This window comes from Oryctolagus cuniculus, chromosome 7, assembly GCF_964237555.1.
Source record: "Oryctolagus cuniculus chromosome 7, mOryCun1.1, whole genome shotgun sequence".
NCBI lineage: Eukaryota > Metazoa > Chordata > Mammalia > Lagomorpha > Leporidae > Oryctolagus > Oryctolagus cuniculus.
Window position 1 is genome coordinate 101,754,232 of NC_091438.1, and position 72,089 is coordinate 101,826,320.

At 40.1% G+C, this 72,089-nt stretch overlaps 2 pseudogenes; one reads left to right on the forward strand and one right to left on the reverse strand.

Moving 5' to 3' along the window:
- Positions 1-26,207: 26,207 nt before the first annotated feature.
- On the forward strand, positions 26,208-30,793 carry LOC100348156 (phosphatidylinositol 4,5-bisphosphate 3-kinase catalytic subunit beta isoform-like; annotated as a pseudogene).
- Positions 30,794-32,891: 2,098 nt separating this feature from the next.
- Positions 32,892-34,544, reverse strand: LOC127493672 (zinc finger and BTB domain-containing protein 10 pseudogene; annotated as a pseudogene).
- Positions 34,545-72,089: the final 37,545 nt, after the last annotated feature.

Below are 72,089 nucleotides of genomic sequence, written 5' to 3' on the forward strand. Positions count from 1 at the left end.
TGAAAAAATGAATAAAATTGACACACCATTGGCCCAACTAAATAAAAAAGAAAAGACCAAAATCAATAAAATCGGAGATGAAAAAGGAAACGTAACAACAGACACCAGAGAAATTAAAAGATCCTCAGAAATTACTACAAGGACTTGTATGCCAGCAAACAGGAAAACCTATCAGAAATGGATAGATTCCTGGACACATGCAACCTGCCTAAATTGAACCATGAAGACATAGAAAACCTAAATAGACCCATAACTGAGACAGAAGTTGAAACAGTAATAAAGGCCCTCCCAACAAAGAAAAGCCCAGGACCAGATGGATTCACTGCTGAATTCTAGCAGACATTTAAAGAAGAACTAACTCCAATTCATCTCAAACTATCCAGAACAATTGAAAAAGAGGAAATCCTCCCAAATTCTTTCTATGAAGCTAGTATCACCTTAATCCCTAAGCCAGAGAAAGATGCAGCCTGAAAGAGAATTACAGACCAATATCCCTGATGAACATAGACGTAAAAATCCTCAATAAAATTCTGGCCAATAGAATGCAACAACACATCAGAAAGATCATCCACCCAGACCAAGTGGGATTTATCCCTGGTATGCAGGGATGGTTCAATGTTCACAAATCAATCAATGTGATACACCACATTAACAGACTGCAGAAGAAAAGCATATGATTATTTCAATAGATGAAGAGAAAGCATTCGATAAAATTCAACACCCTTTCATGATGAAAACTCTTAGCGAATTGGGTATAGAAGGAACATTCCTCAATACAATCAAAGCAATCTATGAAAAACCCATGACCAGCATCCTATTGAATGGGGAAAAGTTGGCAGGATTTCCACTGAGATCTGGTACCAGACAGGGATGCCCACTCTCACCACTGCTATTCAATATAGTTCTGGAAGATTTAGCCAGAGCCATCAGGCCAAAAAAAGAAATTAAAGGATACACATTGGGAAGGAAGAACTCAAACTATCCCTCTTTGTAGATGATATGATTATTTATTTAGAGTACCCAAAGAACTCTACTAAGAGACTATTGGAACTCATAGAAGAGTTTGGCAAAGTAGCAGGATATAAAATCAGTGCACAAAAATCGACAGCCTTTGTATACACAGGCAATGCCATGGCTGAGAAAGAACTTCTAAGATCAATCCCATTCACAATAGCCACAAAAACAATCAAATACCTTGGAATAAACTTAACCAAGGACGTTAAAGATCTCTACGATGAAAATTACAAAACCTTAAAGAAAGAAATAGTAGAGGATACCAAAAAAATGGAAAAATCTTCCATGCTCATGGATTGGAAGAAACAACATCAACAAAATGTCCATTCTCTCAAAAGCAATTTACAGATTCAATGCAATACCAACCAAGACATTCTTCTCAGATCTAGAAAAAATGATGCTGAAATTCATATGGAAACACAGGAGACCTCGAATAGCTAAAACAATTTTGTACAACAAAAACAAAGGCGGAGGCATCACAATACCAGATTTCAGGACATACTACAGGGCAGTTGTAATCAAAACAGCATGGTACTGGTACAGAAACAAATGGATAGACCAATGAAACAGAATAGAAACACCAGAAATCAATCTAAACATATACAGCCAACTCATATTTGATCAAGGATCTAAAACCAATTCCTGGAGCAAGGACAATCTATTCAATAAATGGTGCTGGGTTAATTGGATTTCCACGTGCAGAAGCATGAAGCAAGACCCTTACCTTACACCTTACACAAAAATCCACTCAATGTGGATGGATTAAAGACCTAAGTCTATGACCCGACACCATCAAATTATTAGAGAACATTGGAGAAACCCTGCAAGATATTGGCACCAGCAAAGACTCCCTAGAAAAGACCTTGGAGGTACAGGCAGTCAAAGCCAAAATTAACTATAGGGATTGCATCAAATTGAGAAGTTTCTGTACTGCAAAAGAAACAGTCAGGAGAGTGACCGACAGAATGGGAAAAAATATTTGCAAACTACGCAACAGATAAAGGGTTGAAAACCAGAATCTACAAAGAGACCAAGAAACTCCACAACAACAAAACAAACAACCCACTTAAGAGATGGGCCAAGGATCTCAATAGACATTTTTCAAAAGAGGAAATCCAAATGGCCAACAGACACATGAAAAAAATGTTCAAGATCATTAGCAATCAGGGAAATGCAAATCCAAACCACAATGAGGTTGCACCTCACCCCAGTGAGAATGGCTCACATACAGAAATCTACCAACAACAGATGCTGGCAAGGATGTGGGGAAAAAGGGACACTAACCCACTGTTGATGGGAATGCAAACTGGTCAAACCACTATGGAAGTCAGTCTGGAGATTCCTCAGAAACCTGAAGATAACCCTACCATTCAACCCAGCCATCCCACTCCTTGGAATTTACCCAAAGGAATTTAAATTGGCAAACAAAAAAAACCGGTCTGCACTTTAATGTTTATTGCAGCTCAATTCACAATAGCTAAGACCTGGAATCAACCTAAATGCCCATCAACAGTAGACTGGATAAAGAAATTATGGGACATGTACTCTATAGAATACTATACAGCAGTCTAAAACAATGAAATCCGGTCATTTGCAACAAAATGGAGGAATCTGGAAAACATTATGCTGAGTGAAATAAGCCAGTTGCAAAGGGACAAATATCATATGTTTTCCCTGATCGGTGACAACTAACTGAGCACCAAAAAGGAAACCTGTTAAAGTGAAATGAACACTATGAGAAATGGTGACTTGATCAGCCCTTGCCCTGACTGTTGATGAACAACTTAATACGTTATCCCTCTTAGTAGTTTTTGGTTTGTTCTAAATAATACTATTGGTTGAATTCTGTAATTAATACGCAGTTATTCTAAGTGTTTAAACTTAACTGAAAAGTGATCCCTGTTAAATATAAGAGTTGAAATAAGAGAGGGAGGTGATGTATAATTTGGGACATGCTCAAACTGACTTGCCCCAAATGGTAGAGTTAGAAACATACCAGGGGATTCCAATTCAATCCCATCAAGGTGGCATGTACCAATGCCATCTCACTAGTCCCAGTGATCAATTTCTGTTCACAATTGATCATAATGATAGGACTAAGAACCAAAGGGATCACATAAACAAGACTAGTGTCTGAAAATACTAACAATAGAATAATAAAGGGAGAGAATGATCCAACACGGGAAGCGAGATACACAGCAGACTCATAGAATGGCAGATGTCCTAAACAGCACTCTGGCCTCATAATCAGCCCTTAAGGCACGCGGATCCGGCTGAAATGCCCATGAGAGTATTTCAGACATGGAAAGCCAAGACACTCTGTCAAAAAAAAAATGACCTAAATGAAAGATCTCCGCAAGTGAGATCCCAGTGGAAAGAACAGGTCTTCAAAGAAGGAGGTACCTTCTCTGAAGGGAGGAGAGAACTTCCACTTTGACTACGACCTTGTCTAAATATGATCAGAGTCGGTGAACTCAAAAGGCTTCCATAGCCTTGGCAACTCATGACATGAGCCTGGGGTGATTACTGACGCCATAAACAAGAGTGTCAATTTGTTAAGTCAACAACAGGAGTCACTGTGCACTTACTCCTCATGTAGGATCTCTGTCCTTAATGTGCTGTACATTGTGATTTCATGCTATAACGAGTACTCAAACAGTATTTTTCACTTAATGTTTCTGTGTGGGAGCAAACTTTTGAAATCTTTACTTAATATATGCTAAACTGATATTCTCTATATAAAGAGAATCGAAAATGAATCTTGATATGAATGGAAGGGGAGAGGGAGCAGGAAAGGGGAGGCTTGCGGGTGGGAGGGAAGTTATGGGGGGGAAGCCATTGTAATCCATAAGCTGTACTTTGGAAATTTATATTCATTAAATAAAGTTTAAAAATATCCATTTGTTATGGAAGATCTTTCTCTCTCCTTCCTTCAGAATGAGAGCACTGCAGGGTATAGTTCTGGGTTGACAGTTTGCTTTTAATACTTGAACTCTGTCTCCCCATTCTTTTCTAGATGATGAGAAAACAGCTGTGATTTGAATTGTAAATCATCTGAAAGTAATCTGGTATTTCTCTCGCGCACATTTTAGCATCTTTTCTTTATTTTTAACTATTGAAAGATTGACTGCAATGTATTGTAGTGAAGATATTTTCTGGTCATTTATATAAGGAGTTCTATGTGCCCTGTGTGCTTGGACATCCCTTTCTTTCTCCAAATTAGGGAAGTTTTCTGTAATTATTTCATGAACAGAACTTCTAATCCATTCTCTCTTTCCACACCTTCAGGAACCCAAATGATCCATATATGGAGTCATTTGATAATACCCCATAAATCTTGATCATTGTTTTAATTTTTCTAATTTATTCTCTTTTTTTTTTTTTTTGTCTGACAGCTATTTCCAAAGATTTATCTTATAGCTCAGAAATTTTTTCCTCTGCTTCACTGCATCCACTTTTGAGGCTTTCCACTATATTTTTATTTGACATATTAGATTCTTCATTTCTATTATTTCATTTTTTTGCTCGTCAAAATATTAATATGATGGGATAATGTTTCATTCATGCCATGTATGAATTTCTTTAACTCATGAATTTCCTTGTCATTGTTTCTGAGTAATCATATGATCACTCTTTTGGATTCTTTTTCAGGCACTCATCAATATCTTCATCTTCTCATTCTAACACTGAAGTGTTTTGTGTTCCTTTAGGGGAGTCATGTTGTCTTCTTTATTCTTGTTTCTTGGATTTCTGCATTTATTTTTAGGAATTTGTGGAAATACTTGTTGATTTTCTCCTCTGGTGGCTTTAATCTTTTGACCACCCCTCTGTGGCTTAGTGGAGGGGCTGCTCTTTCAGTGAAACCTAGATGTGTGTGCTGAATGTGACCAGGGAGCTCTGGTCAGTGCTCCAAAATGGGGTGAATACCCAGAGTGACACCCAAGTTGGGCATGATAGATCTCCTCTGTTGTTACAGGGAAGAAGGTCTGATCACCTCTGTTGGCATAATCAGACCCTCACATCCTCTCTTCCAAGGTGATTCATTAGCTTTATATTTCTTAAAATTTTGGAAATATTGAACTTATATTACCTGCTTTTGAGCATTCATTTAAGTCTAAATGATTTGAATATACTGTTTTGAGTAATTTCTTAAATTAATAATAGCCTCTGAAGGTAGATAAATATCATATATACATAATGTGCATTCATAACTGTACATTCATTTTATTCTAAATTGGATCCATGAATCTTTTAATAAAGCAATACAGACTCACTATGTATCTTTCTTTATATTTTTGTCTCAATTGTGTTTCAGAACATTGGAAAATTTTATTTTATCTACTCAATAAAAGTAACAGCTTTATACCAATATTTGTGGAGCAGATCTGAAAATTTTTCATTTGCCCTGATATATAGTCTTGTGGTGCTGTGGGCTGCGCTTCAGATGAGAGACTAGGGAGGCATCAAGAAGGAGATTGGAGATTTATGTCTCCAAATCCTGTTTTAGTGGATATAATATCCAGTCTATTTCTCAACTAGCCTTTTCTTCTCTTCATCCTCTGGTGTCTTTGGAAGCTCCCTGAATCTCTTGACCAACTCAAAGGAGGGAAAGCAACCTGAAATTTAAGTGACTGCATGGCTTGAGAAGAAAAATAAAAGCGCAGACAGGACTTGCTGAGGAATTACTAGCGATGGGGACCTAAAGGGGCTCAAACAAGAGCTCAAAGGTGGAGAGAAGGAAGGTGGAGCAGAGATTACGGGAAAGAAGTGATCTTAGAGGAGCTAGATTGGAGAGTTCCTAAATTTCTCAAGGAGGTTGTTGAAGTTCAAATTATCTTCAGTAAAAACATACCAACAAGAAAGAAGTAGACAGTGCTGATGGAGCATGTAGTGAGCAGCAGTTCAAGAACAGGGATTTTCAAGCTAACTGAGAAGTTTCTATGGGAGACACAGGATCAAACAGAAAGAAAAGAGGCCTCATAAAGAGCCACTAAATTTTGTCCTGCCCAGGGAGTCAGGCAGTAAATTCTCACTCAAGAGAAAGATAGTAAAAAAAAATCTTCCAGTCTAGCCAGGTATGTCAAACAAAAATCTTGGACCTGTAACCCAGCTCCTACTTGCCTGGGACTCTATTCCAAATTATCTATTTTTGTGTTTAATATTTTATCATCTCTTTGCATTTGCAACAATTCACTTCAACAACCACATACTCCTTTTCTTCCAATGCCCCAAACTATGTTACAAATGAGGCTGGTACTGATGCTTATCAAAATATACGAGACAACTGATGTTTTATATAAAACCACTTTATATGTTAACTTGTTCCCAAAAACCTTTTTCTCTTTTTTTGGCCTGCCTTAAAAAATATGTTATAAAACTTACAACATTTTTTTCAGTTAAATAAATATTCTTATAAACCAAAAAAATAGAATTTTATGGACAGACCACATAAAACATGAGACAGTGTCAGAGGCTCCTAGCTGTGCTATTTTTTGCTCAAATACAGAATTGAAAACCTTGCTATCCTAAACATTCTGTTCACATTTAAACTCCCTTTTTCTCCAAGTAGTCTAGTCATCAATAGGAAACAGAAAGTAAATGCTGATCTGCCTTGAGTCTTCTTTCAGAAAGCAGCTTGGGAGAAATGCTTTGCAAAGAGGAGTTAAAACCAAAAGAGTCAGTCTTTGGTCAGAACACTGAGGTAACATTTTGATGCAAAACTCTGCTTGGTCAGCAATCTTTATAATTAGTATTTTCTGAACTTAGGATGGCATTTTAAAGGATCTGGGTAACAATGGTAAGGGGAGGAAAAAAGGCCAGTGTATGATTTTTTAATGACATCAAAAAGTAGTTATTTAAATATTTGTTATTACAGCTATTCCATATATCTAAGAAAATAACATAACAGTAACAAGAAACATCTGCTGACAGTGCTGTCTTAAGCTTGCCATAAGCAGCTTTCAATCATGACTTTTATCACCAAGGTCATTGGACCAGACAAATATCCCTGTTCTCTGGAACACATGCCTCAGTCTAACCCGAATTCTTAACCTGTCATTGAACAAATGGCACATATTCAAGAAATATTAATCAGATTAACCAAACTAATATGGGAATGGCATTTCTTAGTCAATACACCAACATGCTCTGGTAGGTATACTAATACATATTATCTAAGTGTTTATAACATTTCATTCTTATTCTTTCTATCCAGTTGCTCTCTCTTTTATCTTCCCTCACAGAGATGTTCTGAAGAGTACACAGAGCAACTAAATGAAAGAGTGAAAGTAGATGTTAAAACACTTAATTATTCCTCTTACTGCAACATCAAACACTGTATTATTGAATATCCAAGAGAAATCTGCAAAATATGACAAACATCACTGGTGTTACTCCCAGGGAAATAAAACTAACCAAAGATAGCTAGGAAGATAGGCAGATGATACAAAGATAGATAGATAGATAGATAGATTTATAATAGATAATAAATACGATAGATGATAGATATAAATATAGTTGTATATACAATATTTATTATGAGAATTGATTCACACAACTCTGGAGGCTGAAAAGCCCCACCGTAAGCCATTTGCTAGTTCTCCAACTAGTGGAGAAATTCAGTACAAGCCTAAAAGCCCAAAAACCAGGGTGTCTGATGTTTGAGGACAGAAAAATTTGGATGTCCCAATGTCAGAAGAAGGAGAATTCACTCCTCCTCCAACATTTTGCTCTGTTCAGGCCTTCAACAACTGAATCATATGTGCCCATATAAGATTAAGGCAATCTTCTTTACACAACCTACACATTTAGATACTAATGCCTTCCAGAAACACCTTTACAAACACAACCAGAAATAATGTTTTACCAGGATAAGAAGACTTATATTGAGAGCTTCAAAGCCACTTAAATCTGAATCACCACATGGAGGAAAAGAATCTATTAGAGACCTCAACATACATGCATAAGCAAAGCAAAACCCTCTGCTGCATTAATATTAGAATTTGGAGACTTGTTACCATTTTACATTTTACTGCACCACAGTACAGCTTAGCCTATCCTGACCAATTCATGGGATCAGCGAGAAATTTATTTCTTTGGCTATCCATCAGCAGGGCTTCTTTGAAGGTGTATGACAGTAATCCATACACTTTATTTTTCCTAAAATTATTACAAGTTGGAGATTCCAAGATGGTGGGATAGGGAGAGAGCTTTCTGCTCTAGGCTAAGGGAAGATAGTTAAAAAAAAAATGGAGGGAGTGCAATCTTGGGGAAGAGTTAGGGAGAAAATCACAGTGGAAACTCCAAAGAAGGAAGAGGGATGCTATGAATCAGTATGGAGGGTGTGGATGCACAGCATAAGCATGAACCGAACACAGGACCATGGTAGCTGAGAGCCTGAGTACCAGCTTTGGACAGTGAGGTGAGACCAGACTGCAGCAACCTGTACCACTGGTGATATAGCTGTGGGGAGAACCTGGTGTGAATCTGGCCTGGAGCCCTGTGGGGGACAGGAACCTTCCAACCAAGAGGAAAAAATTGGCACATCTCTCTATCCCTATCCAGGCACCTGGCAACCAGCTGAGAAAGGGCAGGTACCATTTTGGACAGACATAATGGCTGTACCAGCTCATGTCAACATGCTGAGCAATCAGCCAAGAGGAGATGCCTGAGTCTGGCTGGGAGAATAGAACCAGGAGATAGGCACCCATGTAGGACTGTGAAGTGCCTCCAGTTTTCCAACACATCACAGGCTCAGGGGCTCAAACTGCCTAGGAGGAGTACCCACAGGGAGCTGGCTGTGGGAGCATCTATGTCTCTCTGTGGAAGGGCAGGGCAGAGAGGATCCTGGGTACCCCATGACTGTGGGTGCCTTGTGTAGTGAGATTATAGGAACAGTGTGATTGCAGGAGAGGTCACAAAATGTAACTGGCTCTCTGGGCAATCACTTTTAGTGGCTTTACACACTCAAAGGTCCCTGATTACCTGAGATAGGTCATTGCAACAGGACCTGTACTCACACTGAGGACTGCACAGATCCTTTGTGTGTTTCTTAAGGCAGTATGGATGAGTACTGCACAGGCTATGGGCTAATACCTGAGCATTGCTTACTTTAGAAAAGAGGAGGTGAGAGGATCTACCACACCCGACTTGGATGTTGCCCTGGATGCTCACCCCACCATGGAGCACTGACCAGAACTCCCCAAGCACACTCAGCACATGCCTCTGGGCATTCCCTGAAAAAGAAGACACCTCACTAAGCCACAGAGGAATAGTCCAAAGATAAAAACCATCAGAGGAAAAAGAAGTATTTCCATAATAGGACCTAGAAAAACAATAATCAACCAAATCCCAATTTAACAGGATGAAAGAATTTTTTTAAAAAAAAAATTAGAGAATAAACAAAATTGAAACAAAAAAATACAAGTCAGTGAAATGAAGAGCTTTTTTTTGAAAAAATAAAAAAATTGATATACCATTGGCCCAACTAAACAAACAAAAAAAAAAAAGAGAAGACCCAAATCAATAAAATCAGAGATGAAAAAGTGTAAAAACAAATACAAAAAGAATAATTGAGAATTACTACAAAGAGCTGTATGTCAACAAATTGAGAAAAAGAAATGAATAGATTCCTGAACACATACACTCTACCAAAATTGAGCCATGAAGACATAGAAAACCTAAGCAGATCAATAACAAAGACAGAAATTGAATCAATAAGAAATATTCTCTGAAGAAAGAGAAGCCCAGGATTGGATGGCTTCACTGCTGAATTCTACCAGACATTTAAAGAAGAAATAACTCCAATTCTTCTCAAGCTATTCAAAACAATTAAAGACAGGGAATCCTCTAACTCCTTTTATGAAGCCAACATCACCTTAATTTCCAATCCAGAAAAAGATACAACAGAGAAAGAGAACTATAAGCCAATTTCCCTGATGAACATAGACCCAAAAATCCTCAACAAAATTCTAGCCAATCAAATCCAACAACATGTCAGTAAGATCATTCATCCAGACCAAGTGGGATTTATCCCTGGTATGCAGGATGGTTCAACGTTCTCAAATTAGTATATGTAATATATCACATTAACAACCTGAGAACAAAAACCGTATTATTAGATGCAGAGAAAGCATCTGATAAAATACAACACCCTTTCATGATTGAAAACCTTAAGTAATTGGGCATAGAAGGAACATTTCTCAAGACAAGCAAGGCAATCTGTAACAGACCCACAGCCAGCATTGTATTGAGTGGGGAAAAGTTGAAATCTTCCCCACTAAGATCTGGAAACAGCCAAGGATGCCCACTCTTACCATTACTATTTAATTTAGTCCTGGAAGTTTTACCCAGAGCTATTATACAAGAAAAAGAAATCAAGGAGGAAGTTAAATTATCCCTATATGCAGATGGCATGATTCTATATACAGGGGATCCAAAAGAGTCCACTAAGAGATTATATAAAAATATATTCCATAACTGAAAACTATTGGCTGATCCATCCAATGGATCAAGTGAGATGGTGGGTGTGAAAATCATTCATAAATTGCAAAGTACCTTACAGTGTAAAGTGCTATAAAAATTATTGTTAGCCCAAATATATATGTGTGTGTGTGTGTGTGTATGTATACAAAAATTACATCATCTGCAAATAATGGCAATTTGATTTTATCCATTTCAATTTGAATGCCTTTTATTCTTTTTCTTGCCTGATTGCTTAAATAAGTGTTTCCAGTGCTATGTCAAATAAAAATAGTGAAAGTAGGCATCCTTATCTTGTTCCTCATATTAGAAAGTTTTCAGCTTTTTCTCATTCAGTATGATGTTAACTTGTCATATATGGCCTCATTTTATGTTAGAGTATACTCCTTCTATACCTTAATTTGTTCAGAATTTTAATAACAATAATGAAATGATTCCATATTTAATTGAATGCTTTTCTGCATGTACTGAGATGATCATATGATTTTGCCCTTCATTTTATTGATATGGTAAATCAACATTTATTGATTTTTAGATATCAAACCATTCTTTCATTCATGGGATGTCACTTGATCATGGTTAATATTCTTTGTAATGTACTATTGGTTTTTGTCTGCTAGTATTTCATTGAAGATGTTTACAGTTATGTTCATAAAATACAATGGCCTGTAGTTTTCCTTTTTTGTTGTGTACTTTTCTGTGTCCTTATGTGGATTTGTTATATCTTTGTCAGTGTTCTTGTTTGTTGTGGGGAACCACAGGCTGGCCACCTGTGGGAACTTCCTCACTTTGCTGTTTGCATGGCCTGTTGTAACAACTTATGCAAAACAAGTTAAGGAAGTGCTGGCTGCTGAGCAAAACAAGTCAAGGAAGTGCTAACCACAGGATGTCCTGAAGACACACAAACAACCCCGATGGAGCAAGATGAACTTTCGACCTGAGGCACTATGTGCCCTTCAACTTGATTGGACTGTGCCTGCATGGACTGCATGTGAACAGACTTGCCATTGGCTGGGAGCGTCCTGCTAGGGGAACCTTGGGTATATAATGGGGATAGTATTGTGCATGGGGGGGGCTTGGCTTCTTTTCTTTCGCCTTGCATCTGGATGAATAAAGTTCCATGAGAACCGAGTAAGCAGCGATCGTGTCTTTACTACGCTGGACTCTCGCTGGTGAGCGTCCAGCAGTTTGTTTACAGTATTCAGGTAATAATGGACTCACAGAATGAATTTAGAAGAATATCCTCTTCCTCAATAAAGGTATTTGTTACTTTTATTTTATGGCTTTGAGAATTTTTAACTTTGGACAGTTTGATCATAATATGTGTTTGGGTAGACTTGGTTGAATGGAATCTGACTGGTGACTCTTCTAACTACCATGTACCAGAATAGTTGTATCTTTCTCTAGATTGGGAAGTTTTCTGTCATTATCACTTTGAATATGCTTTCTACTCTGTTGGCATTCTCAAGTCCCTCTTGAAAACCAATTACTCAGATATTTTCTCTTTTCAGCATGTCTCAAAGTTCTGGTACACTTTCTTCATTCCTCTTGATTGATTTTTTCTTTTCTGATTATGTAATTTCAAATAACCCATGTTTAGGCCCACTGATTGTTACTTTTGTTTTATTTACTCTGCTGTTGGTGCCGTTTATTGCATTTTTTTATTTCGCTGAATGCACATTTTAGTTGAAGAATTTATTTAAGTTACTTCAATCTCTCAGTTAAGGTTCTCAGCAAGAATGTTGTTTCCTTGTGTTTTTGAAGTCTGCATAGTTTCCTTAAAGCTGTAATTTTAAATTCTTTATCCAAGTCTTTTTTTATTTATTTGACAGGTAGAGTTATAGACAGTGAAAGAGAGAGAGAGACAGAGAGAAAGGTCTTCCTTCCACTGGTTCACCCCCCAAATGGCCAGCTGATCTGAAGGCAGAAGCCAGGTGCTTTTTCCTGGTCTCCCATGTGGATACAGGGGCCCAAGCACTTGGGCCATCCTCCATGCCCTCCAGCGCCACAGCAGAGAGCTGGACTGGAAGAGGAGCAACCGGGACTAGAACCCAGTGCCCATATGGGATGCTGGCACCACAGCTGGAGGATTAGCCAAGTGAGCCATGGCGCCAGCCCCTACCCAAGTCTTTACAATTTTTATCTCCTAGATGGTTGGTTTCTGGCACTTAATTCTGTTTTTTAGGTGAGATAATGATTCCTTGAATGTTCTTGATGCTTGTTAGTATATGAAATCATTTGCACACTGAAGGATTTGTTATTTTTCCAAACTTCACAATCTGGATTCATTGGCTCCAATACTGAGCAAGCTATCTATTTTCTCTGAGCATGTGAACACTTCTGGTGACCAAAGTCAAGGTTTGACACAAGTCCACTGTTGATATGTTGCTGCTATTTCAGTCCTAGGGCACTTCCCAAACTCAGATTTGTCCAAAATCTGTGTTTTAAAAGAGGTAGAATTTTCTTACATACATCTTCCTAGGGTGAGGATAAGCCAAGACTCCTAGTCCTGTGGACACCAATGCCACAATTCTAGATCATTCTTGAAGTCCAAGCTTGCTGAGACCACTGCAGTGGTAAGATCAAAGCCCACATGGCCATAGGATGTGTGCTGCTGAGGAGGACACAGCTCAAGGTGACGCTGGTGGCAATATATGACCAATCTACTGAAGTCACAGATTTTGTTTGGTATTTTGGCAGGAACAAGGAGTTCTCTCTGCTTCATTGGGCTGGGGATGGGCACCATAAGAATCTGCCCAATAATGGGTTTTTCAAACCTGACACTGAGTCCCAAGACCTAGTTCTGTGGTTCCTTCTTGTCTGTCCAAGTTTTGGGAAGAGGCAATAAGGGCAAAAACCATGTTCACCCAGGATAGTGATAAGCTGGGTCACATCCAGTTCTTATAGTCACCACATCCTGTGCCCTCTCAGAGGGATATCCCAGGCTCCCCTGAGGCTGCTGGTAATACACACCAATATGTGTCCATCTCACCAAGAATAGAGAACACAGACCTCTGCCTGATGCTAAGGCAACTCTAGAAGCTCCACCACCTGCAAATTCTGGCCTGGGAATTGAAGGCTGGGGGGCTTATCAAGATTTGGGTCTCAAGGAAGTGGGCTTAGCCCTGAATTGTAAAAACAAAAATACTAAGTTTCCTTTCCTGCCATATTCCTCCATGGCTGTAGTCGTACTGTACTGTCTACTGGAAGTTAAGTGAGAGTTGGCAGAGGAAATCACCTAGCCACCTCACTAAGGAGAGTCTGAAGACTCATTTCACACTTATGAGCCTGTATGTGGGGACACCAAGCCTGTCTAGTACTGGTTTTTATTATGGGGGCTTGGTATTGGGTTTCAAGTTTGAGGTGTAGACTTAACTCCTCCTTCTTCTTCCAAGAGATGGCACCGGGAGCTAAGAGTTGGAGACATGGACAACTCTGTTCTTCCTGCTTTCTTCTATGTATCACTTCTTATTACTGTACTAAAACAAGGCATTGTGATCTCTGATCTGGCTTCTGTAGCTATGGCGAAGTGACTTGATGTGTGAACAGTTCAAATTGATTTCTTTACAGAATCAACTGCCAGAGTATCTTAGCTTCTATCTTGCTCCACCTCCTCTGTACTGCTCTCACATTGTAGGCTCTTGAATGTATGTGTCTCAGTTTTCTTTCTGTCATCAATGTAAAACACTCTTCACCATACTCATGAGTATGAAACAAAAAGAGACATGTCCAGCAGTAAACTGGAGCAGAGGACTCCACACGTTTTTCTTATCTTTCTCATTTCCACTGATACCACTCAATCCCCAAACTCTATTTACTATATGGAATAACAGCAAAGAGTTTTGGACTAGGAATTGAATGTCTGGATTCTAATTCTGGCCTATCACAGGTCACCTGTGTGGACTATGTATAAACACTTGGAAGTTGCTTAGCATAGAATGTACCTAGGTTTTATCATCTGCAAAATAGAATAATATCTGTTCCAACTATCTCACAGGTTTCTTATTAAGAACAAATGACACAATGTATTTGAAAATGATTCATTGGATTACTCTAGGGGCAAATATTAACCCAATACTCACATTTTCCTTCAAAGTTGTACTAACACACAATATTCTAAGAAAGTGCTATTAATAAAACATCATTGTATATTATTAGGATTTCAATCATGTTTCTTTTTAGCTAATTATGTTGGGTTTGAACAAAAGAATTGTCAATTCACATTGCAGTCGACAGCTAGAAGTCAAAAATTGTCGAGTATATGATATCTTTTTAAAAAAAATTTTGCTCATACTTTTCAATATGCTTCATATTTTAGCAGACATAGGAATCATTCTGGACACCTTCCTCTCTTATTTCATCCAGCCTCCCTCTTTAATTCATCATTAAGAGAAATAAATCATACTTAATATATGTACAAAGTATGTTCACTTCTCTTTCTCTCCATGATCCTCATCCTGTCCAAGACAAGAGCAACCTGCAACCAAGAATGGATAAATATTGGTGTCCCTCTAAAAATATTCTTTAAATATTTGTCAAATAGTTGTTGAGATGAAGTTAGAGTCCTGCAAGGGAAATGGAAAAGCATGTCTCTTCTTTTTCCCCCTTGCAATTCAATTCAAGCCCACACAGCAAAACAAAAGGGCTCTTCCTTCTTATATGGCAACTGCTAGTACTGGAACATGCTCCTTCTCAGAAGACTGTTGAGAGTGTGTGGCTGCAAATATTTCTCCAAAGCACTTGGGCACTCTCCCTACTCTGTTTACAGCTCCTGGAGAGTACTCACAAAAGTTCATGGAAGGAACAAGCATTATCCTATTAAGATGCCTGTTTCCTAGTTTAGAATGTCCGGGTTCAATACCAGGCCTAGGTGCTGCCTTCGATGCCTTAAGTAACTTAGTTCCTGCCACACATGTGGAAAAACCTGAATTCAGTTCCCAGCTTCTGGCCTCAGCTCCCTGGAAACCCAAGGCTATTGCAGGTATTTAGGGAGTGAACCAATGAGTGAGATCCCTGCCATCATCCTCCCACACTTTTCAAATTTAATTAATTCATTAATAAGTAAATAAGATATTTACTTTGGTGTAAGAAATTTTGAAATCCACCCATTTTTTCATAATATACATTTTTCTATGAACTTTTTGAAGCCCCTCATATTTTTCAGAAAAGCAGGAATCATATCTGCCTTGTTCATCATTGTCCTCGAAACATTCACAATGCTTCCATAATAATCCATATCATAGGTCCTGAGACTTAGACATTTTTCATGATTACCTCTCTGCTCAGGACACTTTACTCCATGCTTTTTTCTCCCTAGAACACTTGTAAATAAATACTGAAGACAAAGCTAAAATATCACCTTGTCACCTTTACCACCCATAAGAACAAATAATAGCTTCTATTTCGTTGATCAACAGAAACTTTATATATAAAACCCTATTACAACATGTGACAAATTCTATTGCAGCTATTTCTGTGGGTTTTAATTCCCACATTAGATTGTGAAATCTTCGAGGTTATTATTAATACCTAGAATTACTCATTATGTCCCTCAGATTTTTGGATTTTTTTGGGGGGGAGGGGCATTTGGATTAATTTTATTTCCCAATTCCCTCAAAGGTAGATATCGTTATGCAACTTTATTAGGGCAATGAAATGTAGATGACAGGAATCTGCATCATTTCTGAGCTGATGCTTTCAGAGGCAGAGCACACTTGGCATGCTCTTTTCTGCTGTCATGCTGACTGGAAATACTGCATGCATATTGTGGCTACTCCACCATAATGGGTCCCAGAGGGAAGACTATATAGAGCATAGTTCTAAGACAAGCTTTGGTGTACATGCACTATGAGCAAGAAATAAATTTTACTTCAAGTCACTGAGATTTTAGAAATTGTACTGTAGTATGATCTAACCTATTCTAGCAAACACATTTTGTTTCATACATCATTATATGTGTAGGGTTTTGTCTAACACTTGGCACATAGTAGGTGCTCCATGTTTGATGAGTTGACATGAAATTGATCATGTATGTATTTAGCATAAACCAAGTATAAGCTTTGTGACTGATTCCTTTTTTTTATTCTCCACATTGCCAGTAATATTATCTCTTGAAAAGATTAATCTCTAATAATCAGACAAAATTAATTGATCCAAAAAAAAAAACTCAATGTCAGCTGATTTGTCAGTGATCTCATTCATGGCTGGGCATCATAACTGCCCTGTGGTGCATTTCAAAATGTGTATCTCACTTACACAGCAGACCCATAGAATGGCAGATGTCCTAAACAGCACTCTGGCCTCAGAATCAGCCCTTAAGGCATGCAGATCCAGCTAAAAAGCCCATGAGAGTATTTCAGGAATGGAAAGCCAAGACACTCTGGGGAAAAAAAAAAACCTAAATGAAAGATCTCCACAAGTGAGATCCCAGTGGAAAGAATGGGTCATCAAAGAAGGAGGTGCCTTTCTCTGAAAGGAGGAGAGAACTTCCACTTTGACCATGGCCTTGTCTAAATATGATCAGAGTCAGTGAACTCAGGGGGCTTCCATAGCCTTGGCAACTCATGACAAGAGCCTAGGGTGATTACTGATGCCATAAACAAGAGTGTCAACTTATTAAGTCAACAACAGGAGTCACTGTGCACTTACTCCTCATGTAGGATCTTTGTCCTTAGTGTGCTGTACATTGAGATTTAATGCTATAACTAGTACTCAAACAGTATTTTTCACTTTATGTTTCTGTGTGGGAGCAAACTGTTGAAATCTTTACTTAATGTGTGCTAAACTGATCTTCTGTATATAAAGAGAATTGGAAATGAATCTTGATGTGGATGGAAGGGGAGAGGGAGTGGGAAGGGGAGGGTTGCGGGTGGGAGGGACGTTATGGGGGGGAAGCCATTGTAACCCATAAGCTGTACTTTGGAAATTTATATTCATTAAATAAAAGTTAAAAAAAAATATGGCTGCCTGGGCTACATCCTGTCTGAATCAATGCGCTTGGACTGCAGGCTGGCCACCTATGTTGAGGAAATGCTCCAGATGCCTCCTGTGCATACAATAACTGAGAATCACAGATAATAGCTTTTGTTTAAAATTCATCAGAACATAATACAGATCCAGGTTTTTTTCCCATTTCTTCAGTAATAGACAAAAACCATTCATCAGGCAACAAAAAAAGGGGGCCAGCATTGTAGCATAGTAGGTTAAGCCTCCATCTATGGCACCAACATTACATAAGGACACAGGTATGTTCCGGCTGCTCCACTGCTGACCCAGCTCTCTGCTAAAGGCCGTAGAAAGTAGTGGAAGATGGCCCAAATAGTGCTTGGGTCCCTGCACCCACGGGGGAGATCCAAAAGAAACTCCTGGCTCCTGGTTTCAGCCTGGCACAGCCCTGGCTGTTACGGCCATTTGGGTAGTGAACCAACAGATGGAAGAACTCTCTCTCTCTCTCTCTCTCTCTCTCACACACACACACACTGTAATGCTGCCCTCTCAAATAAATAAATAAATCTTTTTAAAAATCTCTGTTTAAAAAGAAAGAGAGAAAACAAAAAAGAACAGATGAAACAGCAGAATGGTAGTAAGGAAAAAACCTACCAAAACTTCTAGTTAAAGCTTCTGGTTTCGATAGCAACTGGATAATATTTCCTCATAATCCACTGCCATCTTTCTTTTAATATCTCCTAGAGCTGTGGTGTCAAGTGTTGGAAAACATATGGAAAAACTGAAGCCCCCAAACACTATTGGTAGTCATGTAAATTGGTACAATGACACTGAAAAATTATTTTTCAGTATTCAAAAGCATTAACAAATCCTATGACTCAGCAATTGCCATTCTGGATACTGAATATATATCAAAATAAATACATGACTCTACTTACCAAAAAGAAATGTTCTATAATGTTCATGGCAGCATTGTTCAAGTAGCCAAACACTGGAGCTATTCAAATGCTTATCAATTAATAAGTTGTGATGAGCACTATACAGCAAGGAAAATATCAGTCTACAATACCATTAATTTCATAAACATAGTATCATTCAAGAGAATTTAGACAAAGAGTATACTATAAATTTACCTTTACATAAACTATAATAATGGGAAAACTAATTGATGTGATAAAGGTCTTCTATGATCAGAGATACAAAAGAGACTTTCTGGATATTAGAACTCTATTTTTTATTTGAATGCTAGTTTTAGGAGTGTATTCAATTGTGAAAATTCATTGATTGCTTATGATACATTTATGATATGTGCTATTTTCCATAGGTAAATTATACTTTAATAAATCCGCTTTAAATAAAAAACCTATAACATAACAAAAAATTGAAATAGTTCTGAAGACAAAAATAATGGACAAAAGCTGTGAAAGTCTGTAATAAATTTGATTTTGGATAACATTGGATAAAAAATTAACACAATAGACTACACAAGCTATGACCTCTGAAACAGAACTCTACTAGGCAGGAAGTAGGTATAAAATCAGGCTTATTATTTCCCACTGCTTCCCACCAATTCATAAATACAGATTCTGTTCAGACCAGAAGAATGAGAGTTCAGAAACATAATAATTGAGTCTCTTTTTTAATATTTATTTTACTTATTTGAAAGGCAGAGTAACAGAGGGGGGGGGAGGGAGGGAAGGAAACAGAAAAAGAGAGAGGGAGAGAGAAAGAGAAAGATCTTCCATCCACTGGTTCACTCCCCAAATGACTGCAAGAGCCATGACTGGGCCAGGCAAAAGGCAGGAGCCAGAAGCTGATGGTTTCTCCCTCTTGGGTGCAGGGGCCCAAGGACTTGACCCATCTTCTGCTGCCATCCCAGGCACATTAGCAGGGAGCTGAATCAGAAATGGAGCAGCCAGGACTAAGTAATTGAGTCTTAATCAGCCTTCTTCCTCCCTACTATTAGTCTTTAAGTATATTTTGGAAATTACTGTCTCGATTACTTCCCCCACACACCCAAGTTACTGGGGGAAATATAGAATGTGTCAGTTTTTCTATTTTTTCTTAATTTTATTTAAAATATGCAAATTTCATATATACAGATTTAAGAACATACTGATTCCTCCCATCCTACAATCCGGCTGACCCACAATCCCACACTTCTTCCTCCTCTCTCTCCTATTCTCATTCTTAACTTTTACAAAGATCTATTTTAAGTTTACTTTGTACTCACATGATTACTCTACACTAAGTAAAGAATTCAACAAATAATTATTAGGGGAAAAAAAAACACTGTTCATCAATAGTAGAGGCAAAGACTGTAAACAATAACCAAATCTCAAAATGTCCATTTCACTCCTATAATGTATAATTTTGGATACTCTATCAGTTACCACAAATCAGAGAGAACATATGATATTTGTCTGTCTGTTAACTGGTTTATTTCACTAAGTATAATGGTTTCCAGTTACATCCATTTTGTTGCAAAAGACAAGATTTCATTATTTTACTGCTGAGTAGTATTCCATAGTGCACATATGCCATAATTTCCTTATCCAGTCATCAGTTGATAGACATTTGGATTGATTCCATACCTTAGCTATTCTCTAACTCTGCCTCTCAAATAAATAAACAAAATCTTTTTTAAAAAATTTTTAATCTTTTTAATTTTTAATCCTTTATTTTGTAATTAATTTAATTTTAATCTTTTAATTTTTAATTTTATTTTTTAATATTTTTAAAAAGATTTTGTTTATTTATTTGAGAGGCAGTGTTATGGAGACAGAGAGAATCTTCTATCCATTAGTTCACTCCCCAGATGGCCACTATAGCCAGCACTGGGCCACAGAAAAGCCAGAAGGCAGGAGCTTCAAATGTGTCTTCCACATGAGGGCAGGCACCTAAGCACTTGGTCTATCCTCTGCTGCTTTCCCAGGCACATTATCAGCAAGTTAGATCAGAGATGGAGCAGCCAGGACCTAAGCCATTTCCCATTTTGGATGCCAGTGTCATAGGCAGTGGCCTTATCGATTATATCACAATACCAGCCCAAATAATAATAGAATAATTCTTTGATTCATAATCAACAGCACCTTATTTGATCCAAATCAATGTAATCTTAATTGTGAACTTCCTAGTTAACAGGCTATCAGCAACGCCAGACAATTCATTCCTAAGTCTCTGCCTCCCTCCCAGTGTCATACTAATATTCAGTAGGTTTATTTTGTGCACTGTAAGCCAAAGCAGGGCTTCTAGTCATTGTCCACCTTGCTGACCACTGCCTTCCAAGCTTGGAGAGTCCCTTAAGTCTGTTACTTGCTTCATTCATATCTCACTGTGAGCATGTGAATCTTAAATGAAGTTGGCCCATTTCCCTACTTGCACTGTGTAGCCATTTCTCTATTGCTGGCCATGGTCCAGGGTTCTTTCTTGCCATAATCAGGTAAACTCTTTTTACTCTATTGAAAAAGTCATCTGCTCCCCCTTTTCTCTTTCCCTTAATTCTTTTAGACTCCTTGCCTCTAACCTCAATTTCAGTCCTTCTCAATAGATTTAGGACTTTGAAAACAAAAGTCAGAGAAGTTACTTTTGCTCCCTGTTTCACTTTCTCATATACTTAGCTTAAGACAATAAATTAGAAAAATCTGATATTTACTTAAATAAGGGGAAAGAAAAGCTCATGATTGAAAACTAAACAATCATAAATTAATAACATTTAAGAATTATCCTAGGGGCTAGTTTTGTGGTACAGCATATTAAGCTACCACCTGTGATGCTAGCATCCCATAGATGCACCAGTTTGAATTCCAGCTGTTCCACTTCCAGTCCAGCTGCTGATAATGTACCTGGAAGTCACCTGGTTTAGCATTCTGCATTTATCTGCATAATACTATATATTCTCATAGAAAGAGGAAAATTTGGGGTCGGCGTCGTGGCTCACTTTGTTAATCCTCTGCCTGCGGCGCCAGCATCCCATATGGGCACTGGGTTCTAGTCCCGGTTGCTCCTCTTCCAGTCCAGCTCTCTGCTGTGGCCAGGGAAGGCAGTGGAGGATGGCCCAAGTGCTTGGGCCCCTGCACCCGCATGGGAGACCAGGAAGAAGCGCCTGGCTCCTGGCTTCGGATCGGCACAGCGTCAGCCATAGCGGCCATTTTGGGGGTGAACCAACAGAAGGAAGACCTTTCTCTCTCTTTCTCTCTCTCACTGTCTATAACTCTACCTGTCAAATAAAAAAAATAAGAAAGAGAAAAATTTAGTTGTCTATATAAAATTGACTATATTTTTGTATCATTCTTGCTCCTGCATTTACTACACAAATTATCCTCTAAATATGTGAAAATTGGATTTAAACAAAGAAACGCATCCTAAGTTAATAAAGATTTAACACAACCTCCAGCATCTTCCTAATCCCTGGTCTCAATAAAGTCTTTTAAATGTATTTTAAAACAAATGTCATTACCCTTAATAAAAACACTTTAAATGATGTTTAATGAACTGATAAGTATGGATTGCCCAATAGTAAGTATCCCTCAGAGAAGTCAGTGTAGGACAGTACTGGAGGTCGGGGGGTGGCTGGGACTGACAGGGATGGATAGGCTTGAACAGGAAAATCTTGTTAAACATCAATTACCATTTAAAACTGTTTATCTTTGGCACATAAATATCTACTTGCTGGTTCATCATATTTTACCTTTGTGACTGTATTAGATTCCCAGCACAATTCAAAAGGAAATAGACAATGAATTAGTCAGCTTTGCATTTCTACAAAAAAATACCTGGCAAAGGCTACTTGTAAAGAAAAAGAGATTTGTTTTGTTAATAGTTTTGAAGGCTCAAAGGCATGGAAGCTGCACCAGTTCCAGTCTGATGGGAATGCCACAGGGAAAGGGAGCTGGTAGATTGCAGTGGTGCGTGTCAGATCAAGTGATCACATCTCCAGCCAGGAGCAGATAGGCAGGGGTCAGGTTTTCCCTTTCAGAACAGTCCTATCATGTGAGCACTCCCAAGGCATCACAGAATAACCTCACCCTCTCAGTGACCTAAAGATCTCTTACCACATCCCATTTCCTCAAGGTTCCAAAGCACTTCCAAACTTTAGATCACAGGAATCTACTGGTAGTCACAATTAAATGATATCCCAACCATAACAAACAACTAATAGACTTCCAGTTCTTGCTCAGTAACTGAAGAGTCTTCATTATCAAAAACTCTTTGAGAACTAATGAGTTTTAGGAGACAATTATCCATCAGTCTCTTGCATTTCTGTGTATCTTCTTAGAAAAAGCATTGTTACATACTGTCTTTTTAAAGATATTTGAGTAGCAAACAGTTATACAGATAGTGTATAAAAAGGCAGATTTGTTTATAGCCTTGGGAGGTAAAGATAATGTCTCACTGACACAAAGGGCAAGTATGCTTACTGCCTATTATAAAAGATTCAGATTCCATAAACTGAGGGCTCCTCTCTTGTAATATAACCTATTGCATATGCAAGTGATAATTTTGGCATCATCATGCGGGAATTGGGACTCTGGGAGCAAGCATAGAATTGTTGATTCATACTACAGCTACTGCTATGCTGTGAGATGTACTTTTTCCTTTGTCTCTGTCCCAGAAGCTTTATATGTCTATAACTTTCATCTGTGAAGCTAATTTGTTAGTTGGAGGCAGGGTAAAAACTCGGACTCTACACAGTTCCAGAAAATGAGACAGTTAAGGATAAAAGTGCTAAATATTCTTTGTATATTTCCATAAATTATTGCTAAGAACACCAGGGTGACTGGATATGTTTTGATATATTAACTGCTATCATGTGGTTCTTCCTAAGGTAGCATGAATAAAATTATACATTGTCTCAGAGAGATCATAAAGAAACAAACATGGCTTTAGAGCCTCAAAATTGAACACATTTAATTTTCAAGAGTTTGAGTGTCTAAAGTTCCAAATTTTAAACCTTTAAAAACAAAAATGTATTGTTTAAACAATAGATCAGAAAGAATAAAGGAAAATCCACATCACATCATCTTTGGACCAAAGGCATCTTTGGACTACAGTGAGCACTTGGAACGGGGGAGGAAGATCCAATGAAAGCAAGAAGGCTCTTTGTTGGATGTATGTTGTGAAGAAAGAGTCCTGGGAGGCTAAGCACATAGGAACCTGGATAGGCGATCAGAATCTGAGTACACTTGTGTTCTCTGTTTTCCCATGAAATACAGAATTAGACAGCTATGTCCTCCTTCCACAACATGGTAGAGGAAGAGTGGATAGAACAATTGTGGAGCTTGCATAGGTGGAGACATCCCCTCTTCACCATTGGGTACAAGAGAAGAGCCACAAATCTGTTTATACCAAGTAGAGTTAGTGTGTGGCTGAAGTGGAATACAACAGTGACTCACACTGACCAATTACTGGAAGTACGGAAATAGTATGCATTTCAGTCTATACATAGAGGATAGGTGACAGTAACCAAGGATGCAAAGACATCCCCTTAGCACTTCCTAGACCTCCTGAAACTTAGATACAAATAGGAAAAATGTATAACAAGGCAGGTATCCTGAACTGACTACGACTTAACCTTCACCAGCAAGTAGAATGAGTATTCAAAGTAAAAATTGTTATAAAAAAAACTGTTATTTTTGGTTTATTTTCAGATCCTTCACTCATTTTAATGACAAAAATGGTCAAAATTTGATATTCTGCTTACATGAGGGTATTTCAAAATGTTCCTGGGAAATGTGTACCATGAAAAATAGAGATGTTTTAATTTCATTTTCCACTGACTCTTTGAGGACCCCCATATTGCATAAAAAGCAAACCAAACTGTGCAGAGAGGATTAAGAATAAAATAAATATTTTTATATAAAATGCCTATCTTATACAAGATATGAAACATTAGTTAGCAGATTTTTGCATTACATTATTTTTGTGTATACATATCAAATCATTTAATGTAGCTGACAAGTGTGGCAAGACAGACTGTTGACTGTAAGAACAAGAAAGTCTTCCCAATGTTTTTATGTGACGCTAGTCTTCACTAACTTGTAATATGAACCTTTTTTAAAGCAAACAATTCAGTTCTATTTGACAGATTGAAAATCAAAGATGTGTAACATCTAATATAAAATCAGTGCTACGACTTGTTATATACTTAATAGCTTCAGTTTCTCAACAGAAACAGTTTTACAATTGTCACTCTTTACATACATAAATAGTTTATTAAATAAGAGTATGAGAATTTGGACACATCTGGAATGTTAATGAGAAAAAACATTTAAATCATTTGTACATCTGATATGTACACTAAGTTACTACTTCCTAGTTTAAGATAATAAAAAAATCACTTCTATTTTATGTACATTCAGATTTGCATTTAATGTCTATTTACATTCATTCGATCTGAAATCAAATACCTTAATACAGTAAACTAAATACAAGATGAAAAGCAAAAACAGTGTAACCTTCAAAGCACTCCTAACACGGCAACAGAGGAAATTTATTTACTCTGATAGATGCAAAGCCAACTTGCGAGGGGAGAAACCTAATAGTTCAAGCAGCAAGCACACACACAGACAAACCCATCTTTCAGATGCTGCAGTAGTTAATCCACTAAGATAATACTTGTGCTGTAATGTTAAGAACCACACAAGGAAAGTACTGTATTAATCAGCAACAGACCACAGATCATGTGTGGCAATACTTTTATGATACTTTTGTCCAACTTGCTGGTATTTACTCCCATGAAAAAAACATAGAAGTTTGGACAGTGATATTATTGAGAAATTAACCATTTTCAAAACCTCAAAATCCATTCTTCATAAATTCAACATTTCTTATGTGAATAATCTTAGATCTAGCCCTTGTAAGCTAGGAACCATATGACCAGCAATATTCTAAAGGGTTTGGTTTCAAGTGTAAAATCCAAAGCTCAGTACATTAATACTATCTAAGATGCATCTCATTTATAATCATTTACTATCTGTAGTAAAGAATGTTGAATTTATGGAGTAACATACATGCATCCCCCCCACCCTTGTCAAACTGTCTTCTGTCTCAAAGAATAGTATGTGAAAATCCTTCTGAAGCATTCAAATTACTTAAAATCATGAACAGGAAAAAGAAATAACAATTTTCCTAAAAATCTCGTTGAAGTTCAATAATTAATACTTTATATTGTTAACCACAGCTGGTTTTATAAATCCCAGTTTATTCTGTCATGCTACAAACCTTATAAAATCAAATAGGTAAACTTCAATTCAGTGATTACATTTTAATTAAAAATGTATAAAATTTTAAAAATTCTGTAAATTCTAAAGAAAATAAGTGATGAAAAGCTCTTTAATCTCTATTATATACTTAGCTGGTTTAATCATAAAGGACCTCTTAGAAACTCAAGACTAGCAATATTTTCATCATATATTTTAAAATATGGTTGGATTTTTTACAAATAAGCATAAGGTAAGCCATATTGCATAAGCGTGTGCTTTCTGTCTGTGACACTAACGTGACACCTGATATATTTTCACAGTCATAGTAGGGATATCCATTTATGAAACAATTTCTTAATAAACACACCCACAGCATGGGAAAGTAATTTGACTTAATAAATGTGAAGTTTGAAAAATAGGTATTTGCGTGGATGGTGTGCAATGGTTTTTCTGCGGTGCTGGGGGCGCTGGAGCTGAGCAGTTGCCATGGCCTGAGTTGGTGACTGCCTTCTCAGAGCAGGAGCTAGCTGCCGCAGAGCGCTGGACAGGGCCCAATGGTTATGAATGTGCTTTTTCAGTTTCATAATGCCTCCTGCTATGGCAGACATCCTTGACATCTGGGCAGTGGATTCATGGATAGCATCTGATGGCTCCATACCTGTGGATTTCCTTTTGCCCACTGGTATTTATATCCAATTGGAAGTACTTAGGGAAGCCACCATTTCATGTATTAAGCAGTTGTTATGGAAGCAAGTTCACACTTACCCAATGTTTAACCTCCTTATGGAAATTGACTCCTATATGTTTGCATGTGTGAACCAAGCTGTTGTATATGAAGAACTCGAAGATGAAACACAAAGACTTTGTGATGTTAGATCATTTCTTCCTGTTATCAAATTAGTCACAGGAAGTTGTATCCTAGTGGAAAAATTAGACTCAGATATTGGAGTCCTTATAGGAAAAGGTTTACATGAGTTTGATGCCTTGAAGAATCCTGAAGTCGATGAATTTCGAAGAAAAATGTACAAATTCAGTGAGAAAAAGATTCAGTCTCTTGTGGGATTGTCTGGGATAGACTAGCTAACGCAGACATACCCACCAGAGCATGACCCGTCCAGCCTTGAAAACTCAGAAGATAAAGTCTATGGAGGACAGCTCATTGTGGCTGTTCATTTTGAAAACTCTCAGGATGTATTTAGTTTCCAAGTGTTTCCTAATATGAATCCTATCAAAATAAATGAATTGACAATCCAAAAATGTTTGACTATTCATGAGAAGGAAGATGAGGCTAGCCTCTATGAATATGTGTTGCAAGTCAGCAGGGGAGTGGAGTATGTATTTGGTGATCACCCACTGATTCAGTTCCAGTATATCCAGAATTGTGTAATGAACAGAACTCTACCCCGTTTTATACTTGTGGAATGCTACAAGATCAAGAAAATGTATGAGCAGGAGATGATTGCCATACAAGCTGCCATAAATAGAAATTCATCTAACCCTCTTCTTCCTTTACCACCAAAGAAAACGCGCATTATTTCTCATGTCCGGGAGAATATTAATCCATTCTAAATTGCCTTGGTTAAAGGAAATAAGCTTAACACAGAAGAAACTATAAAAGTTGTGTCAGAACTGGTCTATTTCATGGTTTCCAGCTCCTATGTAAAACCATTGTAAGTTAGAGATATGAGGGGAAAAATGATCGTATATGGAATGAAGCATTGGAATTTGATATTAATACTTGTAACTTGCCAAGAATGGCTCAATTGTGTTTTGCTGTTCATGCAGTTTTAGATAAAGTGAAAACAAAGAAATCAACTAAAACCATTAATCCCTCTAAATATCAGATCATGAGAAAAGTTGGAAATGTGCATTATCCCGTAGCCTCGGTAAATATGAAGGTTTTTTACTTTAAAGGACAGTTGATATCTGGATACACAATATTGCACAACTGGCCTTCAATTCCTGATGAACTTGAAGAAATGTTGACTCCAATGGGAACCATTCAGACAAATCCATATACTGAAAATGTGACAGCTTTGCATATTAAATTTCCAGAGAATAAGAAACAACCGTGTTACTACCCTCCCTTTGAAAAGATTACTGAAGGCCGGCGCTGCAGCTCACTAGGCTAATCCTCCGGCATGCAGTGCCGGCACACCGGGTTCTAGTCCCGGTCGGGGCCCCAGATTCTGTCCCCGGTTGCCCCTCTTCCAGGCCAGCTCTCTGCTGTGGCCAGGGAGTGCAGTGGAGGATGGCCCAAGTGCTTGGGCCCTGCACCCCATGGGAGACTAGGAGAAGCACCTGGTTCCTGCCATCGGATCAGCGCGGTGCGCCAGCTGCAACGCACGGGCCACGGAGGCCATTGGAGGGTGAACCAACAGCAAAGGAAGACCTTTCTCTCTGTCTCTCTCTCTCACTGTCCACTCTTGTGGGGAGCAACTGAGACTAGACTGTTACTGGAATTAAGACTTATTCTATGCATCTGCTCTCCCACAATATGGTGCTGGGAGAGGAGGAAACAGCTTCTACACAGCTGCCTCCAGTTCGACCAATAAACTGCAGGACCTGCTCCTGATTGGAGGAGAGCAGCGTACTTGGCATGTGGGTAGCAGAGTTGGGATTGGAGGAAGAGGACTATAAAGGAGGAGAGAGACAACATGCACCAGGAACATCTAAGGGGAACATCTATCTGAAGGAACACCTGTGCAGCCCCCGAGAGAGCCGGCCGGCGGTGTGCCGCTCCCCCGTGGAAGTGGGGAAAGTGGCAGGGGGAACCGCCCTTCCACAGAGGTGGAAGGGTCGGTAGCCAACCCGGGAAGAACCAGCAGCAAACCTGGGAAGGGCCGAGCAGACGAAAGAACAACGCAGGGTCCTGTGTCGTTCCTCCACGAAGAGGGGGAGCGACATAATGGTGCCATGACTCGGATATGAAGCCTAGGCAGGGTTTAGTATCGTTCCTCCATGAAGAGGGGGAGTGACACACTCTGCCTGTCAAAAAATAAAAAAAAAAAAAAAGATTACTGAAAAGGCAGCTGAGATTGAAAGCAACGACAGTGCTAATGTATCAAGTCGAGGTGTGAAAAAGTTTCTTGCAGTACTGAAAGAAATCTTGGACAGAGATCCGTTGTCCCGACTGTGTGAAATGAAATGGATTTTATTTGGACTTTGCGACAAGACCACAGAGAGAACTTCCCACAGTCACTGCCAAAATTACTTCTGTCATTCAAGTGGGATAAACTCAAGGATGTTGCTCCGCTTCAAGGGCTGCTTCAGATTTGGCCTAAGTTGCCCCCTCGGGAGGCTCTGCAGCTTCTAGATTTCAACTACCCAGACCAGTATGTGTGGGAATATGCTGTGGGCTGCCCTCAACAGTTGAGTGAGGAAGAATTCTCTCAGTATCTTTTACAACTGGGACAAGTTTTAAGATATGAGCCATTTATTGATTGTGCCCTGTCTAGATGCCTATTATAAAGAGCACCGGCTAATTGGTGGATAGGCAGTTTCTATTTTGGCATCTTATGTCAGAAGTGCACATTCCTGCTGTCTCTGTACAATTTGGCATCATCCTTGAAGCATACTGCGGGCACGTGTAGGGCACAGGAAAGTGCTTTCCAAACAGGTTGAAGTGCTCTATAAGTTAAAAAATTAAATAGTTTAATAAAACTGAATGCAGTGAAGCTAAACAGAGCCAAAGGGAAGGAAGCCATGCACACCTGTTTAAAACAGAATGCTTACCCAGAAACCTCTCTAACCTGCGGTCACCCCTGAACACATGTGTCATCTTCTCAGAACTCTAGGTTGAAAAGTACAAATATATGGATTCTAAAATGAAGCCCTTGTGGCTGGTATACAACAGCAAGGTATTTGGTGAGGATTCAGTTGGGCTGATTTTTAAAAATGGTTATGTTCTCAGGCATGGAAAGCCAAGACACCCTGGAAAAAAAAAAGACCTAAATGAAAGATCTCTGAGTGAGATCCCAGCGGAAAGAATGGACCATCAAAAAAGGAGGTACCTTTCTCTGAAGGGAGGAGAAAACTTCCACTTTGACTGTGGCCTTGTCTAAATAAGATTGGCATCGGTGAACTCAAGAGGCTTCCATAGCCTTGGCAGCTCATGGCAAGAGCCTAGGGTGATTACTGATGCCATAAATAAGAGTGTCAATTGTTAAATCAACAACAGGTGTCACTGTGCACCTACTCCCCCTGTAGGATCTCTGTCCTTAATGTGTTGTACTATGCAAATTAACAGTAAAACTACTACTCAAACAGTACTCTATACTTTGTGTGTCTGTGTGGGTGCAATCTGTTGAAATCTTTATACTAAGTTGATCTTCTGTACATAAAGATAATTGAAAATGAATCTTGATGAGAATGGGATGGGAGAGGGAGTGGGAGATGGGATGGTTGCCGGTGGGAGGAAGGTTATGGGGGTAAAAGCCACTTTAATTCAAAAGTTGTACTTTTGAAATTTGTATTTATTAAATAAAAGTTAAAAATAAAAATGGTGGTGATTTATGATAGGTTGACACTTCAGATGCTGTGCTTGAGGGATTTACTCTGGAAAGAATCTGGTCTGGATCTTCAGATGCTGCCTTATGGCTGTTTAGCAACAGGAGCTTACTCTGGCCTCCCTGAAGTTGTGAGCACCTCTGAAACTACAGCTGACATTCAGCTGAACAGTAGCAACGTGGCTGCTGCCTTCAACAAAGACGCCCTTCTGAACTAGCTTAAAGAGTACAATTCTGGGGATGACCTGGACCGAACCATTGAGGAGTTTATCCTGTCCTGTGCTGGCTACTGTGTAGCTTCTTATGTCCTCGGGATTGGTGACATAGTGACAGTGACAACATCATGGTCAAAAAAAACTGGTCAGCTCTTCTGCATTGACTTGGGACATATTCTTGGAAATTTCAAAACTAAATTTGACATTAAAAGGAAGCCAATGCCTTTTATACTTATGATTTTATTCATGTTATTCAACAAGGAAAAACAGGAAACACAAAAAAGTTTGGCTGGACTCTCTTACCTTAAGAAAGAGTGAAGAAGAAGCACTCAAACAATTTAAGTAAAAATGTGATGAGGTGCTCATGGAAAGCTGAACTATTAGAGTGAACTGGGCAGCCCACACAGTTGGCAAAGACTACCGATAGTAACGATCAGCCTTTGGTTTTGTTTCGTTTTCATTTTGCCCTTACACTAAATTGAACATGACGCTGCCAAAGATGTTACAAAGGGAATGAAATCCTGAAACTGAATGAAAGTAATAACAAGACACTGTACAGAACCTAATCTGAACTATCCCTGATGACTGTCCTCTGCTTTTTGTTTCCAAGACTCATCATGAAAACTGTCAACATTATGGATAATTATTTCCTGCTGATTTTGCTTGCCAAGGAATACTGCTAGGGAATGTCTTCTGGTCTTTTTTTTAAGTGCTTAGTACTTTCCCAGAAAGGTGTAAATACATCTTTTTTCAATGTTATGTTATCATTCAGCCAACACTTATCCATTCCGGGGGCTGGGAGCTATTATTTTCCAAATGAGGCTTAAGGATATCTTTTCTTCCCTTTTAAATGTGTAAACTACAAATTATACTATAATTTGAAATTATGATTATTTTTCAAGAGAAATCTTTTAAACCTGTGGAAACTCAGAAAAAAAGAAATTGAACCTCAGGTCCACCCCAATCCCTCGAAGGAGCCACAGCTGGGGTTAACATTGATTCATTTGCATTTTATTACTTCATCAAGAGAAGAAACAAAAACCGTCTGGCTTTCTTCACACCAACCAATAATTTCACTTTTTAAAGTTCGGGATGTTTTCCATAATGAGCTGAATCAAAAATCTATTTGAAAAATATATATTTATGGCCGGCGCCACGGCTCACTAGGCTAATCCTCCACCTGCAGCACCGGCACACTGGGTTCTAGTCCCAATCGGGGCACCGGATTCTGTCCTGGTTACCCCTCTTCCAGGCCAGCTCTCTGCTATGGCCCGGGAGTGCAGAGGAGGATGGCCCAAGTGCTTGGGTCCTGCACCCCATGGGAGACCAGGAGAAGCACCTGGCTCCTGGCTTCGGATCAGTGCAGTGTGCCGGCCGCAGTGCGCTGGAAGCGGCAGCCATTGGAGGGTGAACCAACGGCAAAGGAAGGCCTTTCTCTCTGTCTCTTTCTCTCACTGTCCACTCTGCCTGTCAAAATATATATATATATATATATAAAATCAGGTTCTTTGCACATAAAACATCAATTGATAAGTTTGTTTTGCCATTAATTCCATGCTGCTGGAAAAAGTTTGATCAGGCTTGCATGCCAATTTGTCTGTAGTTGCAAGTATTATAGGCACTAGTGCCTAATGAAAGTATAACCCTTCTTCAACACAATCAGAACTCAACAGTGATTCAGAAGCAACATCCTACCCTTAATACTGCCAGTTTCAAGCTGTCAACATGAAAATCTTTGATAAGGTTGAGAAGGTGTCGCTAGGAATCAATTAATTGATGTGCCTAAGAGTTCTGCAATACTATTTTTAACTTATTTTTTAAGGAATACAAATTTCATAAGTACAACTTTAAAAATATAGTTATTCTTCCCACCATACCTTCCTTCCCCCCCACTTCTTCTCCTCTTCCCAGTCCCATTCTCTTTTAAGATTCATTTTCAATTAACTTTGAAAGAAAATCAACTCTATACCAAGTAAAGATTTTGATGATTTGCACACACATGCCCACACAAGAAAAAATCTTTGAGAACTAGTTTTACAGCTAATTCCCTTAACACAACTCATTGAGTACAGATGTCCTGTATGGGGAGTTAGTGCACAGTGACTCCTGTTATTAATTTAACAGTTAACACTCTTAAGTATCTCTTAAGTATGATGTCAGTGACCATGTGAGGCTCTTGAGATGAACTGCCTAGATTATGGAAGCCTTCTGAATCCACAGTATTTAGACAAGGCCATAAGCAAAGTGAAACTTCTCTCCTCCCTTTAGAGAAAAGTACGTCCTTCTTTGATGGCCACTTCTTATTGCTGGGGTCTCACTCACAGAGATCTACACAATTTTTTAATTTTTTTGACCATAAATTTTTGCCCCTACAATTTTTACAGCAACATAATTATCATCCACCATGTACCATGTTTTGCAAGATTTCAAGTTTAATAGTCTAAACTGTTCATTCAAATTATGTCTAAATGAAACATCTTTGTGGAGTACAGCAAGTCTGCTACCATCTGAGGACAAACAGTTCCTCAGTCATCCAAATGAGATGGATCATTGTGATCTGCTCCACCAGTTACATTAGTTCCACTAGTTACATTAGCTCCTCTTCTTTCATTCTCTTCCTATTCTTCCTCCTAGGGGAATTCTGTATCCTGTCCCTGGTTGACACAATCTCACCTGCCTGTTTGTGGTTTTTCTCCACATTCTACATGAACACCATGTATCATGACCCATGGCCAACACTGGCCACTCATATGAATAGGTTCTTACTCAACATACATGTGTAATTTTACCCTGTTTGTATTTTCTTCAAGTAAATAGTTTTCCACAAATATCATAGCTAAATTAGCTACCTCTTATAGGACAGAGCAAGTGCGTTTTTATTGTTCATCTGTATTTATCTACTTGAAAAATAAATGAAAGCGTCTTGACTTGTTCATCATTTGAGATTTACTATTTTTCTAAATTTCCTGTTTTGACCAAGAGTCTGGAAAATATACATACCTGAAAGTACCTGGTATCAAACCATACCAGGAGTCCCTTGAAGGGCCATGCATCAAACCATATTAGAAATTATGTGACATATCAGCTTCACCACCACCCTGATCAGAGCAGGCTTCAGCCAACAAATAGCATTCATATTCCTATCACCACTCCATTGTGAGAGCAGAGCACCATCCAAATCTGATCCTTTTTTGACTCACAAAGTCTTATTTCCTTCTGGATAGGCATCAGCTAGGCTGCATCACCTATCCACCTTCGAAATTTGTTTTGTGAAGTGCTACGTTTTAAAGGTAATGCTTTCTAATTTGACTTTTCTTCTTTGTTTTGCCAGTCTCTACTTCTTTTCAGCCAATTCAGTAGAACCATCCTGGACCCAATTACTATAATTCACTTGGTAGTTTTCTATTTGGCCCTCATCTACATTACAATCATCCTTTTCTTTTTTTTAATTTATTTGACAAGTAGAGTTATAGACAGTGAGAGAGAGACAGAGAGAAAGTCTTCCTTCCGTTGATTCACTCCCCAAATGGTCGCTACAGCCGGCGCTGCGCCGATCCGAAGCCAGGAGCCGGGTGTTTCCTCCTGGTCTCCCATGCAGATGCAGGCACCCAAGCACTTGGGCCATCCTCCACTGCACTCCTGGGCCACAGCAGAGAGCTGGCCTGGAAGAGGAGCAGCCGGGACTAGACCCCGGCGCCCATATGGGATGCCGGCGCCGCAGGCGGAAGATTAACCAAGTGAGAAACGACACCACCGGCCCCACAATCATCCTTTTCAATTTTTATGTTACTTTGGCAAATTAGTAAGATTCAATGTTGCCCAAAAGACTGGCAATTTTTGGATCCTGTGATGAAAACAGACCATGTTTAGTAACCAGTCTTCTACTGCAGACCACAACTAGAGACTCTGGAGCTTCTGCTTTAACGTTTCTATTTAAGGAATCTTTAACAAAGTTCCAATAAGTTGGAGCAACTTCACTCATTTGAAGATAGCTTCCCTCCGTGTGGAGAATACAAGAAGGCCAAGGTGACTGAAAAGCCTTGAACTGCACTAATATCTAAATGGATAGCATTGTTTTGGCTGGGTTTTCTTTTTCCTGTTTCTTCCTTTCTTCTTTCTGTTTTTCTTTCTTTTAATATAAAAAGCAGAGGCAGCAATGAGGGAGAGACATCTTCCATCTGCTGGTTCACTGCCCAAATGCTGGTAACAGCCAGGACTAGGCCAGAGGAAACCAGGAGCCAGGAAACTCATTCAGGACCCAAGTACCTGGGTCATCATCTGCTGCCTTCCAGGAGCATTAGCAGGAAACTGGATCCGAAGCAGAGGTGGAAACTCAGTCCCAGGCACTTTTACACGGATGTGGGCGTCCCAACCCTTGGCTTAACCCAGTATGCCACAAGGCCCATGGCTGGTTGATCTTTCTGTCTTTGAAATTCAATATAAAGTCATAAAGAAATGGCTGTCTCCAAATCAGGATGTTCATATGATCGTTAACAGATTTTTCCACTCACCACAACGCTGATATCTCAAAGACCTTTCTCTCTCTAGTCATCTAGGTATCAAAGTGGATAGCAATGAGTTCTTACTTGGCTTACTATTAAAGTCACAGTCCCCTTGCTGCGGTGGTGTTTCTGACTCACGGTATTGGTCTTGTGGAATTTGCCCTCAAAAGACATGGTGTTCATGAGAAGGGTTTTCTCAAAGTTGAAGCCCCCCGTGAAGCTGATGCTGTTCTACTTGGGGAAGGTCTGAGGTTCTCCATCTTCAAGGATATTTTCCCAGTATGTTCAGAACAGGGCGAAAGTCCTTGGGCGTAGAGTATGGAGGGGGCACTGCGGCTTCTAGCTTAATGACCTTGTCTGGACAGCAGGAAGCACTTTCCTTCGCCTGCTTCCACCCCCTTGCCCTCCACGTGGTCCCTGTCCAACAGTGCTGCCTAGGCCTTCTCCTCCTCCTCCCCCTGGGCTCTGTGGCACAGGGACGCGCAGTCCTCCCGCGACTCCATCCTTGCGAGTGTCCTGCTCTAGGGCCCAGCCACAGGCCTTGCCAACTGAAACGTCCCAGGGCACCCCGAGTCACCGCCCGAGTCCAGGGGCTCAGAGCCTCCTTGCTTTCCTCCCTTGGCAGCCTCCCGAGCCGAGGCCTCCAGCCTTGGAGTCCCGGTCCTGCCAATTCCATTTTGTGGTTGGGCCGCTGGCAGCGGTGGCGACATCTGAGCGGGACCTGCTGAGACCCCTGCGCACTTCTCCCTTGTTTGGTTTGGATACTCTTGTGACCTTAAAGTATTGGCTATACCTACAGCCTTCCTAAAGCAATCGCACTTTAATAGCTGTGATTTGCCCGTTTTTAAAACGACAACGAATGGGTTTACGGTCTTGGCCTGAGTGTCCTTGATTGTCCGGCTCAGGTTAGATATGGACTGCCCGCGCTGCACAGATACAGAACCAAAACGCAGCCTCCTGCCCACATTTGTACAAGGGATTGTTCTAAAACCACCTCTGGTTAAGTAAGTTTTTGCACTCCAGCCTATCTGCCTTTGACTAGTACTATTTTGCAAACACATAGAAATGGCCGCTTCAACTTCCTATCCATTTCCCCTTTAGACTCCTATGTGTATTTTTTAGGGTTTGGGGATCAAAATAAAATTTTCTTTTTATTCCACTTCCATGAACTTTACCTAGTAAGTAAAAAAATAATAGAAATGTCACCTTTGAGAGTCTCAATTTCATGTATGGAATTATGACTCAGACCCTGGAAAACATTAAGATCATTTGTATTTTCTGAATCTCTCTGCATTTTTTCAAAATTGTATCTTAAGGGGTCAATTTTTAATCTCAATATATATTTTCAAAACTAGGATGTTAACTGAAATTAGAAACCTAGATAAGTTTGTTATCTTCTGTAAGGCTTTTTCCTCCCAGAAAAATTTATGTAGTTTCTGTATCAAGCAGCAATTCCAAAGTTAGATTTTTTTTAACTTTTATTTAATGAATATAAATTTCCAAAGCACGGCTTATGGATTACAATGGCTTCCCCCCCATAACGTCCCTCCAACCTGCAACCCTCCCCTTATCCACTCCCTCTCCCCTTCCATTCACATCAAGATTCATTTTCGTTTCTCTTTATATACAGAAGATCAGTTTAGCATACATTAAGTAAAGATTTCAACAGTTTGCTCCCACACAGAAACATAAAGTGAAAAATACTGTTTGAGTACTAGTTATAGCATTAAATCTCAATATACAGCACACTAAGGACAAAGATCCTACATGAGGAGTAAGTGCACAGTGACTCCTGTTGTTGACTTAACAAATTGACACTCTTGTTTATGGCATCAGTAATCACACTAGGCTCTTGTCATGAGCTGCCAAGGCTATGGAAGCCCCCTGAGTTCACTGACTCTGATCATATTTAGACGAGGCCATGGTCAAAGTGGAAGTTCTCTCCTCCCTTCAGAGAAAGGTACCTCCTTCTTTGATGACCCGTTCTTTCCACTGGGATCTCACTCGTGGAGATCTTTCATTTAGGTTTTTTTTTTTCCCCTAGAGTGTCTTGGCTTTCCATGCCTGAGATACCCTCATGGGCTATTCAGCCGGATCCGCATGCCTTAAGGGCTGATTCTGAGGCCAGAGTGCTGTTTAGGACATCTGCCATTCTATGGGTCTGCTGTGTATCTCACTTCCCATGTTGGATCGTTCTCTCCCTTTTTTATTCTATCAGCTAGTATTTGCAGACACTAGTCTTGTTTATGTGATCCCTTTGGCTCTTAGTCCTATCATTAGGATCAATTGTGAACAGAAATTGATCACTGGGGCTAGTGAGATGGCACTGGTACATGCCACCTTGATGGGATTGAATTGGAATCCCCTGGTATGTTTCTAACTCTACCGTTTGAGGTAAGTCAGCTTGAGCATGTCCCGAATTGCACATCTCTTCCCTCTCTTATTCCCACTCTTATATTTAACAGCAAACACTTTTCAGTTAAGTTTCAGCACTTAAGAAGAATTTTGTATTGATTACAGTATTCAACCAAAAGTATTAAGTAGAACCAACAAAAAAAATACTAAGAGGGATAACAGATTAAGCTGCTCATCAACAGGCAGGGTGAGGGCTGATCAAGTCACCGTTTCTCATAGTGTTCATTTCACTTTAACAGGTTTCCTTTTTGGTGCTCAGTTAGTTGTCACCTATCAGGGAGAACAAGTGGTATTTGTCCCTTTGGGATTGGCTTATTTCACTCAACATAATGTTTTCCAAATTCCTAACAGGGATCACTTTTCAGTTAAAATTTAAACACCTAAGAATAATTGTATGTTAATTACAGAGTTCAACCAATGGTACTAAGCAAAAAAAATACTAAAATGGATAGAGTATTACATTGTACATCAACCGTCAGGACAAGAGCTGATCAAGTCACTGTTTCTCATAGTGTCCATTTCACTTCAACAAGTTTCCCCTTTGGTGCTCAGTTAGTTGTCACCAATCAGGGAGAACATATGATATTTGTCCCTTTGGGACTGGCTTAATTCACTCAGCATGATGTTTTCCAAATTCCTCCATCTTGTTGCAAATGACAGGGTTTCGTTGCTTTTGACTGCTGTATAGTATTCGATAGAGTACATGTCCCATAATTTCTTTATCCAGTCTACTGTTGATGGGCATTTGGGTTGGTTCCAGGTCTTAGCGATTGTGAATTGAGCTGCAATAAACATTAAGGTGCAGACAGCTTGTTTGTTTGCCAATTTAATTTCCTTTGGGTAAATTCCAAGGAGTGGGATGGCTGGATTGTATGGTAGGGTTTTATTCAGGTTTCTGAGGAATCTTCAGACTGACTTCCATAGTGGCTTAACCAGTTTGCATTCCCACCAACAGTGGGTTAGTGTCCCTTTTTCCCCACATCCTCTCCAGCATCTATTGTTGGTAGATTTCTGAATGTGAGCCATTCTAACTGGGGTGAGGTGGAACCTCATTGTGGTTTGGATTTGCATTTCCCTGATTGCTAGTGATCTAGAACATTTTTTCATGTGTCTGTTGGCCATTTAGATTTCCTCTTTTAAAAAATGTCTATTGAGCACTCTGGCCTCAGAATCAGCCCTAAAGCCATTCGGATCTGGCTGAAAAGCCCATGAGAGTATTTCAGGCATGGAAAGCCAAGACACTCTTGCAAAAAGATCTCTGTGAGTGAGATCCCAGTGGAAAGAACAGGTCTTCAAAGAAGGAGGTACCTTTCTCTGAAGGGAGGAGAGAACCTACAGAAAGATCATCCACCCAGACCAAGTGGGATTTATCCCTGGTATGCAGGGATGGTTTAATGTGCGCAAAGCAATCAATGTGATACACCACATTAACAGACTGCAGAAGAAAAACCATATGATTATCTCAATAGATGCCAAGAAAGCATTCGATAAAATTCAACACTTTTTCATGAAGAAAACTCTTAACAAATTGGGTATAGAAGGAACATTCCTCAATACAATCAAAGCAATCTATGAAAAACCCACGGCCAACATCCTATTGAATGGGGAAAAGTTGGAAGCATTTCCACTGAGATCTGGTACCAGACAGGGATGTCCACTCTCACCACTGCTATTCAATATAGTTCTGGAGGTTCTAGCCAGAGCTATTAGGCAAGAAAAAGAAATTAAAGGGATACAAATTGGGAAGGAAGAACTCAAACTATCCCTCTTTGCAGATGATATGATTCTTTATTTAGAGTACCCAAAGAACTCTACTAAGAGACTATTGGAACTCATAGAAGATTTTGGCAAAGTAGCAGGGTATAAAATCAATGCACAAAAATCAACAGCCTTTGTATACACAGACAATGCCATGGATGAGGAAGAACTTCTAAGATCAATCCCATTCACAATAGCTACAAAAACAATCAAAATACCTTGGAACAAACTTAACCAAGGACGTTAAAGATCTCTACGATGAAAATTACAAAACCTTAAAAAAAGAAATAGAAGAGGATACCAAGAAATGGAAAAATCTTCCATGCTCATGGATTGGAAGAATCAATATCATCAAAGTTAGTTTTTTTTTAAGATTCTACTAGACAAGCATGCTAAAGAGGTTGGATATTTTTTATTGGGTTTTGCCCACAAAAGTCCTCTGGTGGCTAGGGCAAAAGAGAGAAGTTACATGATTTAACAAGAGCACTTGATAATAACAGTTGGGAAACCCAAGTAAAGGATATGTTTGAGAGACAAAAAAAGAACATGGAATAAAATTATAATTCTCAAACACAGGTTTCACAAATCAACCTTGTAGAACAATCTCTTGCCTCAAGATCTATGCTATTCCTGCACCATACTGATGTAACCTCTGTGAACCCCCCCCCCCCGCAATCCTTTTTCCCCCTCTGGAGATTTATTTATTTGAAAGAGCTACCCAGAGAGGGAGAAGGATGGAGAGATCTTCCATCTGCTGATTAACTCCCCAAATGGTCACAATAGCCAGGACTGGGCCAGGCAAAAACCAGGAGACAGGAACTTCATCCAGGTCTCCCACGTGGGTGCAGGGGCCCAAGCACTTGAGCCATCTTCTACTGCTTTTCCAAGCCATGGCAGAGAGCTGGATTGGAAGAGGGGTGGCTGGGACTAGAACCAGGGCCCATATGGGTTGCCAGTGCCATAGGCGGAGGATTAACCTACTGAACCAGGGTGCCGCATCCCCCCCATTCTTATCATCTTTTTAAACATGTACAATCTTTGGGTTTTTTTGACAGGCAGAGTGGACAGTGAGAGAGAGAGACAGAGAGAAAGGTCTTCCTTTTGCTGTTAGTTCACCCTCCAATGGCCGCCACGGCCGGTGCACCGCGCTGATCCAAGCAGGAGCCAGGTGCTTCTCCTGGTCTCCCATGGGGTGCAGGGCACAAGCACTTGGGCCATCCTCCACTGCACTCCGTGGACACAGCACAAAGCTGGCCTGGAAGAGGGGCAACCGGGACAGAATCCGGTGCCCCGACCGGGACTAGAACCCGGTGTGCCGGCGCCGCTAGGCGGAGGATTAGCCTAGTGAGCCGCGGCGCCCGCCTACATGCACAATCTTAATAATTCCTTAAGGCCTAACCCAAATCACACAACACAAATACACACACATATACACACATATTTCACAGGGCTTTCAGCCCTCATCTCCTCTAATAATCCCAAAAGACCCCTATAGCTCTCACTGTCAGAATAATAATAACAACAACAACATTTCTCTTCTGATCTATCCAATGGACCCTGATGCTCTAATAAGCTTTTGTTATTCCCAAAAGGGGCTGTCCCCTTATTTGTACTCAACAAACCCCTTGTTGAATTGAAGCAGCTCTGACAGCTTCCAGAGTATAAAAACTAAATTCCTCAACTCTGCCAAGAAAGTCTCTTGCAGTCATCCATCAAGAAGAATTTACCAGAAGAATGAGCTCAGTTTAAGTTGTTGACTAAGAGTATCAGCTTTACATAGCAGTTTACTTTCAGCTGCCCCCGTAAAAACCAATTACAAGCTTTTGCTCAGGGCTTTTGGACTCTGGTTTCCAGTGTTTTCCGTTATGAAAGGTAAAGGAAAACAGAGTTAACTGTGACTGAACCCCTCTATTTCAGAGACTGTTGCAAATAGAATAGTAGGTGGGAGAGTAAAGCAGAAATGAACCAGAAAGACATGGATAATATTTCTCTCAAATCAGATGTGAGTTTTAAAGTTTAAGACTAGTGGTTGGCAACAGGCATGATTCTGAGAGTAATACTTCCCAGAAACTTTGCAAGTTATCTTCGTAGTACAAAATCATTTAGATTCATCCACCCCTGACAGAGTACATAAATGTAGCTTTTAATATCGCTCTTCTTTATTAGCCTTCAAGATATGTCTCTCCATGAGTAAATGCACATACCTCCCTTCCCATATAATCTTCCAAATTCTTTCCAAATTGTACATTTCTTATGCTTAGCCTCCTGCCATCTTGTTAGTTTTACAGAGAACAGAAAAGTTGTTTTAAAGCCAGAAGTCTATTTCCCTTGCTTTCTAATTGGATTTCAACTGGCGCTCTGCACAGACAACTATGCATGTCAAGTCAATACACCCCAGACTTATTCTTTAAAAAAAAGATTTTACTTATTTATTTGAGAAGCTGAGTTACAGAGAGAGAGAGGAAGAGACAGAGAGAAAGTTCTTCTGTCCCCACAGCCAGAGCTAGGCCAATCCGAAGCCAGGAGCCAGGAGCTTCTTCTGGGTCTCCCACAAGGCTGCACGGGCACAAGCACTGGAGCCATCTTCTACTGCTTTCCCAGGCCATAGCAGAGAGCTGGATCAGAAGAGGAGCAGCCAAGACGTGAACTTTCACCCATATGGGATGCCAGCACCTCAGGCAGAGGCTTAGCCCACTACACCACAGCATTTGCCCCAATCCCATCTTTATTCTGACTCCTGCCTTCAGATATACAAAAGGAAATTATGTTCTCTCACATTTAAAAAATGTCAATAACAAGTAAAAACAAGTATTCCTGGTCAATTTAAGTTGTGGCATGAATTCTCAATGTATTTTTCCATCAGAGCTCTAGGGTGACCAAGTGCATTGTCAATAAGCAGTAATATTTTGAAAGGAATCTTTTTTATCTTTGCATTAATTCTCAATGATGGAGCTAAAATATTCAAAAATGGGCCGGCACTGTGGTGTAGCGGGTAAAGCCACCACCTGCAGTGCCAGCATCCCATATGAGCGCCAGTTCAAGTCCCGACTACTCCATTTCCAATCCAGCTATCTGCTATGGCTTGGGAAATCAGTAGAAGATGGCGCAAGTCCTTGGGCCCCTACACCCTCATAGGAGACCCAGAAGAAGTTCCTGGCTTCTGGCTTCAGATTTGCACAGTTCCAGCCATTGCAGCATTTGGGGAGTGAATTAGTGGATGGAAGACCTTTCTCTGCCTCTCCTTCTCTCTCTGTGTAACTTATGTTCAAGTAAATAAATAAAGCTTTTAAAATAAATTAATTAAAATATTCAATCATGTTATAAATGGATGTATGGGGGCTGGCACTGTGGCATAGCGGGTTAGGCCACCACCTGCAGTGCCGGCATCCCATATGGATGCTGGTTCAAGTCCCACTAATCCACTTCCGATCCAGCTCTTTGCTATGGTCTGGGAAAGCAGTACAAGATAGTCAGAGTCCTTGGGCCCCTGCACCCACATGGAAGACCTGGAGGAAGCTCCTGGCTCCTGGCTTTGGATCAGTGCAGCTGCAGCCATGGCAGCCAATTGGGGAGTGAACCAATGGATGGAAGACCTCTCTCTCTCTCTCTCTCTCTCTCTGCCTCTCCTTTTCTCTCTGTGTAACTCTGACTTTCAAATAAATCTTTAAAATAAATGAATGAATAAGTAAATAAATAGATGTGTGGTGATCCAGACTTTGTTTTTCCACTTACATACACAAAAAGAATTACACTTAATCTTGGCCGACGCTGCGGCTCTCTGAGCTAATCCTCCGCCTTGCGGTGCCGGCACACTGGGTTCTAGTCCCGGTCGGGGCGCCGGATTCTGTCCCGGTTGCCCCTCTTCCAGGCCAGCTCTCTGCTGTGGCCAGGGAGTGCAGTGGAGGATGGCCCAAGTGCTTGTGCCCTGCACCCTATGGGAGACCAGGATAAGTTCGGATCAGCGTGGTGCGCTGGCCGCAGCGTGCCAGCCGCGGCGGCCATTGGAGGGTGAACTAACGGCAAAAGGAAGACCTTCCTCTCTGTCTCTCTCTCTCACTGTCCACTCTGCCTGTCAAAAATACATTTAATCTATTAGTATTTTGGAATTGTCAAGTTATCAGTGGATTGAACTTGAAAATCACTGTCTACATTAACCCCTAACAAGAGAATCCTTCTGCTTTTTAAAGCCTTGAATTCAAGCATTGATTTATATTTAACTATGAAATTCCTTGTTGGTATCTTTTCCTAATTTATGGCACTTCAACCTACATTGAAAGTCTGTGTTTGGGGGCTGGCGCTATAGCATAGCTGGTAAAGGTGCTGCCTGCAGTGCTGGGATCCGTTATGGGCACTGGTTTGAGTCCTGGCTGCTCTACTTCCTTTTATTTATTTTAAGATTTATTTATTTGGGCTGGCACTGCGGCTCAATAGGCTAATCCTCCACCTGCGGCGCCGGCACACCAGGTTCTAGTCCTGATCTGGGCATGAGATTCTGTCCCGGTCACCCCTCTTCCAGTCCAGCTCTCTGCTGTGGCCTGGAAGTGCAGTGGAAGATGGCCCAAGTGCTTGGGCCCTGCACCTACATGTGAGACCAGGAGAATAACCTGGCTCCTGGCTTCGGTTCAGTGCAGTGCGCCATCCACAGCGTGCCAGCCGCAGCGGCCATTGAAGGGTGAACCAACGGAAAAGGAAGACCTGTCTCTCTCTCTCTCTCACTGTACACTCTGCCTTTAAAAAAATATATATTTATTTGAAAGTCAAGTTACACAGAGAGAGAAAGAGAGGCAGAGAGAGGGGGGTAGGGATCTTCCATCTGCTGGTTCACTCCCCAGTTGTCGGCAACGGCCAGAGCTGTGTCTATCCAAAGCCAGGAGCCAGGAGCTTCTTCCAGGTCTCCTACATGTGTGCAGGGGCCCAAGGACTTGGGCCATCTTCTACTGCTTTCCAAGGCCATAGCAGAGAGCTGGATCAGAAGTGGAGCAACCGGGACTCGAACTGGTGCCCATATGGGATGCTGGCACTGCGGGCAGTGGCTTTATCTGCTACAGCACAGCACCAGCCCCAACCAGCTGCTCTACTTCCAATCCAGCTCTCTGCTGTGGCCTGGGAAAACAATAGTAGATGGCACAAGTCCTTGGGCCCCTGCACCCATGTGGGAGACCCAGAAGAAGGTCATGGCTCCAGATCGGCATAGCTCCAGCCGTTACAACCACCTGGGGAGTGAACCAGTGGATGGAATATATATCTCTCTCCCCCTGCCTCTGCCTCTGCCTCTGTAACTCTGCCTTTCAAATAAATACATAAATCTTTAAAAAAAAAAAAAAAAAAAAAGAAAGAAAAGAAAAGAAAGTCTATGTTTAGCATAGCCACTTCCATCAATAATAGCTAGATCTTCTGGATACAATACATTGTTCTGTAACTCATGAATCAAAGTCATGCTATTTAAGGATATAAATATAATAACTGCCATGAGTAATAATTCCTCTGATGGATCAGGGAAAAATAAATTACAAACTTTCTGGAAGAGATTGAGCAATCTAGATGTCTCTAAAAACATTCATTATTCATAGGAGAAAGTCAAAATGTCAACCTCAACAGGAGCTCAGGAGTTGGATCCAGCTCTTATAAATGACTTTGATGTGTTCAAGGCTTCAGTGGATGAAGCAGCTGTGGATGTGGCAGAAATAACAAGAGAGCCAGAATTAGAAGTGGACCTGAAGATGTAGATGAATCTCAAGATAGAACCACTGTGGATGAGGAGTTGCTTTTATGGGTAAAGAAAATTATTCCTTGAGATAGAAAATATTCCTGTTGAAGATGCTATGAACATTATTGAAATAGTAGCAAAATTTTAGAATACTACATAAACTTAATAAAGAGGCAATAGAGTTTGCTTTATTGCAGGGATCTGGAATGAAACCCTGAAAAACCCTAAGATATGCCTGTATGCCCATTATGCATATTTTACACAGTCTGCTATTGTCCCATTCTCTGAAATGTTTCTTTCATTATTTTTTTCTATTTGCATTGCAGTTTTAGAGATTGCTATTAGTATTCCTTCAAACTCAGTGATTCTTTTTTTAGCCATATCTAATCTGTTGATGATCACCAGATGTATTCTTCATTTTTATTGCAATATTTTTAATGTCTAGAATGCCTTTTGATTCTTAGAGTTTTCATCTCTGCTCATACTACTTATCTGTTCTTGCACATTGTTCACGTTTTCCATTAGAGCTTTTAGCATATTAGAGAAAGTTGCTTTAAATTCCAATTTCTGGGAGCCCAAATAGTGGAATAGTGAGGGCATGCACTGATAGTCCAGGAAAAGATAGTTTAATAAAAGTGGAGTTACTGTAGTCTCAGGGAAAGGCTCGGGAAAAAAAATTGCAGAGGAAACTCTTCTGGATCTAGTGGATGTGACACGGAGGACCTATGGGGAGAGCAAGGAAGCCCACGTCTTCGAAACCCAGCCGCGGAGTCTGCGCATCAGCACTGGAAGAGGAGGTGAGACAAAAACCTCGGTAGCCTGAGACATTGGTGGGGAAAGGCAGAAAGAGCCTAGAGGGAATGAGGCTTGAAGCCCCGCTGAGGAAAGTTCACCAGGCTGACTGGAGGAGAGAATAAAATGAATAAATACGGGGAACTGGCATGGACACGAGCCTCTCTCTCCACTCACCTTACAAAGCCGAGCAAGACAAAAAGCAGGCGCCATTTTGAACATACATAAAGCAATGCCTGCCATCAGCCAAGCAGAACAACCTGACTCTGGTGGGGAGAAATAACAGGAGGTTAAGACCTGGTGAAGGTGTGGAGCTAATGAACTGAGACTGAAAATCTGAGGATGTGGGAGAGAACTCACAGAGTACACAAACTCGGTAACCTTGGCAACCTGGTGGGAGACTGCAGAGAAATTTGAGACCACACTGAGGGCTGCATACCTTTTGTGTGGTCCTTGGGCTAGAGCAGATGAATACCCACAGGGGCCAGATTTCATATATCCACTACCCTCAATTCCAATAAGCCGTGCAGAATTACGTCCCTTCTGAGTCAAAAAGAGAGAGAGAGAGAGAGAGCAAGCAAGAGAGAGAGAGAGAGAACAACCTGGGGGAGTCACCTTTGGCACACCCTTAACCCTGAAGAACCAAACAGAACTCTGGCCACACCCATCTCAAGCCTCTAAGAATCCATGAAAAGCAGACACTCCACTTAATCTAGAGTCATAGTATAACGACAAAAACCACTACAGCAAAGAAACCAAAGAATATCTCCAATATGTCAAACAACAAATGCAGAAACTGAGAAAACAAGAACAAGAAAGACAATATGATGCCCCCAAATGAACAAGACACCCCAATTCAAGATTATGAAGATGATGAGATAGAAGAAATGCAAGAAACAGATCTCAAAAAATTGATAAGAACATTGAGAAGCTCTCAAAAACAAATTCTTAAACTACAGTAATCCTTACTGGACAGGATAGAAAATCTCTCTCATGAAAATGAAACATTAAGGAGCAATCAAAATGAAATGAAACAACCAGTAGAACATGAAACTGTGATAGTGAAGAGAAATCATAATGAAATGAAGAATTCAATAGATCAAATGACAAACACATTAGAGAGCCTTAAAAACGGAATGAGTGAAGCAGAAGAGAGAATATCAGACTTAGAAGGCACAGCACAGGAAAGTATATTAGAAATTAGAAATCTAGAAAATATTGTTGGGAATCTACAGGATACTATTAAAAAACCCAACATTCAGGTTCTAGGAGTTCCTGAAGGCATGGAGAGGGAGAAAGGATTAGAAGTCCTTTTTAGTGAGATACTAGCAGAAAATTTACCTGGTTTGGAGAAGGACAGAGACATCCTAGTACAGGAAGCTCATAGAACCCCTAATAAACGTGACCAAAAGAGATCCTCACCACGTCACGCTGTAATTAAACTCTCCACAGTGAAACATAAAGAAAAGATCCTAAAATGTGCAAGAGAGAAACGTCAGATTACTCTCAGAGGATCTCCAATCAGACTCACAGCTGACTTCTCACCAGAAACCCTACAAGCTAGGAGGGAATGGCAAGATATAGCCCAGGCACTAAGAGAGAAAAACTGCCAGCCCAGAATATTATACCCTGCAAAGCTCTCATTTGTGAATGAAGGTGAAATAAAGACCTTTCAAAGCAAACAGAAATTGAAAGAATTTGTCGCCACTTGTCCAGCCCTGCAGAAAATGCTTAAAGATGTGCTACACACAGAAACACAGAAACATGTGTTCAGGGGCCCAAGGATGTGGGCCATTTTCTACTGCTTTCTCAGGCCATAGCAGAGAGCTGGATTGGAAGTGGAGCAGCCAGGATTCGAACTGCAACCCACGTGGGAGACCCGGAAGAAGCTCCTGACTCCTAGCTTTGGATCAGCACAGGTCTAGCCATTGTATCCAATTAGGGAGTGAACCAGCAGATGGAAGACCTCACTCTCTGCCTCTCTTTCTCTCTCTTTGTAACTCTGACTTTCAAATCAATAAATAATTAAATCTTTAAAAAAGAAAGAATTTTCAATATTTATTGGAATAGTCCCCAAGCAAACAGTGATAAGTTTGCCAATCCAACCTGCAGAGCAACAAAATGTACTACTTGGTCTCAGAATTTTGCTTTCCAAATTTCCACCCACTCCACATCTTAGGACCTGTTTTTTATAGCAAATCACTTCCAGATTTCAGATTTCTTACTAATTATGAAGTGCATGTGGCTATATCCATAAAAAATCTATGTAAGCTTACCTGCATACAGTCATATACTGTTTAATGAAAGGGCTACACCATGAAATGTGGCATTAGGTGATGTCATCATTTTACAAACATCATAGATTTTACCTACACAAACCTAGATGTCATAGCCTGTGATGTACCTCACTATACAGTGTAGCCTACTTCTCCAGGCTACAAATTATACAGCAGCCTATTGTTCTGAATATTAAAGGCAATCATAGCGCAATAGTAATCACACAAATAGTATTTAAACACAGAGAAGTACAGTAAAACTAAAGTATAAAAGATATTTAAAGGTCCAGCACTCTACCACAGTATGTTAAGCCTCCGCCTGTGGAACAGTTCAAGTGCTGGCTGCTTCACTTCTGATCCAGCTCCCTACTAATTTCTTGGGAAAGCAATGTGAGATGACCCAAGTGATTGGGTCCCTATACCCACATGGGCAACCTAGAAGAGGCTCCTAGCTCTGTTGGATCTATTTGGGAACCAGCATATGGAGGACCTCTCTGTCTCTCCCTCTGTCTGTAACTCTGCCTTTCAAATAAATAAATGAACCTTAAAAATGATATTTAAGTCGAGTCACAGTGATGAGGCCACCATCCTTCTGTGGTGAGCTGGAGGATTCTCTGCTGGTCTCACAGAGCCCCTCCTGCCTTCTGCAGACTCAGGGGCTGGCAGCAGGCACTGGGGAAGCATAACCACTAGAACTCATGGGGGACCCACTTTGGGGGAGAGGAGCTCTTCAGTGTTCAGCAGTGACTGCAGGTGCAGCAACTACAACTGCAATGATGACCATAAGGATGGAGGACATCCCCTTGAATTTATATGGAATCAACCTCATTTTCACAGATGAGACAAATTATACCACAGAATCCTTCCCTGCTTCCAGCATTGCTACAACCAAGCAGTTGAGAGAATTCTCAATGACTACAGCAAATTAGCCAACACCAGGAGCATTTTACTGAGATGTTAAGCAAACCAGTTCCAGAAGTGGCAGTCAAGGAGGCAGAGGTGGAAGTGGCAGTGCAGGAACTGAAGAAGCTGGAAGTGGTCATAGGAACTACTTGCAAGTAAGACCTCGGGAAAAAGAAGCTATAGAAAGGATAAAAGCATATTTCACTCGTGAGAAGAATGAGAATTTGGCTGCCAATTTTATTCTACAGCAGAACATTAATGAAGATTGAAAGGGACTCTTGTACCTCACTCTTCACACTACTGCATTACACTAAGTGTTCACTGGCTTGCTGGATTGGGCTCATACCCACAATACTTGGTATATGGTAGTAGATGGTTGGGGGTGGGGAAGAAGGGATCTAGGATATAGGGCAGGGATAAATACAGTGCATGTCTGCTTCAAATAGCAGATACTGGAAATCCACACAGTGTGTAAAATATGATACAACCAAAAATCAGCTTTTCAGGATCTTTATTTCTTAAATAAAATAGTAGGTAACTTTTCCTAGGTTTCACTCTTTAGTGTACTAGATCCAGAAGTTTAGTGTAATGCCCTGCTTTATATTTCTTTGACTTAACATTGTTTTCAGAAAGAGTCTACACTATCTAGAATCTCAGTCTCTGTTTCACGGCAACACTGGATTAATGCCTTTGTAAAATTGAAAACATTTTGGTGCAACTACAGACTGAAGTGCTAAGTGTTGTTGCTTTAATATATAAGTAAACCCATACTTTCATCTTAAAAACTTGGGGTGGGGAAGGGCAGAAAAGGAACCTTTTCTTAAAAATGAAAATAATTATTGTTATTTTAAAACTTGCTGATAATTGAATTGAATATGAGACCTTTTAAGATGATTTGGAATTGCTGCACAAATATAGGCAGTTATTTTCCTATTTACATTTCTTTTGTTTGGGGGAAAAATTGGTAGGTATCTAATTACTATTTACTTTATTGTTATATTGCAGTAAAATTTTAAAACAACAATTGCATATTTGCTTTGATGCATCCCTTTGTGAAACTAGTGTTTTGGAGGCCAATGGAGAAGTGCAGCATTCAGTCTTCCGCTCTCTTCCACTTTCTTCAGCAGAAATGTGTTTAGGAGCAAGTGGTAAGCCAAACCACTGCCTGTTTAAAAAAAAAACCCAGAATGCTGATCCAGTTCAGAAGTAACGCAGATGTTTCAAAACTGTGTTTCCAATATTTGTAAATGCTGTGCTTTATTAGATAAGAATGTATTATCATTAAAGTCATTAGTATTATATTGCTTTCGAAAAGAGAAGGTTGGCCGGTGCCACGGCTCACTAGGCTAATCCTCCGCCTGCTGTGCCGGAACCCCGGGTTCTAATCCCGGTCGGGGCGCCGGATTCTGTCCCAGTTGCCCCTCTTCCAGGCCAGCTCTCTGCTGTGGCCCAGGAGTGCAGTGGAGGATGGCCCAAGTGCTTGGGTGCCTGCATCTGCATGGGAGACCAGGAGGAAGTGCCTGGTTCCTGGCTTCGAATCGGTGCAGCGCCGGCGGCAGCCATTTGGGGAGTGAACCAACAGAAAAGGAAGACCTTTCTCTCTGTCTCTCTCCCTCTAACTCTGCCTGTCCAAAAAAAAAAAAAAAAGAGAAGGTAGACAAAAACGTAAGCTAGCACTCTAACTGCATTGAAATAGGTGCGATCTTTTGGAAAGGTTGGGAGATATGGCTGGAGAGTACTTGGAAAACACAATCAAGGTATCTCATGGCATATTAAAAGAAAAATATAAATAGCAGCGTTGGTTTTCATTTGAGTGTTTTCTCCAATTATGTTTTTTCTTTGGAACCTCCATTGGCACTGTTATTTCACCATAAACAGGGGTCAATACCTACTTGTTCAGTTCATCAAATCTGTTTCCTGAGTATAAACAAGATTATTTAAAGAAATATTTTGATACCATCTGGAATTAAGATGAATTTGCACAGATTTCTCCCTGTATATATCCTCTTGAAGTGACCTTAACACAGTTTGGTGATGGCTTTTAAGCTCTTACATCATGAATTAGTAACCCATCTCTTTGAAAATAAACAAAACCCTGGGGCCGGCACCCTGGCTCACTTGGTTAATCCTCCGCCTGTGGCGCCAGCATCCCATATGGGCACCAGGTCCTAGTCCCGGTTGCTCCTCTTCCAGTCCAGCTCTCTGCTGTGGCCCGTGAGGGCAGTGGGGGATGGCCCAAGTGCTTGGACCCCTGCACCCACATGGGAGACCAGGAGGAATCACCTGGCTCCTGGCCTCAGATCAGCGTAGCTCCAGCCGTGGCGGCCATTTTGGGGGTGAACCAATGGAAGGAAGACCTTTCTCTCTGTCTCTCTCTCTCTCTTTCACTGTCTAACTCTGCCTGTCAAATTTTAAAAAAAGATAAACATATCCTGATTTTCCTTTACAATATATCATGCTTAATTTTCATGTGTTTATTTCATAATCATAACAGGCTTTTGGACTTTATGTTACCTGTATGTTTTATAATGAATAGTGTCTCAGGAGAATAAAATGAGGATTAATTTTTCAAATCAATGAGTTGGGAAGTAGGGTGACATTCTGGTCAGATAATGGAATACACTCAACTGTTTCATGACATTCTATGTGCTACTCTATTACTCAGTGTATAGTGAAAACTGGAAACAAATGGCAGCCACCACTTCTTTGGAAAGTCACAGCAGAAGTTGGAGGCATGGAGAATTTGTTCTTGGACAATGGAACTACAGATAAAATTGATAATTACCAGAAACCGCTCAGGCCAAGTGTTGATTATTCGTGGCAATACCTTCTTTATCTACTTAAAGAATCAGCTGAGACACCATCCAAGAAATGAGCTTTTGGTGCCTTTGGCTGTTATTGTTTAATTTAAAAAAATAGTTTTTGGTAAATAACATAATTGGCTATTTGATTTTAGAATTTTGCATTTAAGGTATACTGTCACCTATTTCTTGAAAGTTTTTATTGTTCAGTTGCTCTTTGGACAATGTGGGGAAGCTCAAGTTTATATTTGTGAAATTCTATGCCATTCTCTAGTCATGTATTTCTTTTCTTTGTTTAAAAATACTGAAGTGTTCCACCACATAAATTTTTCCTACACTAGATGGCCAAGATTCTAGAGATTTGATTATAAAGTACTTTCAATACATCTTAAAAGACATTTAAAAGGCACCCATCTTTAAAAAGTAATGAGCGGGCTGGTGCTATAGCATGGCAGGTATGCTACATCCCATATGGGCATCAGTTCAAGTCCTGGCTGCTCCACTTCTGATCTAGCTCTCTGCTATGACCTGGGAAAGCAGAGGAAGATGGCCCAAGTCCTTGAGCCCCTGCACCCACGTGGGAGACCAGGAAGAAGCTCCTGGATCCCAGCTTCAGAATGGCCTGGGTCTGGCCATTGCTGCCACTTGGGGAATCAACCAGCAGATCGAAGACTGCTTTCTTTCTCTCTCTCTCTCTCTTTCTCTCTCTCTCTCTCCTATCTCTCCTATCTCTATCTCTCTCTCTGCCTTTGCCTGTCTGTAACTCTGCCTTTCAAATAAATACATAAATCATTTTAAAAAAGAAAAAAGATGATGAAGAAGAAGAGCTCATTAATGATAGATACCATTTAAAAAAAATAAGCAGATGGAAGATCTCTCTCACTGTCTCTTTCTCTTTCTGTGCTTACCATAAACGGAGTTTGCAGGGCTAGAAGTTGCTCTGAGTGAGTCAATAAGTGTGTGCTGATTGACTGTGAAGGTGAAGGACATCTCTGCATACTACTATAGACTTGATAAGTACTCTACACTTCATTATACTAAATTTACAAATATACATTTTATTTCTTCAATAATAAATCAATCTGCTTACTGAAATTTCTTTATGCACTTTTTAATTTAATTTTTTGATTCTTTGGAATGAACATTTAGCTTAAAACATATGAATCTTTATATTTTATTCTTCTGTATGCTTCATATATTAGCATTTTTAAACTTAGAAAATTTTTTTACTTTTGGTTAAAAAATAAGACACAGGAGCAAGCATTGTGGTGCAGCAGGTTGAACCACCACCTAAGACACTAGCATCACATAGAAGCACTGTTTCCAGTCCCAGCTGCCCCACTTCTCTTTGTTCTGGGTGGTTTTTTTTTTCATTTTATTTAAGTTATACAAGTTTCATGTATTTCATATATACAGATGTAGGAACATAGTGACACTTCCTTCCCTACCGTCCCTTCTGCCAACACTCCAACCCTTCCTCCTCCTCCCTCTCACATTCCCATTGTTAATTTTTACAAAGATCTATTTTCAGTTTACTTAATGATCATATAGTTAACCTGTTACTAAGTAAAAGATTTCAACAAACAGTATGAAGAAAAAGAAAAAGAACACTATTCCTCAACAGAACAGACAAGGGCTGTAAACAATCATCAAATTTCAAACTGTCCATTTCTTTTTTTTTTAACTTTTTAATGAATACAACTTTCCAAAGTACAGCTTATGGATTACAATGGCTTCCCCCCATAACGTCCCTCCAACCCACAACCCTCCCCTTATCCACTCCCTCTCCCCTTCCATTCACATCAAGATTCATTTCCAATTCTCTTTATATACAGAAGATCAGTTTAGCATACATTAAGTAAAGATTTCAACAGTTTGCACCCACACAGAAACATAAAGTGAAAAATACTGTTTGAGTACTAGTTATAGCATTAAATCTCAATGTACAGCACACTAAGGACAAAGATCCTACATGAGGAGTAAGTGCACAGTGACTCCTGTTGTTGACTTACAAATTGACACTCTTGTTTATGGCATCAGTAATCACCCTAAGCTCTTTGTCATGAGCTGCCAAGGCCATGGAAGCCCCCTGAGTTCACTAACTCTGATAATTTTTAGACAAGGCCATGGTCAAAGTGGAAGTTCTCTCCTCCCTTCAGAGAAAGGTACCTCCTTCTTTGATGACCCATTCTTTCCACTGGGATCTCACTCACGGAGATCTTTCATTTAGGTTTTTTTTTTCCCAGAGTGTCTTGGCTTTCCATGCCTGAAATACTCTCATGGGCTTTTCAGCCGGATCCACATGCCTTAAGGGCTGATTCTGAGGCCAGAGTGCTGTTCAGGACATCTGCCATTCTATGGGTCTGCTGTGTATCTCACTTCCCATGTTGGATCATTCTCTCCCTTTTTGATTCTATCAGCTAGTATTTGCAGACACTAGTCTTGTTTATGTGATCCCTTTGGTTCTTAGTCCTATCATTAGGATCAATTGTGAACAGAAATTGATCACTGGGACTAGTGAGATGGCATTGGTACATGCCACCTCGATGGGATTGAATTGGAATCCCCTGGTATGTTTCTAACTCTACCGTTTGAGGTAAGTCAGCTTGAGCATGTCCCGAATTGCACATCTCTTCCCTCTCTTATTCCCACTCATGTTTAACAGCAAACACTTTTCAGTTAAGTTTCAGCACTTAAGAAGAATTGTGTATTGATTACAGTATCCAACCAAAAGTATTAAGTAGAACAAACAAAAAAAAATACTAAGAGGGATAACATACTGTCCATTTCACTCCAGTAGATTACATTTCAGATACTCTATTGGTTACTTTGGATCAGGGAAAACATATGAGATCTGTCTTTTGGGAACTGGCTTATTTCACTAAGTATAGTGATCTCCAGTTGTGTTCATCATATTGCAAAAGACAGGATTTCATTTTTTTTACAGCTGAGTGGTACTCCATAGTGTACATATACCATAATTTCTTTATCAAGTCTTCAGTTGATGCACATCTGTATTGATGCTGTATCTTAGCTACTGTGAATTGAGCTGCAGATAATTCTTTCATATACTGATTTTTCTTGGTTTGGGTAAATTCCCAAGAGTGGTTGTTGGATCATATAGTAAATATATTCAGATTTCTGAGATGTCTCCATAGTGTCTTCCACAGTGGCTGTAACAGTTTACATTCCCACCAAAAATGGACCAGGGTACCTTTTTCCCCACATCCTTGCCATCATTTGTCATTTGTTGATTTCTGTATAAGAGCCATTCTAACTAGAGTGAGGTGATTTACATTCCCTTAATCACTAGTGATCCTGAATATTTTCTCAAGTGCCTGTTAGCCATTTGAATTTCCTCTCTTGAAAAGTGCCTGCCTGAGGCCGGTGCTGTGGCACAGCGGGTTAAAGCCCTATCCAAAGCACCGGCATCCCATATGGGTGCCGGTTCTAATCCCAACTGCTCCATTTCTGATCCAGCTCTCTGCTATGGTCTAGGATAGCAGTAGAAAATGGCCCAAGTCTTTGGGCCTCTGCACCCACGTGGGAGATCCAGAAGAAGCTCCTGGCTCCTGGCTTCGGATTGGCACAGCTCTGGCCATTGTGGCCAATTGGGGAGTGACCCATCAGATAGAAGACCTCTCTCTCTGTCTCTACCTCTCTCTGTAACTCTGTCTTTCAAATAAATAAAATAAAATAAATCATAAAAAAAGGAAAGTGCCTGCCAAGTCCTTTGCCCATTTCTTAACTGTATTGTTTCCTTTACTGTTGTTGATTATAACTGTTGATTATAACTGTTGATTATAAGCTGTTTTCATTATAACTGTCACGTAGTGTGTCTTGAAATCAGGTATTATGATGTCTCAGGCTTTGTTTTTATTGTATAAGATTGCTTTGGCTCCATGAGAGTTTCTCAGGCATGGAAAGCCAAGACTATGGCAAAAAAAAATGACCTAAATGAAAGATCTCTGTGAGTGAGATCACAGCAGAAAGAATGGGCTATCGAAGGAGGTACCTTTCTCTGAAGGGAGGAGAGAAATTGTACTTTGCTTATGGCCTTGTCTAAATACTGACAGAGTTCATGGTCACAAAAGGCTTCCATAGCCTTGGCAGTTCATGAAAAGAGCCTCAAGTGATTAATGACATCATAAATAAGACTGTCAATTGTTAAATCAACAACGAGAGTCACTGTACATTTACTCCCCATGTAGGACCTCTGTCCTTAATGTGTTGTACTATGCTAATTAACAGTAAAACTAGTATTCAAACAGTACTTTATACTTTGTGTATTTGTGTGGGTGCAAACTGTTGAAATCTTTACTTAGTATATACTAGGTTGATCTTCTGTATATAAAGATCATTTAAAATGAATCTTTAAGAAGAATGGGATGGAGAGGGAGTAGAAGATGGGATGGTTTGCCAGTGGAAGAGTGGTTATAGGGGGAAGGACCACTATAATCCAATAGTTGTACTTTTGAAATTTATATTTATTGAACCTTGCACCGCGGCTCACTAGGCTAATCCTCCGCCTTGCGGCGCCAGCACACCAGGTTCTAATCCCTGTTGGGGCGCCGGATTCTGTCCCGGTTGCCCCTCTTCCAGGCCAGCTCTCTGCTGTGGCCAGGGAGTGCAGTGGAGGATGGCCCAAGTCCTTGGGCCCTACACACCATGGGAGACCAAGATAAGTACCTGCCACCTGCCATCGGCAGCGCGGTGCGCCGGCCGCAGCACGCCGGCCGCGGTGGCCATTGGAGGGTGAACCAACGGCAAAGGAAGACCATTCTCTCTGTCTCTCTCTCTCTCACTGTCCACTCTGCCTATCAAAAATTAAAAATAAAAAAATTAAAAAAAGAAATTTATATTTATTAAATAAAATTTTTCTGTTAAAAATAGATTATAGGCCACCAGTTGCATATTTTTGCTTTAGATAAACTCCTATTAAGCTTCTAAAATACCAAATCTTTTTTTTAATTTTATTTAATGAATATAAATTTCCAAAGTACAGCTTATGGATTACAATGGCTTCCCCCCCATAACTTCCCTCTCACCCACAACCCACCCCTTTTCCTCTCCCTCCCCACTTCCATTCACATCAAGATTCATTTCCAATTCTCTTTATATATAGAAGATCAGTTTAGCATATATTAAGTAAAGATTTCAACAGTTTGCACCCACACAGAAACACAAAGTGAAAAATACTGTTTGAGTACTAGTTATAGCATTAATCTCAATGTACAGCACACTAAGGACAAAGATCCTACATGAGGAGTAAGTGCACAGTGACTCCTGTTGTTGACTTAACAAATTCACACTCTTGTTTATGGCATCAGTAATCACCCTAGGCTCTTGTCATGAGCTGCCAAGGCTATAGAAGCCTTTTGAGTTCACCGACTCCGATCATATTTAGACAAGGTCGTAATCAAAGTGGAAGTTCTCTCCTCCCTTCAGAGAAAGGTACCTCCTTCTTTGATGACCTGTTCTTTCCACTGGGATCTCACTCGCGGAGATCTTTCATTTAGGTTTTGTTTTTTTGTTTGTTTGTTTGTTTTTTGCCAGAGTGTTTTGGCTTTCCATGCCTGTAATACTCCCATGGGCTTTTCAGCCAGATCCTCGTGCCTTAAGGGCTGATTCTGAGGCCAGAGTGCTGTTTAGGACATCTGCCATTCTATGGGTCTGCTGTGTATCTCACTTCCCATGTTGGATTGTTCTCTCCCTTTTTTATTCTATCAGCTAGTATTTGCAGACACTAGTCTTGTTTATATGATCCCTTTGGTTCTTAGTCCTATCATTAGGATCAATTGTGAACAGAAATTGATCACTGGGACTAGTGAGATGGCATTGGTACATGCCACCTCGATGGGATTGAATTCGAATCCCCTGGTATGTTTCTAACTCTACCGTTTGAGGTAAGTCAGCTTGAGCATGTCCCGAATTGCACATCTCTTCCCTCTCTTATTCCCACTCTTATATTTATAATAGGGATCACTTTTCAGTTAAGTTTCAACACTTAAGAATAACTGTGTATTGATTACAGTATTCAACCAAAAGTATTAAGTAGAACAAAGAAACAAAAAATACTAAGAGGGTTAATGTATTAAGTTGTTCATCAACAGTCAGGGCAAGGGCTGATCAAGTCACTGTTTCTCCTAGTGTTCATTTCACTTTAACAGTTTCCTTTTTGGTGCTCAGTTAGTTGTCACTGATCAGGGAGAACATATGATCCCAATCATTTTTAAGTAATTAAAGATGTTTAGACAAAGAACAAAAAAAATAAAAGTGGTAGACCAGACTTAGGAGAGAAGAAAAATCAAGATCACATATGCCTTGATGTAGTAAGAGTATAACAGGTTATTTTATTGCACTGTGCAAGGACTCTTTACATAGACTTAACATTCATTTTAAATACTTTTTCAACTAATAATATCAATAATAGGGCCAGATAGAGCAACTGGCACCAATAAATCTGAATGAGTGATAATAAATGTTATAAAAATTAAAGTACTAGATCTTACTGTAAAATCAGCAAAAATTTGCAAGGCAATATGTCAAGTAGGAACAAAAACATTTGGCAGAGGGAAAGAGAGAACTACTAGTTGGACAAATAAAATATTAAACTTCAAAGCAGGATGGCTAAGAAAATGGGCTTCAAAATTAGGCAGATCTAGGTAAATTCCAAGATGGCAGAATAGGGAAGGATCATACTGCTCTAGGCTAGGGGTAAACAATAAAAAAAAAGAATTCAAATAAGTGCATTCTTAGGGGAGAGCTAGAGAGAAAACTGCAATGGAAATTCTATAGATGGAAGATAAATGCACTGGATCACTGTGGAATGTGTGGACATGCAGAACAAGCACAGAGAAAACCTATGACCCCAGAAGCTAAAAGCCAGAGAAAATATCAGCTTTGGAGAGTGAGGTGATATCAGACTGCAGCAGCCTCTGCCTGGAGGGAGAGCTTGATGTGGGTCCAGCCTAGATCCCTAAGTGGGAAAGGGTACCCATTGACCCAGTGAAGAAAAAGGGGCACATTCTTCGCTCCTCATTCCCCCACAACAGCACTAAGCCACTGGCTGAGTAAGGGTAGGTGCCATTTTGGACATAAGGAGCATTTGCAGAAGTTCTTGGGTACATGTCCAACAACTGGCCAGGATAAGACTCCATCTTGTCAGCAGTAGCAGTGACAGCAGCTCATCTACACACACTGAGCAACTGGTGGAGAGAAGGCAACACTGAAATGAGTGGGGGCTGAGGTTATAGGCTCTTGACCATGTGTGTGATGCAGAGATCCTAGCAAAGGGAGAATCCACATTCCCAATGACTTTAAGTCTGGCTGACAGGATTGATAGGGGCTAGACACCCATGTAAGACTATGGAGTGCTTCCTGCCTCTCAACATACGACAGGCTCTGGAGCTCAAACTGCCTAAGCAGAGCACCCACAAGCGGCTGGCTCTGGGATGCCTCTGCCTCTCTGTGGATGGGGTGGTTAGCAGGGCAGAGAAGATCCTCTGCACACTGTGACCATGGGGGTCTTGTGTGCTGAGACTGTGGGATCTCTAAATGCACAAGATGGGGCAGAGTATAGTTCAGTCTCTGGATAATGAATGTGAGTGGCTCTATGTGCTCAGAGCTCCCTTTTTTCCTGAGATGGGTCATTACAATAGAATCCATGCTCACACTAAGGACCACACAGATCCTTTGTGTGGTTCTTATAGCAACACAGATGAGTATTGCACCTACTATGGACTAACACCCAGGCATTGATCATCTTGGAAGAGAGGCGGTGAAGGTGTGACTATGCCAACAGAGGTGATCAACCCCTCCTTTCTGATAAAAATAATGGGATATGTAACATGACTATCTTGGATATCACCCTGGATACTCAACCCACCCTGGAGCACTGACCAGAGATCTGGTCACACCCAGCATACACCTCTAGGTATTCAGTGAAAGAGCAGACACTCAACTAAGCCTAAGAGGCACCATTCAAGCCATCAGAGGAAAAAAATAAACAAGTATTTTCACAAATATCTAAAAATAAATGTGCAGAAACTCAAGAAACTAGAATAAAAAAGACAATATAACCTCCCCAAAGGAACACAGCAACACTGCAATATTAGAATGTGAAAATGTAGAGATTGATGAAATGTCTAAAATGGAATTCAAAAGATTAATCATAGGATTACTTAGACGCAATGAGAAGCTAATTCAAATTTTAAAAATCCATACATGACATTAATGAAAATTTTTCCTATGAAACTGAAATTTTGAAGAGAAATCAAAATGAAATGTTATAAATGAAAAATTTAGTATGTAAAACAAAGAATACAGTGGAAAACTGTAACAACAGATGTGGTGATGGCAAAAGAAAACTATTCGAACTTGAAGACAACGCTTTGGATATTTTTCAGTCAAACCAAAAGAAGAACAAGAAGAAATTAGAAAAGTTAAAAACAGTATTAGAGATTTATGGATACTATCAAATGATAGTATAAGGTTTGTAGGAGTACCTGAAGGTATGGAAAAAGAGAATGAGTTGCAAGGCCAATTTAGTAAAACAATTATGGAAAACATCACCAATTTAGAGAAAAAACAGTACGTCCAATACAGTAAGCACAGAGAACTACTAAGAGACATGACCAGAGAAATCTTCACCATGACACATTGCAAACATTCCACAGTAAAACATAAAGATTCTAAAATGTACATAAGAGAAAAGGTGAGATTGCTTTCAGAGGATATCCCATGAGACTCAAGTTGACTTCATATCAGAAACCCTACAGGCCAGGAGATAATGAGGCATAGTCCAAGTCTAAGAGAAAAAAAAACTTTCAACCCAGAATACTGTACCTTACAAAGTTCTCATTTATGAAATAAAGTGAAATATAGACCTTCCATAAAAAATAGAAATAGAATCGGTACCACTTGACAAGCATTACAAAAGATGTTTAAAGATATGCTTCACATAGAAACATAGTCATCATTACGAAAGAATGTGAAGGCAGAAAATCTCCCAATGAAAGTACAAAGAAATCCAAAGTAAAAAATAGGAATATTTATGGAAAAATGGCAGAGCCAAGTCATTACTTATCAATAATAACTTTGAATAAAAATGGCTTCAACTCTCCGATAATTGCCAGAATAGATTAAAATGCAAGACCCATCTATGTTCTGCCTACAAAAAATACATCTCACCAAAAAAATACACACAGACTAAAAGTGAAAGGATGGAAATAGAATAGAAATAGATGCTAATAGAAACCAAAAAAACCTGGTGTAGCTATCGAAATATCAGATAAAACAGATTTAACACAAAAACTGTTAAAAGAGTTTAAAAAATGACACTATGTAATAAGTAACAGATCAATTCAACAGGAAGATGTGACTATAATAAATGTATATGAACCAATGCCAAGGCACCTGGGTGTTTAAAACAAATGTTCATAGATCTAAAGGAAGACATACACTCCAATACCATAGTAATGAGGGACTTCAACACCCCAGTTTCTTCAATGGACAAATCAATCAGACAGAAAATCAACAAGGGCTGGCACTGTGGCGTAGCAGGTAAAACTGCCACCTGCAGTGCCGGCATCCCATGTGGGCACTGGTTTGAGTCCTGGCTGCTCCACTTCTGATCCAGCTCTCTGCTATGGCCTGGGAAAGCAGTAGAAGATTGCACCCATGTGGGGGACCCAAAAGAAGCTCCTTGCTCCTGGATTCCAGTTGGCCCAGCTCTAGCCCAGCTCCAGCCATTGCAGTCAATTGGGGAGTGAACCAGCGGATGGGAGACCTCTCTCTCTCTCTCTCTCTCTCTCACTCTCTCTCTCTTTGCCTCTCCTTCTCTCTGTGTGTAACTCTTGACTTTCAAATAAATAAATAAATATTTAAAAAAAGAAAGTCAATAAAAAAAAAAAACAATAAACCTCATCAACACTATGAACCAAATAGACCTAACTGAGATTTACAGAACTTTTCATCGCACAGTTGCAGAATACACATTCTTCTTATCAGTGCATGGAACTTTCTCTAGGATAGACCACATACTAGGCCATAAATCAAGTCTCAGCAAATTCAAAAAAAAATTGAAATCATACCACACAGCTTTTCTGACCACAATGCAATGAAGCTGAAAATCAACAACTCAGGAATCTCTAGAACATATGGAAACACATGGAGACTGAACAACATTCTCCTGAATGAACAGTTTTTCATTCAAAAATCAAAATAGAAATCAAGAAATTTCTAGAAATAAATGAAGATGAAACTACATCATATCAAAACTTAAGTGATACAGCAAAAGCAATGTTAAAGAGGATGGTTTATAACAATCGGGGAATATATGAAGAAGTTGGAAAGATACCATATAAATGAACTATCAATGCATCTCAAGGACCAAGGAAAACAACAACAAATGAAAGCCAAAATTAGTAAGAGGAAAGAAATAATCAAAATTAGAGAAGACAAAACAAAATTGAAACAAAAAAAAAATACTGATCAGTGAAATTAAGAGCTGCTTTTTCCAAAAAATAAACAAAATTGATACACTATGGGCTCAACTAACCAATAAAAAGAGGAGGAAGACATAAATTAATAAAATCAGTTGAAAAATAAAATGTAACCACAGATGTAACACTGAAATAAAAAGAATCATTAAGAATACTACAAAGGGCCGGCGCCGCGGCTCACTAGGCTAATCCTCCGCCTTGCGGCGCCAGCACACCAGGTTCTAGTCCCGGTCGGGGCACCAGATTCCAGGCCAGCTCTCTACTGTGGTCAGGGAGTGCAGAGGAGGATGGCCCAAGTACTTGGGCCCTGCACCCCATGGGAGACCAGGATAAGCACCTGGCTCCCGGCTTCGGATCAGTGCAGTGCGCGGGCTGCAGCGGGCCAGCCGCAGCGGCCATTGGAGGGTGAACCAACGGCAAAGGGAGACCTTTCTCTCTGTCTCTCTCTCTCACTGTCCACTCTGCCTGTCAAAAAAAAAAAAAAAGAAAGAAAGAAAAAAGAATACTACAAAGAGCTGTATGTCAAAAAATTGGGAAACCTTGAAGAAATGGATAGATTCCTGGACACATACACTCTACTAAAATAGAGTCATGGAGACATAGAACACCTAAACAGACAAATAATCAAAATGGAAATTGAAGCAATAAAGATTCTTCAAACAAATAAAAGCCCAGGTCCCAATAGCTTCACTGCTGAATTGTACCAGACATTTAAAGAACAACTAATTTCAATACTTCTCAAGCTATTCAAAACAATTGAAAAGGAGGAAATCCTCTCAAACTCCTTCTATGTAGCCAGCATCACCTTAATTCCTAAGCCAGAAAAAGATACGACAGAGAAAGTGAACTATAGACCAATAACTCTGATGAACATAGATGCAAAAATTCTCAACAAAATACTAGCAAATTGAATGCAACAACATATCAGAAAGATCATTCACCCAGACCAAGAGGGATTGATCCGTGGTATGCAGGGACAGTTCAACATTTGCAAATCAATAAATGTGCTGCCTTATATTAACAAACTAAAGAATAAAAACCATATGATTATTTCAACAGATGTAGGAAGACATTTGATAAAATACAGCATTCTTTCATAATGAAAACCTTAAGCAAATTGGGTATAGAAAGAATATTCCTCAAAAAAATCAAGTCACAAAGGCATCCTATTGAATGGGGAAAAGTTGGGATCATTCCCACTAAGATTTGGAATCACAAAAGAATGTGCACTTTCACCACTGCTATTCAATATAGTCCTGAAAGTTTTAGCCAGAGCCATTAGACAAGAAAAATAAATCAAAGGGCTACAAATTGGAAAGGAGCAAATAAAACTATCCATATTTGCAGACGACATGATTATATATATATATATATATATATGAAGCAAAAGCCTCCGCTAAGAGACTATTGGAACACATAAAGACTTTGGTAAAATGGCAGGATATAAAATTAACACACACAAAATCCATAGTCTTTGTATACAGAGACAATGCTGTGATTGAGAAAGATCTTCTAAGATCGATCTCATTCCTAATAGCTACAAAAATAATTTAATAATTTGGGATAAAATTAATCAAAGATGTCAAAGATCTCTATTGTAAGAATTGCAAAATATTAAAGAAAGAAATAAAACAAGACACAAAAAATAGAAAAATCTTCCATGTTCATGGGCTATAAGAATTAGTATCATCAAAATGTCCACACTACCAAAAGCAATTTACAAATTCTATGTGATCCCAATCAAAATTATAAGAAAATTTTTCTCAGACCTAGAAAAAGGAATGCTAAAATTCATATGGAAAGGCCGGCGCCGCGGCTCACTAGGCTAATCCTCCGCCTTGCGGCGCCAGCACACCAGGTTCTAGTCCCGGTCAGGGCGCCGGATTCTGTCCCAGTTGCCCCTCTTCCAGGCCAGCTCTCTGCTGTGGGCCGGGAGTGCAGTGGAGGATGGCCCAAGCGCTTGGGCCTTGCACCCCATGGGAGACCAGGATAAGTACCTGGCTCCTGCCATCGGATCAGCGCGGTGCACCAGCCGCAGCACACCGGCCGTGGCGGCCATTGGAGGGTGAACCAACGGAAAAGGAAGACCTTTCTCTCTGTCTCTCTCACTGTCCACTCTGCCTGTCAAAAATAAATAAATAAATAAATTTTAAAAAAAATTCATATGGAAACATAAGAGATCCCAAATAGCTAAAGCATCTTAAAGCCAGAGGCACGACAATACCAGATTTCAAGACATACTATAGGGCATTTATAATCAATACATCTTGCTACCGGCAAAAAAAACTGACATGTAGACCAATAGAACAGGATAGAATCTCCAGAAATCAATCCATGCACCTACAATCAACTTATTTTTGACAAAAGAGCTAACATCAATCCCTGGAACAAGAATAGTCTCTTATATAAGTGGTGCTGGGAACACTGGATCTTCATGTTCAGACATACCTTATACTACACAAATATTTATTTAAAATGATCAAGGACCTAACACTACAAACTGATGCAATCAAATTACTATGGAACATTAGGAAAACTCTGTAAGACAATTGGCATAGGCAAAGACTTCTTGGAAAAGACCCAGAAACACAGGCAATCAAGCTATTATTGACAATGGGATTACATCAAGCTGAGTCACTTCTGCACTGCAAAAGAAACACTCAGCAAAGTGAAGAGGCAATCAACAGACTGAGAGAAAATACTTGCAAACTACGCAACTGATAAAGGATTGAAATCCAGAACCTAGAAAGAGCTCAAGAAACTTAAAAACAAAACAGACAATACAGTTAAGAAATGGGCGAAGGATTTTAACAAGCACTTTTTATGAGAGGAAATTCAAATGGCCAGCAGACACATGAAAAAATGCTCAGAATCATTAGTCATCAGGGAAATGCAAATCAAAGCCACAATGAGGTTTCACATCACCCCACTTAGAATGACTCTCATACAGAAATCAACAAACAGCAAATGCTGCCAAGGATGTGTGGAAAAAGGTACCTTAATCCACTGTTTTTTGGAATTTAAACTGGTCCTGCCACTATGGAAGACACTACGAGGGGCCAGAGCTGTGGCATAGCCAGCTTCTCGTATGGGCACTGGTTCAAGTACCAGCTGCCCTACTTCTGATCCAGCTCTCTGCTATGGCCTGGGAAAGCAGTGGAAGATGGCCCTGCACCCATGTGGGAGACCCAGAAGAAGCTCCTGGATCCTGGATTCAGATCTGTGTAGCTTCAGCTGTTGCAACCATCTGAGGAGTGAACCAGCAGATGGAATATCCCTCTCTTTCTTTCACTCTCTCTCAATCTCTCTCTCTCTCTCTCTCTCTCTCTCTCTCTCTCTCTCTGCCTCTGCCTCTCTGTAACTCTGCCATTCAAATAAATAAATAAATCTTATTAAAAAATGAGACAGAACATGGACATCTTCATCTGAAGACTACTCTGAGTGCCCTGCCCAATAGCTCTCAGCCAGCAGGGTTTGTTCTAATATAAATTGATTTATTTTTAAAAAATTTATTTATTTATTTGAATAGAAGAGTTACAGACAGGCAGAGAGAGAGAGAGAGAGAAGTCTTTCATCAGCTGGTTCATTTCCCAGATGGCCACAATGACTGCAGCTGTACCAATCTGAAGCCAGAATCCAGGAGCTTTATCCAGCTCTCCCACGAATGTGCAGGGCCCCCAAGCACTTGGGCCACCTTCTACTGCTTTCCCAGGCCACAGCAGAGAGTTAGATCAGAAGAGGAGCCACCAGCTCTTGAACCAGCACTCATATGGGATGCTGGCACTGCAGGCTGCGGCTTTACCCACTGTGCCACAGTGCTGGCCCCTCAGCCAGCAGGTTTTATTAGAAGGTACCAGCAAGTCTACAAGCCAGTGAAAACATAGGCACAGTTAAATTACAACTTCACAGTGGGAAAGGAATCCGATCTGGTAATCATGGAAGACAGAGCCATTCAAATGTTATCGCAAGTTCACTAGTTCCCAAAAACACCAGGAACCAATTAAAGTCTATAGCCCCTGCTGCACCTGCTGCCAGATTCCTCTGGGGGTGGGTATGCCCATCCCCCTGTCTGTTTTTATGAACAGCAGAAAGTGTGGCCATGCCTCTAATCCTAGAGGAGTTTGCTTCTCTTGGAGACACTTGGGCAGCATCCTATACATCCTTTAACTACAATCCCATTTTTGCATGGATTTGACAGTCTCGTGTGTTGGGCTTTCCAGTGCAGGATGAGAATCTGAATGATGGTATTTAACAAATGGAGTCAAATTGCCCATTTATGTCTCTTGTTTCTCTCACTGGGCAATGCAGACAGGCAGAACATGCCTGTTGTCCCAGTATTCCTTTGGGGTTATTTTGGATCTGGAAGTGAAAAATATCATAATTAGATATCCCTCTTTGAAATCCCAGAAACTGCTTTCAGTAAACAACTCTGTTCCCTATAAAATCCTTTTCTGTTTTTCCCTACAGAACCTCCCCCTTGTTGTTCACAAATGAATCCCATCATATATTGCAGATGCTTTCCAAGCACTTGTTGTGTAAATAAACCCGTCTGTCCTTCCATGTTGAGAGCTCCCCTGCTAGACAGAAAAAGGTGAGTGCCCACAATAATGCTTAGAGTTCACACCATCGATTTGACCAGTTAAGTACTAATAAGTTTTTTTTAAAGATTTATCTATTAATTCATTTGAAAGGCAAAGTGACAGAGACAGAGGGAGAGATGAGAGAGAGAGAGAGAGAGAGAGAGATCATCCATCTAGTGGTTCACTCCCCAAATTGCTACAACAACCAAGGCTGGGCCAACAAAAGCCAGGAGCCTGGAACTCCATCTGAGCCTCCCACATGGTTGGCAGGGGCCCAAGCATTGGGCCATCTTCCACTGCCTTACCAGGTACACTAGCAGGAAGCTGAATTGCAAGCAGAGCAGCCAGCACACAAACCAGCCCTCCAATATGGGATGTCAGTGTCAAAAGCCACAGCTTAACCCATCACACCACAACACCAGTCCTCTCATGTCAGTTTTGAGCAAAATAAGCAAAGTCATTTCTTATGGTTCTTCCCTCACAATTATGAGTATATACTGGATGTTCAGTAAAGAACTTCTATTTTTTAAGATCTATTTCTTTATTTGAAAGTCATAATTACACAGAGAAGAGAGGCAGAGAGAAAGGGAGAGGTCTTCTATCCGATGGTTCACTCCCCAACTGGCCGCAACGGCTGGAGCTGTGCCGATCCGAAGCCAGGAGTCAGGAGCTTCTTCTGGGTCTCCCACATGGGTGCTGGGGCCCAAGGACTTGGGCCGTCTTCCGCCGCTTTCCCAGGCCACAGCAGAGAGCTGGATGGGAAGTGGAGCAGCTGGGTTTCAAACCAGTGCTGGCGCTTTGGGCCAGGGCGTTAACTCATTGTGCCACAGCGCTGGCCCCAAGACCTGACATTTTAAGCTTAATTTCTATTCTTTGCAATTTCCTTCTAGAAGTGACTAGTGAAACAATTTTATCCTAATATAATCTAAAGGATGTAAAGCTTGTTCTTTAAAATAAAGTGACAGTGTAATGAATTTATGAGACTGAAAAATCTACAGACCATGAGAGCAGAGTTAATTATAATAAAAAGAAGTGGAGTACAAGTATTGAGTTGAGAAAGAATAAAACATTCTTATTCTAGATTAGTACCATTTTTCCTTAATTATGAGGTGTGTTGAAGAGAGAAGATAATGAGTCCATCTAATTTAATGCCCAAAGTAATTGTGTTAAATAAGACCAGCAGTATATTCCATAATTGTAATACTCATTTTGTTACCTGTTTTATAGAACCCAACAGCAACTTATTTTGAACAATTTGAACAAATGAATGAAGGTTTTTATAGAGAACAAAATGATAGCAACTTCAGTTACATAAATGCAGTTAACTCTATAAAATATAATCTTTCCAGGGGCTGGCGCTATGGTACAGCAGGTTACAGCCCTGGCCTGAAGCATCGGCATCCCATGTGGGCGCCAGTTCTAGTCCTGGCTGCTCCACTTCTCATCCAGCTCTCTGCTGTGGCCTGGGAAAGCAATAGAAGATGCTCCAAGTCCTTGGGCCCCTGCACCCACGTGGGAGACCCAGAAGAAGCTCCTGGATCCTGGCTTCGGATCGACACAGCTCCGACCATGGCGGCCATCTGGGGAGTGAACCAGCAGATGGAAGACCTCTCTCTGTCTCCACCTCTCTCTGTAACTTGTAATTCTCTCTCAAATAAATAAAATAAATCTTTAAAAAAATACAACCTTTCCCATGGAATTCATCAGTACATCAACTATATGAAATAAGTCTGAACAAAGATAATTCCCATTAGTAACCTTCCTAATGATAAACAGATGGCATCATTCTGGATAATGTCAGAGGACTGATTCTTTTAAAAAAGAAAAAAAAAAGCATGAGTGCAGGACACTGTGGCACAGTGTGTTAAGCTGCCATTTGGAATACTTGCATCCCATACCACAGTGCCAGTGGGATTCCCAGCCACTCCCCTTTCCATCTAGTTTTCTGCTAATGTGCCTGGGAGGCAACAGATAATGGCTTAAGTGCTTGAGCCCCTGGCACCCATGTGAGAGACCCAGATGGAACACTTTGCTTAGCCTGGCCCAACACTGGTGTTGCAGGCATTAGAGGAATGACCCATCAGATGCACAACAGCCAGAGCTGCACTGGTCTGAGGCCAGTATCCAGGAGCCAGGAGCTTCTTCCAGGTCTCCCACTCAGGTCAGGGGCCTACTAAGGACTTCAGACATCAACTCCTGCATTCCCAAGCCATAACAGAGAGCTGAATCAGAAGTGGAGCAACCAGGACTCTAACTGGCAACCATATTAAATGCCGGCCCTGGAGGTGACAGCTTTACCCGTATATCACAGCACCAGTCCCCAGGACAATATTTTCTTATTTCTCAGAATGCATTCTTAAAGTAAAAAGTAAAGAAAGAAGACATTTTTGTTAATAGATAATATGACAATGGAGATGAAACATTTGTGAAAAATTTTAAAATCTTTCTCTTTGAATGACATCTCTGCCTTCCTTGCCTGTATTACAGAGCATACTTGAGATAATATTCCAAGGATATCAAATTTTATAAATACTGAACAAATATTAAAGAAACAATTTTTGCTTTTGCTGATCCTTTCTGCTTCTTGGTTCATTAATTTATCATCTCTTTTTTTTTTTTTTTTGCTTCATAAATTTTCTTTTCCTTTTGGATCGATACATACTCCAATCTTTCTCAAACTGAGCAGTAAATTAACCTGTACGTATTTTTCTAGGCAGCTTTGGTGAATAGAACATCCATTGTTGCTTAGTTCTAAATAGCTTATTTCCTCTGCAATTTTCTCTTTAACTATTATGTAAGACTTAGTTTATAAATCCGTGGAGATTTCTAAATTACTGTCTATTTTTGCTGTCCAATTTAATGTACCATGTGCAAAGGACATGTTCTGACCTTCATCACACTTTCTTTTGAGAGCTAACACATGTCCAATATTTATAATTATTGCATGTATACTTTAGAAAAGAATACAGGAGATTGGATTAAGATGGTGTAATAGGGAGGGAGCTTGCTGCTCTAGTCTAAGACAAGATAGGTTTTTTTTAAAAAAAAGTGGAAAGAGTGCAGTTTCAAAGAAGAGTTAGGGAGAAAACAGCAGAGGAAACTCTATACAAATTGGAGGGACACAATGGACCTACATGGGAGGCGTGGACGTGCACAACTCAGGACCCCAGCCGCCAAGAGCCTATGCACCAGCATTAGAGAGTGAAGTGAGACTACACTGCAGCAGCCCAAGCCACTAGTGAAAAAGCTGCAGAAAGAGCCTAGAAGGAATCTGGCTTGGAGCTCTGTGGGGGACAGTGTACCTGTCAAATTAGAAGAGAAAAAACAAAGAAGCGGCATGTTTCTCTCTTCCAAATTGCCCTGCAACAGCATCCTGTAACAAGCTGATAGAGAGCAGGTGCCATTTTGGACATACCCAACAGTTGCACCAGCCTGTGTTCAAACCCAGGAACCAGCTAAGCAGAGAGTCCTGGAAAATACTTGTTCAAGTCTTTTGTCAGCTTCTTAACTGAATTGTCACTTTATTGTTGTTGAGTTTCTTCAGCTCTTCATAGATTCTAGTTATTGATGCTGTATCAGTTGCATAGTATAAAAATAATTTCTCCCATTCTGTCAGTTACCTCTTTACTTTCCTGAATGTTTCTTTTGCAGTGCAGAAGCTTCTCAGCTTGATGTAATCCCATTTGTCAATTTTGGCTTTGATTGCCAATGCTTCTGGAGTCTTTTCCAAAAAACCTTTGCCTATGCCAATGCCTTGCAGAGTTTCCTCAATGTTGTCTAATAAATTGATGGTATAGGGTCATAGATTTAGGTCCTTGATCCATTTTTAGTACATTTTTGTGTAAGGTGTATGGTAGGGATCTTGTTTCATACTTCTGCACCTGGAAATCCAGTGTTCCTAGCAACATTTGTTTAAGAGACCATCATTGCTCAAAGGATTGATTTTAGCTCCGTTTTTCAATGATAAGAAAGTTGTAGATGCATGAATTAATTTCTGGAGTTTCTATTCTGTTCTGTTGGTCTATATCTCTTTTTTTCTGAGTTTCAAGCTATTTTGATTATAACTGCACTGTAGTATTCCTGAAATTTGGTATTGTGATGACTCTGGCTTTGTTTATCTTGTATAATATTGCTTTAGCTATTCTGGGTCTCTTGTATTTCCATATAAATTTCAATTTTTTCTAGATCTGAGAGGAATGTCCTTGGAATTTTGATTGGGATCACATTGAATCTATAAATTGCTTTTGATAGTGTGGACACTTTGGTAATATTAATTCTCCAGTCAATGAACATGGAAGAGTTTTCCATTTTTTGTGTCTTCTTATCTTTCTTTCTTTAATGCTTTATAATTTTCACCATATAGATCTTTGACTTCCTTGGTTAAATTTATTTCAATGTATTTCATTATTTTAGCTGTTGTGAATGGGATTAGAAGTTCATTATCAGTCATGGCATTGTCTGTGTATACAAAGGCTATTTTTGTTTGTTAATTTTATATCCTGCCACTTTACGAAACCATTTTAAGAGTTACAAAGGTCTCTTATTAGTGTCTTTCAGATTCCTTACACACATAGAATCATTTCATTGGCAAATAGGGATAGTTTGACTTCCTCCTCCAATTTGTATCCCTTTGATTTTGTTTTCTTGCCTAATGGCTTTGGCTAAAACTTCCAGGACAATATTGAAAAACAATAGTGAGAGTGAGAATCCTTGTCTGGTTCCATTCATTAGGGGGAATGCTTCCAACTTTTCCCCATTCAGTAAGATGCCTACTGTGAGTTTGTCATACATTTTCTTGAATGTGTTGAGAGATGTTTCTTCTACACCCAATTTGCTTAAGGTTTTCATCATGAAATGATGCTATATTTTAGCAAATGTTATGTATCACATTTATTGACTGGCTACTGTTAAACCATCCCTGCATATGAGGGATAAATTCCACTTGGTTTGAATGAATGATCTTTCTGATGTGTTGTCAGATTCTATTAGTTAGTATTTAATTTTTTTTGACAGGCAGAGTTAGACAGTGAGAGAGAGAGAGGGACAGAGAGAAAGGTCTTCCTTTTCCGTTGGTTCACCTCCAAGTGGTCGCTATGGCGGGCACTTGCGGCTGGCACACTGCGCCGATCCGAAGCCAGGAGCCAGGTGCTTCCTCCTGGTCTCCCATGTGGGTGCAGGGGCCAAGGACCTGGGCCATCCTCCACTGCCTTCCCGGGCCACAGCAGAGAGTTGGACTGGAAGAGGAACAACTAGGACAGAATCCAGTACCCTGACCGGGACTAGAACTTGGGGTGCCGGTGCCACAGGAGGAGGATTAGCCTAGTGAGCCGTGGTGCTGGCCCTAGCTAGTATTTTATTGAGGATTTGTGTCTATAGTCATCAGGAATATTGGTCTATAGTTCTCTTTCTCTGTTGTATCTTTTTCTGGTTTATGTATTAAAGTGATACAGGCTTCATAGAAGGAGTTTGGGAGGATTCCATCCT